The sequence below is a fragment of the Populus trichocarpa genome, chromosome 13 (assembly GCF_000002775.5).
Source record: "Populus trichocarpa isolate Nisqually-1 chromosome 13, P.trichocarpa_v4.1, whole genome shotgun sequence".
Lineage (NCBI taxonomy): Eukaryota > Viridiplantae > Streptophyta > Magnoliopsida > Malpighiales > Salicaceae > Populus > Populus trichocarpa.
In genome coordinates this window covers 10,544,777-10,616,865 of record NC_037297.2, presented here as the reverse complement: position 1 = coordinate 10,616,865, position 72,089 = coordinate 10,544,777, and the positions used below count along the sequence as shown (strand labels likewise).

At 31.6% G+C, this 72,089-nt stretch overlaps 5 protein-coding genes and 1 long non-coding RNA gene across 8 annotated transcripts; 2 read left to right on the top strand and 4 right to left on the bottom strand.

The window, feature by feature from the left end:
* The first annotated feature begins 27,242 nt into the window (after positions 1 to 27,242).
* Positions 27,243 to 28,297, top strand: LOC18104343 (ethylene-responsive transcription factor ERF020). The gene has a single exon (XM_006376105.3). It carries the CDS (start codon positions 27,603 to 27,605, stop codon positions 28,107 to 28,109), a length of 507 nt encoding a protein of 168 aa, XP_006376167.1. The 5' UTR covers positions 27,243 to 27,602; the 3' UTR covers positions 28,110 to 28,297.
* Positions 28,298 to 37,436: 9,139 nt separating this feature from the next.
* Positions 37,437 to 41,461, bottom strand: LOC18104344 (11-beta-hydroxysteroid dehydrogenase B). The gene is made up of 6 exons (XM_006376106.3): positions 40,681 to 41,461; positions 39,508 to 39,700; positions 39,245 to 39,330; positions 38,984 to 39,115; positions 38,241 to 38,405; positions 37,437 to 37,872 (listed from the first exon to the last, which is right to left on the bottom strand). The coding sequence occupies exons 1-6, from the start codon at positions 40,885 to 40,887 to the stop codon at positions 37,651 to 37,653; spliced, it is 1,005 nt and encodes a 334-aa protein (XP_006376168.2). The 5' UTR covers positions 40,888 to 41,461; the 3' UTR covers positions 37,437 to 37,650.
* A 5,893-nt stretch (positions 41,462 to 47,354) lies between these two features.
* On the top strand, positions 47,355 to 51,335 carry LOC18104345 (probable serine/threonine-protein kinase At1g54610). Its single transcript, XM_052446436.1, has 7 exons — positions 47,355 to 47,798; positions 48,286 to 48,570; positions 48,709 to 49,026; positions 49,315 to 49,542; positions 49,934 to 50,034; positions 50,130 to 50,517; positions 50,753 to 51,335. The coding sequence occupies exons 1-7, from the start codon at positions 47,355 to 47,357 to the stop codon at positions 50,951 to 50,953; spliced, it is 1,965 nt and encodes a 654-aa protein (XP_052302396.1). The 3' UTR covers positions 50,954 to 51,335.
* Positions 47,421 to 49,549, bottom strand: LOC127904189 (uncharacterized). The gene is made up of 4 exons (XR_008057101.1): positions 49,427 to 49,549; positions 48,304 to 49,184; positions 47,689 to 47,829; positions 47,421 to 47,556 (listed from the first exon to the last, which is right to left on the bottom strand). It is a non-coding gene; the product is annotated as an uncharacterized LOC127904189 (long non-coding RNA).
* LOC18104346 (uncharacterized) lies at positions 50,575 to 57,392 on the bottom strand. Of its 2 annotated transcripts, XR_002977368.2 has the most exons (4): positions 57,031 to 57,392; positions 53,124 to 53,254; positions 51,840 to 52,574; positions 50,575 to 51,039 (listed from the first exon to the last, which is right to left on the bottom strand). XR_002977368.2 is itself a non-coding variant. In XM_006376108.3 (3 exons), exons 1-3 carry the CDS (start codon positions 57,245 to 57,247, stop codon positions 51,912 to 51,914), a joined length of 1,011 nt encoding a protein of 336 aa, XP_006376170.1. In that variant the 5' UTR covers positions 57,248 to 57,392; the 3' UTR covers positions 51,774 to 51,911. The 2 variants fall into 2 exon arrangements, 1 of the variants encoding a protein (XP_006376170.1); XM_006376108.3 differs by lacking the exon at positions 50,575 to 51,039 and having other exon boundaries at positions 51,774 to 52,574.
* Positions 57,393 to 62,500: 5,108 nt separating this feature from the next.
* Positions 62,501 to 68,021, bottom strand: LOC18104347 (uncharacterized). 2 transcript variants are annotated; one of them, XR_002977297.2, is made up of 14 exons: positions 67,865 to 68,021; positions 67,646 to 67,730; positions 67,499 to 67,569; positions 67,209 to 67,323; positions 67,042 to 67,121; positions 66,619 to 66,703; positions 66,448 to 66,528; positions 65,281 to 65,375; positions 65,051 to 65,101; positions 64,478 to 64,558; positions 63,484 to 63,556; positions 63,313 to 63,390; positions 63,035 to 63,230; positions 62,501 to 62,789 (listed from the first exon to the last, which is right to left on the bottom strand). XR_002977297.2 is itself a non-coding variant. In XM_006376109.3 (13 exons), exons 1-13 carry the CDS (start codon positions 67,981 to 67,983, stop codon positions 63,192 to 63,194), a joined length of 1,053 nt encoding a protein of 350 aa, XP_006376171.1. In that variant the 5' UTR covers positions 67,984 to 68,021; the 3' UTR covers positions 62,893 to 63,191. The 2 variants fall into 2 exon arrangements, 1 of the variants encoding a protein (XP_006376171.1); XM_006376109.3 differs by lacking the exon at positions 62,501 to 62,789 and having other exon boundaries at positions 62,893 to 63,230.
* Between the last annotated feature and the right edge of the window lie 4,068 nt (positions 68,022 to 72,089).

Genomic DNA, 72,089 nt, shown 5'->3' with positions numbered 1-72,089 from the left:
ATGATCATAGGATACCTCTGAAAGATGAAAACCTGACAGTCAACCTAAGGCCATACAGATACTCAGGGTTGCAAAAGGATACCTTGGAGAAACTGGTGGCTGAAATGCTAGACGCTGGAATTGTTCAACCAAGCCACAGTCCGTTTGCTTCTCCAGTAGTGCTAATCAAGAAAAAAGACCATACATGGCGATTTTGTGTGGACTTTCGCGCTCTCAACAAGCTGACTGTAAAAGATAAGTATCCCATCCCTATTATTGATGAATTATTAGAAGAATTGGAAGGAGCAACCATTTTCTCTAAAATTGACTTAAGGGCAGGCTACCATCAGATTCGAATGGACCCTAAAGATGTGTATAAAACTGCATTTCGCACTCACAATGGCCATTTTGAATTCCTTGTCATGCCCTTTGGGCTCTCTAATGCCCCAGCAACCTTCCAGAGTTTAATGAATGACATCTTTAGGCAACATTTGAGGAAGTTCATTTTAGTTTTTTTTGACGATATATTGATCTATAGCAAGAGCCGGACAGACCACTTGCATCACCTTACTGTTGTGTTTGACCTATTATGTGCCAACCAGCTGGTTGCGAAGAAGGAGAAGTGTGTATTTGGCAGCAATCAGATGGAGTATTTGGGCCACATTATCACCAAAGAAGGAGTGGCCACCGACCCTAACAAAATGGTAGCAATGATGAATTGGCCTATTCCTACTAATATCAAACAACTACGGGGATTTTTGGGGTTGACTGGAAACTATAGGAAGTTTGTGAAAGGGTATGGGGAACTCTGCAGACCCCTTACTCAGCTGTTGAAGAAAAGCTCCTTCAACTGGACTAGTTCGGCCACTATGGCCTTCAATCAATTAAAGGCCGCCATGGCTAATCCCCCTGTTCTGGCATTGCCAAACTTCGACAAGACTTTTGTCGTAGAGACAGATGCATCAGGAGTGGGTATGGGAGCAGTTTTGATGCAAGCAGGGCATCCACTCGCTTTTATCAGCAAAGCTCTGGGACCTCGACAACTAAATCTATCAGCATATGAACGGGAGCTCTTGGCCATTGTCTATGCTGTCACTAAATGGAAGCATTACCTAAGAGGAAGACGCTTCCTAATCAGAACCGACCACTCAAGTCTCAAATTCCTACTCGATCACAAGGCAACTCATGAGGCACAACAGGTTTGGTTAACTAAACTCTTAGGCTTTGATTATGATATAGAATACAGGAAGGGCAAAGACAACTTGGCAGCAGATGCTCTTTCCAGGATCTCAAGCACAGAATTGAGTGCCTTAACCCTATCCTCAATCTCCACCAATATCATGGAGGAAATCAGACAGACCTGGGCAGCTGATCCAAACTTACAGAGAGTCATTAAGGAAGTGAGAAAAGATGCCAACTCGCATCCTGCCTATGCATGGGTCAATAACACTCTCCTTCGGAAAGGGAAGGTAGTGGTGGGTCGAGACTCACAACTACAAACTAAGCTCACCAGCTTTTACCATGACTCTGCAGCTGGAGGACATTCAGGAGCCACGGTCACTGCAAAGAGATTGGGGCAGGTATTCTACTGGAGAAAGTTACAGAAATTGGTAAGGCAATATGTCCGCGAATGCTCCATTTGCCAACAAAACAAGACCGAGAATGTGAAGCTTCCAGGACTTTTACAACCTCTACCCATTCCTATTGCCCCCTTCATTGACATCAGCATGGACTTCATTGAAGGCCTACCCAAATCTGAAGGGAAGGAAGTCATCCTGGTAGTAGTCGATCGGTTTAGCAAATATGCCCATCTCATGGCTCTCTCCCACCCCTACTCTGCCCCCACTGTAGCTAAGGTCTTCATGGAGCATGTCTACAAACTCCATGGAATGCCAGCCACCATAGTAAGCGACAGGGACAGCATTTTTCTCAGTCAATTTTGGATGGAATTGTTCAAACACCAGGGCGTCAATCTGCACTACTCCACCGCCTATCATCCCCAATCGGATGGCCAGACAGAGGTGGTTAACAAGTGTATCGAAGGGTACCTCCGATGCATGACAGGGAATGCCCCAACCTTATGGGGAAAATGGTTGAGTGCTTGCGAGTGGTGGTACAACACCAACTACCACACTTCAACAAAGAAGACACCTTATGAGATACTCTATGGCATGGCACCACCAATTCACATTCCCTACACTCATAAGGACTCCCCAGTTGAGGCTGTGGATCACTACCTCACACAACGAGAAGAAATGTTCAAAGAAATCAGAAGTAATCTCCTACAATCTCAACACAGAATGACCCAGCAAACCAACAAGAAAAGAAGCGAACGAAGTTTTTCGGTGGGGGATTCAGTGTATGTCAAACTACAACCTTACAGACAACACTCCGTTCACAAGAGAGTTTCCCACAAGCTATCAGCCAAATATTATGGTCCCTATACAGTTATTAAGAAAATTGGCACCGTAGCATATGAATTACAGTTACCTGCTACAGCGGCGGTTCACCCCGTCTTCCACGTCTCCCAGCTCAAGAAACACGTGGGCCATCATGTCGTCCACTCCGATCTTCCCAATCCTCAGCATCGATCCCTGTTGCAGCCTCTACAAATCATCAAGAGAAGAATGATTAAACAAAGCAATACAGCGGTTACTCAATTTTTAGTAGTATGGAAGGACATACCTTTGACAGAAGCCACCTGGGAAAATGCTGATGAGTTCTGTTTCCGATTTCCTGAGTTTCACCTTGAGGACAAGGTGGTGGTCATGGAGGGGGCATTGTCACGACTGGAACCAAAGAAGATGAGGGCTAGCGCAGAAGAAGAGGGATTTAATTCAAAGCAAGCATAAAACGACAGCGTGGGAAGGAAGCGGTAAAGAATTTAAAACATTAGTTAAACGGTTGCGTTTCATGCAGCCCGGATAGTTTAAATGAAATAATCAAGCCACGTGTAATGGCTAGGGGAAATATAGAATTAAGGGAACAATTTGGTTTATGATAAATACCCAAGGATGTAACAGAAACATTCCAACTTTTGATATAACAGAATTCAGTATCTTTTCCTAAATTCTCTCCCTCTCAATCAGTGTGTAGGGAAAACCCCATGCTGAACGTATGACCTGTTCTTCCTCACTCCTTCAAAACTTCTTCTTCCCTCCCATGGTAGTTTGATCATCCTCTGGAAAATTAACTTGCAGCACCTACCCAATAACCACCCACACCACATGATAGATCAACAACACAAAGGCTTCATCTCTCATTCCTTCAAACGTCATCAATACCCAGTTCCATTCCTCCATTTCCACCAGCCTTAAAACAGCCCTCATTAAATAATCCAACACTAGAACCTTCTCCCTCCTGCACGAAACCGAAACCAACAACCTATTCCTAGCCAAACTTACCCAGAAAAACCAGACCCAATCAACCCGAAACCCAGTCCTCGTTCCTCACAAAGTTGTGCTTAAGAACACCCCATCACTGTCCCAAGAACAACTAGTCTCCATTGGCAGCCTCTTTTCCCTTGTTTTCATCGAACCCAACCATGTACACAACCCTTCTCAACCATCAAAACAGCCACAAGCCATAGCCACCGCCGCCAGCCCTCACCACCATTTCAGCCAACCCAATCTCCACCGTGAACCTGTTACAAGCCCAGCAATCATCAACCTCTCTTTCAACCACAACCGCCAAATCTCCCTTTTAACCACTATTTTTCAAGCAAAGCATAAATAAAAATATTTTGAGAATTTATAAATGATCTCGATTGAAAGGAATGATTAATATAATTTATGAAGATAAAAAATAAAAAATAAATAGATTTTTAGCGAAAAAATTATAAACTAATTAATTTTACGCTATCATCCATAAATTTCAATTAAAATGTTAGATCAGGTCAAAATTTGGTGTGAATTTTCTAGTTCTAACAATTTGATGTATAAAATTTAAGCTTTAATCGAGGTTCAAAAAAACCTTACTATTTAGGTCAACAGCTAGGGTAACTTGCATAAAAATTAGTTAAAGGCATGAAGGAGTGGTATTTTTGTAAACAAGTGAAAATTCATCACTCTCTCCTTTTATAATAGTCGGCTGCATAGCCCTGAGAAAAAAAAAAGATAAAAACTTTCTATTCTCTCTATAAAATCTCCAAAATTAATTCTTCAAATGAAAAATCCATGAATAATTCTTGATGATTTGCGAAGAAAACACAAGATTAAAGTGACTTCAAAAAGGAAAAAAGGAGAGAAATGGCTATGAAAAGTGAAGAGCGAGAAAGAAGTGATTGAAGAGAAAGAAGGAAATGGTTGAAATCTTGCGAACAACTTCTTTATTTTGTTTGGGAAAGAGATGTTAAACCCTTTATTTGAATTTTAATGAACTTATTCATGGTTTTAAGAAATATTAGCTTATGGAATTTTGATATGAGTTGATGATTGTTTGAATTAGGTGTTTAGAATGTTAAAAATCATTATGAATAATGTTCTTGAGCATGAAAAACTAATGGGTAGGGTGATAACTATGAAAAAATTAGAAAGAAAATTTTGGCAGATTTATTAGCTGACTTCTAGCTAATATTCAAACTTGAAAATGACAAAATTTAGAATTGGCTTCTTTATGCAAGTTGTAGATATGAATGTTATATTTTTAATGAAACTATTTTTTATTATTTTGGATTATGAGCTAAAATTTAGAGATGGGTCAAACTACATATATCTTATTGGACAAATTTTATATGCTTCCACATTGTGTGGCTTGGATATGTAAATGGCAAACTAGGTTTTATTCTTTATATGAACGTTATAGTTAAGAAAGTTATCTTTTAAATAAAACTGGTTTAGCTTAATTTGAAGCCATAGAACTCGAGATTTGAGCTAAACACTGAAGACGGGTCAAATTATATCTTTTTGGACAGATTTTATATGCTTCTGTAATGTGTGGTCTTGAATATGTATATGGAAGAACTAAGTTTTCTTCATTATATGAAAGTTATATTTAAGGATGTTATCTCACAAATAAAACTGGTTTTGCTTAATTTGAAACTATAAAACTCCAGATATGACCAAAGAGTTAAATTGTGTCTTGTTGGACAAATTGTGCATATTATTGTAATGGGTGGTTTTAGGTGTGTAAACGACATAACTGAATTTTATTACCTTCAACGAGTTGTGGATTTGTATCTTAGCTTTCAGAAGAAGTAAGCCACCCTTAAAACCGAGTCCTATAACTTTAATTCTGAGCTAAACATTGAACAAGTTTTTGTTTGGTTAGACTAAACCAATCAGGATTCGCCATTTCTAATCTTTTGCAAGGTAGTGTTAGTTGATGGATATAAACTTATTTAAATGCATGAGAAGTTAAGTGTTAATGAGTATATTAAGCTCATTTTGCTCTTGCATTCAAGTTGTAAGAATTGAGAATCCATGTATGGTGAAATGACTAACAAATTTTTTTTTTGTGAAGTATTATGTTTATTGTTTAAGTGAGTGTATACATATCATGGAAATGATTGTGGCAATAAATAATGGAAGTGATTGTGTTTTTGAAATATTGGCGGCCTTTGATATAAACATAAATTATTAAATCTCAGGGTTTTGTTAGACCAAGGGCATATTGAGATGACATAAAACATATTGTGAAGCATATCAAGAAAATTGTATGTATAAGTGATGAGGAAATTATTGGAATAGATATGTGTAGAGAATTAAGGAATTATGTGTAAATGCATAATGTAAATTGGTTATGAACTTGTGTTTGGATGTGTTATATAGAAAATAATACAAATGAAATTCAAATTGGAATGTGTGAGTGATAATGATTGTTATGTGGAGTTATAGGAGAAGCGTGTAGGACGAGACTCGACTCTTTGAGAACTTGGACAATAAGAGTTAAGGTAAAAGATTTACCCTCCCTGGCTTATTTATTTAATTAAATGTACTTATGAAATTGTTAAATTTACAATGGTTAATTGATTGAGTTGTGTATTGAACTATCAATTGAAGGCTTATGCATTCGAGACAGAAACTGGTATGTGTTGTAATTAAATATATAGGCAAAACAACACATGATATGTTATGGAGTGTGATTGATCGCAACAACGGTAAGTTATTTATAATTGACTTTTGATTGCAACGATGGAAATTTCTATGTATGAACCATTATCGATTGTAATTGTGATAACCATGTGTAATTTATGTTTGATCGTAATGAGATAAGTTTTTATGTAAGAATAACGACAATAACCATGTGTAATTTGTGTTTAACCATGGCAACGGGGAAAAAAAGGATGTCAATGTTAGAAATATATAGGTGATGAGAAGAATAAAATAACTAATGTATGAAATAGCCAGCTAATAAATGAATATTATCATAGGATTAGTGTCTGGTGATGGGCTATGTTATAGAACTAGTTACCCGGTAATAGGACTAGTGCCTGATGATGGGTTATGTTGTGGAACTAATTACTCGAAAATGAGGCTAGTGCCTAGTAATGAATTATATTATCAAACTAGTTACCCGGCAATGAGACTATATTGTCGAACTAGTTACCCAACAATGGAGCTAATGCTCGGTAATGGGCTAAAGACATCAGTTCATTTGATAATTGGAATATGTAATTTCGTTTAAATGGATTTGTGTGAAGTTATTATTGCCTAAATGACCGACTGGTTGGACTGATACCAAAATTTTAGGTAAAACCCAATTGTTAAATAGAAGTGGTAAATCATGATTATGACATTGAGTGTTGGATTAATAAGAATTTGTGATTGAGTTCATGACATAGATGTTTTGTTGAATTCTATTCTTGAATTGTGATATAACCGTAAAGTTTCAGGATGGTTAAACCATGAAATTATTTGGAATGTTTGTGAATAAATAAAAATAATAATATTTCTATTATTCATGTCTAGTGAATTATTTGAAATACTTTTTTATATGTATAAAAAAAAACTAGGGTTGTTACATGAAACTCGTGTGATGATGACGTTGGAATTTTGTGAAATGATTGATACAAGAAATGCCAAGACAGTATTTAGATAGAGTTTTGGATAAGAAAAGAAGCTCAACTGAAATCTTGTTAGGTTAAGATTTTCATTATAAATAATAAGTAGAGGTAAAGTTCAAGCCTTAAGTCATTTTAGAAAAGAGTCAGAAATTATGTGAAGGGTCATAGCTTAGGTTATATAAAAAGGAATTGAAACGATGAAACCTAATGATTATAAGTATAGACTACGAGATATTAAACTAGGCATATAACCGCTCAAAATGTTAAAATGACAAATTATATGGTAAGAGAATAGGGTGTTTGATTAGAATAAATTGAGTATTTGGAAGCCTAAAGGGCATAAATATACTTGGGAGATGAAAAAGTGACATAATTTAAATTGTATTGTGAATTAAAACAATAGTATTAACTAGATATGGTTATCATATAAATAAATATACACACATATATAATCACTAGGGAATATATAACAAAGTCATTATATGTTATTGCATGGAAATACTACATTGTCGATTTAGGATATTCTAATGAATATGGTTTTTAAACCCATATATAAATGAGAGATATCACTTATCAAAACTCTGCAGGCGAGGATAACCAAGAACTCGAAAAAAAATCTTCAATCGTTTTCATTTCTCAATACGTTGTGTGTATAACATACATTTAGAGTGTGGAAAAAAAAGGTGGAGTATTCTATAGAACATGCCTTCTTTTCCTTACAAAACGTAAGTTCATATTGTAGTGGTATCCATGATACTACATAACTATATTAGAAGAAAGTTGCAACAGGATGTGGTATTTGTTGAATTTGATTGCAATTTCAATTTTGTTCCTTAGGATTTTTTTAAACAATGTTGTTCCATGTTCACAAATATATGAAAATCAGAGGGCTTCGCTTATGGATCTAATTCGTGATGGGATTATAGCAAGCTTAATGGTACAATAAAATTGGTGTTGTAGTTGACATTTTTTTTAACAATGTATTAATAATGAAATGCATATTAATGTAATTTGAAGAAAAAAATTAATTACATGTTTTTTTTTATCTTTTTATTATAAATATCAAATTCAACTATAATTTTAACCAAACATCTTCAAATATTTTTTTTTGCTTAATAAAAATTTCAAGTACAACTTTGACCAAATAAAACCAACCACAGCTAATTACTCAAAAGAAACAAACGATTGTTATTTTTTTTTCTTGCTTATGTTTCTTAAACAACTTTAGACTGCTGGTTTATGAATTATTAAAAAAAAAAAATTGTATTGTAAAAGCAAGTTACCCTTAGCCTGACCATCTCAAGTTCAAGAATTAACTAATAACTTATGGCCTTTCTAACAGTCATTGAATACCTATTATGCAGATTTTGAATAAATGGAGATGCAGGTTTAGAAATGGTTCTTCTCATTGAATTGAAAATATCAACGAGAATCCAAGGCCATAGATGTGAAGAACAACAAGAAAACCTATTGACTCTAGAAAAAGCTAATTATGCAGTCCGATAATGTCACAAAAAATAAAAAATAAAGATGATTCATACTGTTTGATGACAAACTAGTTTCCCAAAGGCATCAAAATGTACAAGCTAAGCATCAAAAGGAATATCAAGACTGCTATTCAAACACCTGTGGACTGCCTCTGTCATGTCCTTCTTTCTCTTCAGGGCTGGATTCTTCTACTAATTTTATCCAAACCAGTGAAAGCTTATATCCACCTTATCCCTTCACTCTATCTCTGTTTTTAAATAATGAAACCTTGGAAAAAAATTTAAAAAAAAAAAAAAAAACAGTATAAAGGCTCATGTTTTTAAGAAGAAGATGCTAAAGTTTTGAACTCTCAAGTGCTCTATCTCCTCCCCCCTTTTCTCTTTGTCTATCTCTGTGTTTCTTATTCTCTATTTATAGGCACAAGTAATGAAGAGATTCAGGATTGTAATCACTCAAATCTCCCATTAAAGGCCATTCCGACGTTTCAGAATCTCTTGCTAGTTGGGTGTTTCGCAAGGATTTGGGGCATTAAAATAAGATTTTCGAATGCTGAAGATTAATTTCCACGTGATTGCATCTTATCTAGAGATCAATCACAGCTGAGGGCCTAAGCCAAAAATCCCATGAACAAAGCCTTTTCCTATGTTTTCCACACCCAGATATTGAAGAACATATCAAAACAACATCGTCTACTTCTTCTTTTTTCCACCATATAAAAACGACGCTGTTTTGGAAAGGCACAATAATTTAATTAGACCCTAGAATGTTTCTGCCTTTTCATTGCAGTCCCTGGTTTTTTTATTTTTCCAATTTCATTCAATTAGGGTTTTAATTTTTTTATTTTATTTTCAATTTAATCACTAAATAAATAAATTAAATCCTTGAGTTTGAGCGTTTATTCTAGTTTAGTTTTTTGGTTTCTAAAATTGGGCATTTTTTAATCAATTTTGCCCTAAATCTTATTTTTCATCTTCAATTTCACACCTAATTAAATCGACCCCTGGGTTTGGCTATTTGTTATAGATTCATCCTTGGTCCTTCAATTCTCTTAACTTCAGCCTAATCAACCCATTTTCCTTAATTTTATCTTCAATTATGTCCCTAATTGCATTTTAAATTGTTCATAATATTTTTTACCTTCTTCAACTCAATCCTTGGCTTGTCAGATTCAATTATTAGTTCAATGTTTCCCCAATTGTATTTTATTCCACTCTTTATTATTATTATTTTTATGTATTTTTTTCATTTTCTTCTTTTTATTTCATAATTTAACTTGTCACACAAAAATAAACAAAAATGACTAAAAATAATGAAATGAATAAAATTGACTTGATTTATTAAAATAAATAAATATATATATATATATATGAAAAAAAATAGGGTCAAAATTGTTAGGACAATTGTTATCATTTGTATTTGACAGGAAGTTCCCTAGTTAGATAGAAATATTTTGTCTCACTCATATTGACTTCGCTACTAATTTCATTGCATTATAAAGCATTTTAGTACAAAAACATGATTTAAGAGTTATGGTGACATCTAGGGAATCTGTGTCCTCTACTTATGCTAAAGATATCAAAGACAAAAAGTTATTGGGAGCGGGTTTAACTTTGTATTTTGAAAAGAATGTGCAATGATTTCACTAATAACTAAACCTTTAGCTCAAGTTCTATGAATTGGTGACAGTGATGAGAAGCCTTCAATTGAATATTTGTATGATGCTATTCATTCTTCAAAGAAATAAATGTTCAGATTTCAAAAAAAAAAAAAAGGCTAGGGTATAACTTTTTTTATTATCAATAATTAATGGGATGAACAACTAACTATATAGGAAACTTTATACGATAGGATTTTTGTTGAATTCTCGATTTTAATATAATGTAAATCTATTGGATAAATATATGAACACCATTTTGTCCTTCTATTATTGAGAAATTTGCATATGGAAATTCAACATTGCAAGGCAAGCTTAAAAGTTATATGAAATTGCTTAGGATTGCAGAACATGATTTTGTTCTAGTGTATATGATAAATGATCACATCCTTTTACGTCTAGGTAAATTATTATTTTCATATTCAAAGTAAATAAAAAATATCATCTTTGACATGATCTTACTTATTAATTTTTATTAGAGACGAATGGTAGATGACATATAGAAGTTGTACTCTAAATCTACAAAAGTTGGCTATACGAGCTTTAAGTTAAACTTGTAGGTCTTTAGGTTGCGAGAGGAATTGAAGTATTTTTTAACATATCCACTCTAAAAAAATAAATAGATTGGAGCATTAAAGACTTGATGACTTTGTTTACATCAACTAAGATTTGAGGTTGAAACAAAAATATTATTTTTCCTCTAATTCTTTAAATATTATTATATCTTATTAAGTAGAATTATTAATACTTTTATTGTGTTTACCTTCACTTTGAACATGTAGGAATTATTAAAAGGTCAAAATTATGAGCTAATTAGTTTTTAAGCATATTATAATAATGAGAATTGGATATTAGAAGATGATCCATTAACTTTGATAACTAAAAAAGTAAAGAGTTTTCACAATGATCTCTCAACAATGACCATTCAAAATAATTCAAATGATGGTAATGGATGATTGATCCTTTAATTATTAATTTTTTTTTAAATAATGTATTGCTTAATATGTAATATTTATATTTTAATTATATTTTAATTTTAGATTTGATAAATATCGATGAGATTGAAGGTGGTTGTGGGGATGAATTACAAAGGAGCATGATAATTTTTTGATAGGCATTGATAAGGTTGGTTGAATCTCAACAGTATTTGATTTAAATCTTTCTTCTATAGACACCAAAGAACTTAATGTATTCATTCAATCAAAGTGAAGGTATTGTTATTTTAGAATTTACTATATTATTGGTTTGTGATGCACTGCGAGTCAAATAAAAAAAATTAATGTAAAAAAAATATTCAAGCATTAATAATGTGTTTTCTAATAAAAAAATATTTTAATCATAAACTCAAACTTTTATGTATATTGGACTACATCTTTTTTTAATATTGATATGATGACATATTGAATGATATTTGTTTTCAAATAATAAAATTGTGACATATTGGACTAACCTGGGTTAACCTGTCAAGTCTATGACTTGAGTCATGAGACCATGATAATTTTATATAAAAAATTAAAATTAATTATAAAAATTAATTTTTAATCAATCCAATATTGAAAGATAAAATTCAAAAATAATAATTAAAAAAGGACAAACAAACTACTTAAATCAACCCAATTAACTTACCAAACTCACAACCTAAAAGGCTGAAACATGAGATAGGAATAATTTCATAGAAAAAAAAATTATGAAGCTCAATTTCTAACCGGTCTAATATTGAATAAGAAAATAAAAAAAAATCCATTAAAAAAAACTAAATTAACTCAGACAAACCTGTTAAATGCAATATAAGATATGAATTCTTGTTCTTGGGACTTGTTCTTTTATTCTTGGTGTCTGCGAAGATGGCTTTAATCTGGATAGTGCTATAAAAAGAAAACAATGAAATTCTACTTGTCTTCTAGCAAGCCTGAGTTTATTGGCTTTAATCTGGGCTTCCTACTTTGCCCAGTCAATTTCTAAAGCGCTAGGGACTCTCCTTATTAAAATCATACTCTCTCATGGGTGAAGAAGAGCTTGGAATAGAAGAGCCCTGTTGGAAAAACGAAATGCAAGTAGCAGACAAATATTTATTAAATCAACATTTATGCTTCACCCGCCATTGGGCTTGTTTTTTTTTATCTCTCTAAATCATACAGTAGACAACGTTCATTTCCCATTTTAATAAATTGCATGTGCTCAGGAAATAAAATCATATACTGTAACTGCAGGGGAAAAATTTACAATCCAGATATACTGTATTACATTTTCTAATACCTGTTTTTATATTTTAAAAATAAATTTTTAAAAAAATTAAAATTTTTTATTTTTTTTCTTTATTTTAAATTAAGTTTTTTATATTTTCATATTATTTTGATATATTAATATTAAAAATATTTTTTTAACAATAAAAAATATTATTTTAATATATTTTCAAATAAAAAATTATTTTAAAATATAACTTTCATGGCACTACTGACAATATCCTTAATATGTATGTTTAGAAGTGTGATTGCGGTTGTTTTTTAAAGTATTTTTTATTTTTAAATATATTAAAATAATATTTTTTATTTTTTAAAAATTATTTTAAAAATGGTGTATCAAAACGATGTAAAATATATAAAAAATTAATTTTTTTAAAAATGCAAATTTAACCGCATTTTAAAACGCTTACTGATGTTGAAATGACAGTCTACTAATAGGAAGGTCTCTAAGCTGCATTAACTTTGTAAATTTCCATCACTCACATCATTCCCTCACCTTCGTGCAGGAGTAACATACACCGTGTCTTTTTTTCATATAATCAAGTTGTATAATTTTTTAGATTAATGGTAGTGTACAACTATTACGTAAATTTCGATTAATTTTATAAATCTTAAAATTATTAATTATATAAGTTTTTAGTAATTCTAAAATTTATAACTTAAATTAATAATTTTTAAAAAACAAATCAATTGAACTACATCCCTAATAATTAATTAAAGTGCATTTTAACATTGTATCATGATGTTTGATGACACAAGTTCCTATTTGATCTTTTTATATTTTCTGAATATTATTTATTTCAGATGGCATCATTAATTTTAAATTCATTAATTATTAGATGGTGAGAGAAAATAAAACAATAACTAAGTTGTTGTTATTTTTATCACCATTAAATCACGTTTAATTTGGATACAACAATTGAAATTGAAGTAACATAATAAAACATGATATAAAGAAATATGAAAATAAATCAATAACTAGACACTAACTAGCTGGTTGATAAAAAAAAAAAAATACAAGCTTTCCCAACATATTTTTTTTTACAAAAAATTCATAATAATAAATTGAAAAGCTTAAGCATGCATTTAATTAAATAGATCAGGAACCATATCTACCAATAATTTTAACAAAAATCTTAACGCTTTTATTCGACTCGCTTCACTGTGAATCTAATAATTTTTTTTCTAACGCAAAAGAATGAATATATAAGTATTGTTAACACGTTTTTTGACATAAAAAATATAATTATGAATTGAAAGGTCGATGCTTACATATAATAAAATAAAATGAGGATCATATGCGTTAATAAATACAAAAAAAAGTTATTAACACAATGTCAGGTGTAAGATCTCAAGTTAATTTATAACATAATAGAAAAAATAGGATAAATGTTGCGAGTGCATTTAACTGTATCATGATTCCCTGAATTAAGAAACAAAAATACGTTGTTTACGCTAAAGAAAATAAATCTTAGAATAAATAAACCAATAAAGTGAGAAAGTGCTGCTACTTCCAATTAAATTTTAAAATAAAAGGATATTCATTCATATAAAAATAAAAGATGGAAAATTATGATATTTAACCCTGACTATTCCTTTTAATGAACACATTTTTTTTTTATCTTAAATGTCACTTTTTCTTACCAAAAATAAATAATTTTTATTTTTATAAACATATCATGAAAATAAAGTTTATTTACATAAAACATAAATAAAAATATAGGTGAATTAAAATAATCTCTTCGAAACATTTAATACATATAAAATAATTAAAAAGCAATCGTTATTTTAAAAAGGCTAGATAAATAATCTAGAAAATAAAAAAAAGTTATTAATTTGAATATAAATTAAAAAACATATTTTTAAAAAATAAATAAAAAAAATTATCAATTTAAATAAAAAAAATCATGCACCGCTAGAGATTGCAGGCCAAAGCCTCTCCCCTGGCTTAAATTAAAAAGGACCCATATATGTGGGCCATTATTTTTTTATTTGGAAATGTGGACATGCCATCTGATCTAAAAAGTTTTTTTAAAAAAAATAGGTAACACATCACCTATTTTTTCTCAAATTTCTACGATGGCTGAAAATCGAGGTTTTTGAATTTTTTGACCTATAAAACCATTTTTTATCTAAAGCACTCTATACATTTTAAAAACTTAGATCCATCATTTTAGGCGACGAGAAGGCCAAATAATACCTACTTGATTCCCTTATCGAGTAAAATTTATTGACATCAAAATTGATTATTTTCATGATTTAAATTAATGTCAATTAAGACTTTCTCTCTATTACTGATATTTAGTGACTTCTATTTTCTCTTTCAAACCAGGAACTGAAAACTATGAAAAATAAAATTCTTAACTGAAATTGAAATTTCAAAAACCAAAGGGACTGAAAAAAGAAATTTAAAAGTATAAGGACCCAACTGAATTGTTTTCCACAAACTTTGATATTGTCACCTATTTTTCCCTGCTTTTTTTACTTTGATAATTTTTTTTTAATTTTTTTCTTTTCTAATAAATTAACTTAAATTAATCTTTAATTCGATCTTAAAAAAAATTATTAAAAAAACAATATGAATGAAAAAAAAAAATCTCGATCCACAGCACATCGAGTATGTCTCCACAATGCAGCCCAATAGGATCTGCTGTATAAAAATGCCACAACGTTATTTTTTTGTTAATGATTCTTTACTCATATTCCTCTCTGTGTTTGTTTGTTATTTTTGGATTTAATGGACTTTATTTGTTACAGTACTTTGTTTGGGCCCATAAATGTAACTTTTACAAAAAATAATAATAATAAAAAAAAAAAAACTGGGAAATGAATTTCTAGTTTTTGGGTTTGTGGAGGAACCAAGCCTATTTATGGAGGAAACAAGCCTAAAATAATTTCCTATATGTTTGAGTCTCGTTGGCTTGGTAGTGCAAGCAAAGCCTAAACAATTTACTTGATTGAAAACAACAATATTAGAAAAAGAAAACTCCACACACGAAAGGAACAAATATTTTTATCCCACTTGATTGAAAATTTCAATACTCGCTACTAAAAAATTGACGACTACAAACAGAAACAGTGATGAAATTTTTCCGTCGGTATATTGTGATGACCTTTATCGATAATTTTTCATCCATATATCTATCGGTAAACACCCGGTATATACTAAGGGAAAAATATTGAGAAAATAAAGAATAAAAAATTCAAACTGTACAATGACATGTAACTTGTATAGACAGTGTTACCAACAAAATTAACCCAATGGTAAAGTATCGAGAGAATTACGAAATGTATTATAGCGGGATTCAAAAAAGGCAAATTGCATGGTAATGTTGATTTTATACCGACAATTTATAACCTAGCGATTGACCCTCCCCCCCTCCCCTGTTTCTCTTTCTTCCTTCTGCATATTTTTTTTTTTGCAATAAACAATCACCACTCCCCATAATTTTAACACAATTCAACCTCCTACAACAAATTCAAACACCGCAACACTCAGTTTGTCAACATCCGTGTTCTAATTCAAATTTTATTAAGGATTCTTCACTTTAAGTGAGCAAATCTACCCTTTTTTATACTTGAACTCAATTTTTAAATGTTAATATTTTTTGCATGTTTTTGTGGTATATGTATTTTGTTTGGGTATTTACTTGTTTTATAGTTTTTTCTCATAGAAATTTGTTGTATGGATTTATGATTTGTACGTGTTAGAGTTTGTTTTAGATTTTGTAAAATTGTATTTGTTTGTAAATTGATGAAATTTATGTGTTTTGTGATGAAATAAATAATGGCTTATTTAATGAGTCCATTTTATATTTTATCAATTTTATTACCGAGTTGAAATTTTCAGTAAATGTGTAGAAATTTTAATTTATGTAGATAATTGATTATGAAATGAATTAAGAGTACTATTAAAATAGATTGAATAAGTTTGAGCTAAACTAATATTTTTGCAAATTTATTTAGTTAACATTGTTAATTAATACATGTTGTCATCATTATTTTAAGAGTACTATTAAAATAGATGCATTGTTCATGGATGTAACGAGATTCAACCCAAGGGTTGTGGAGGATGGATTATTGTAATCGTTTTCAGGGTTTTATTAATTATGCACTATCTAATCCGAGAAATTTTAGTGGATGTAGTATTAGATGTCCATGCAAGAGATGTGAAAATAAAAATTTGCTTGATCTAGATGTTGTAACAATGCATCTTTTATAAAAAAGATTCATAGAGAAATACTTGTATTGGTATGCACATGAAAAACCCTATGTTCCTCATTGTTGTAACCCATTTTTGGGTCTCCGCACAAAAAATAACAAAATACAAAAAAATCAAGAAAATATTATCAAAAAATAATAGCAGTGGGAAGAGGATGCCAGAGCGCTCAGAAAATGATCAAAAATTGGTTGAGGAGGTTTAAAAATACAAAAATTAAAATTTGGCAGTATTTTATTGACTGATGATAGCCCTGTTGACAAAGAAAATTCAATTTGAGAAAGAAAAGTCCAAAATCAAATGTTTATGGACTCAATTAAATTTTATTGAAGGTTTAATTGAATTTATGGAGGTTTTAATTGCAAGAAAAATTGATTTTGGAGTTAATTTAGGCTTTAATTGGAAGCAATTAAAGTTCTGGTGTCAAATTATAATTTTTTAGAGTTAATTTGATCAAATCAGGGGCTTAATTGCATGAATATTGAAGTTTGATGGCCAATTAGGAACTTAATTGAAGAAATCTGAAACCAAGGACCAAATTGGAAAAGGCACGTAAATAGAGGGGCTGTAATTAAAACCGAATCAGGGGCCAAATTGAAGAAATTAGAAGTTTATTACTCAATTGAGGGTCAAATTGCACTAATTCGAGACCAAGGACCAAAGTGAAGAAGGCGGCCAACTTTAGGGTCGCTGTCTGATTTTTGGCAGGGATGCAATTGAATTGATTTTTAAAATCAAAATTGCAGTTGAGGACTTGATTGAACAAAGTACAAATTGAAGACTAATTTGGACTCTGACACATTTTGCCGCCCTTTTCTTTTAAATGAAACTGCGTGTTTTGTCAAAAACGGCGTTGTTTCATGCACTGTTAAAAAAAAACAAGAGACCAAAACGGTGCCGTTTTGAACGGCACTGTAACCTTTCTTTTTCCCCTGGACGCGCGAAGCAGGGGAGGAAAAAGATTTTTTCTTCCTATGTTTTCCACCGCCAGCTCTCTCTTAAAAAGACGCCGACCAACCCCACTTGCCCGAAGCTTTCCACGTGTTGGAGAAGAGGGAGGAGATGTGTTCCTCGGGCAGTTTTTAGGGCGGCTGCACAGTGGCCGCCCCCTGCCTCTCTCTCCCCTGTTTTTCCTATAAATACAGGGGAGAGCACGAGAGAAAAGGGGCTGAAAAAATAGAAGAGAGAGGACAGAGGAGAAGAGAAGAGAGAGAGCAGAGGGCAAGGGTGATAAGACCGGAAAAAAAAAAGAAAAAAAGAAGACCCGAAGAGGAAGAAAGAAGAGAAAAACAGGGAGAAAGGAAGAAGAAAAAAAACAGAGGAGTAGCTGCCACCAACACCGCCGGCAACGCTGGAACCACCACGCCACCGTTGGCCACCACTGGACAACTAAGGCGTCTCCAGGTAAACCCTCCGCCCTTTTCTTTTGCTTTCACTTCTTCCCTCGCCATGCAAGAAATGCACAGTGCACGTCTCTGTAGGCGGGGAGAAGCTGGTTGTTGTGCTCATGCACAGGAACCAGCTAATGTGGGCTGGGTTCATGTAGTTGGGCCAGGTTCGGCCCAGCCCATGTATTTGGGCCTCATCCGGCCCATTTCAAAAAAAAAATCAAAAATATTTGTTTCATAATTTTACAAATTTCCCGCGTAGGTTTTATGTCATTTTGAGTAATATCGGGCAGTATTTTTATGTCATTAAAATACAAATCCGGTATTAAAATATCCGGTTTTCGTAAAAACTTCCAAAATTAAAAACAGAACAAAATGTTTTTGTGCATACGGCCAAGTGCCTCAAAGCTAAAAAATCATATTGTGTTTTTCATACACCAAAAAACAATGTTTTAGCATGCATTTTGGCTTTAATAACCAGTTTAGTAGTCAAGTGAACATTGACCAAAATTTCAAAAAGAACAAAAATTTTATTTTGTTTTGTTTTAGTATCAGGGATTACGAAATTATACATAAAATGTATTCCCGATATTAAAAAGGTATTTTTTGTTGGCAACATAGAATAATTAGGTTTTACCCCATTAAGATAAGAACCTCCTTACAGAGGAAGGCTTTTCTTAAATCTTAGACAGACAGAACCAATAATTAGAAACCACAACAAGACCTTAGATTTTATCAGACATTAAAACAATGTAGCCTACCTTAGGTAAGGCGTATTTAGGGTGCTAATATCTTCCCTTTACGCAACCAGTCTCCGTACTCTATCTCTAAGACCAGTTTAAGGTTCCTAGTGACCAGAATACTAGGTGGCGACTCCCATTCAATTTTTCCACTGATAAGAGACAAGAATTCTTTGTCTCTCCATATTTGCCAGATAGACCCGTTACATTTTCCCTGAGAGTGGTGGACGATCGTCGCGACGCCGCACACGTGCGACACTCACGATACTATGGTAGAAATGATAATTGGGTCAACTTCTAGTTCTAGAAATGTGCATGGAGTTGTAGAGTTTGTTTTACTTTCACAACAACATGTTTAATAATTTTCGAAAAAATTATTTCATTTAACAAATGCAATTTCAGGCTTACAAACATTGAGGCTGTAGGAATAATAACATTGACTTTTAAATCATCGATGGAAATTCTATTGTTTCAATGGAGCCAAGTTTCCAAACATCCTGAATTAAAACCACAGGTTGATACATGGTTTTCAGCGTTTAAGGTTAGTATTAACTTAAATATATTTTTTATTATGTTAATTTGGTTAGTTTATTAAATTACTGAAATTTTCCTCTTATAATTTTTTACTGCAATGAAAAATTTGAATGGAAGAGAGCTGATAATAATATTGTGAGGAGGGTTTGGAAGAATCATGTTGTAACTAGGTAAGATCGAAATCAAGATATTTTTTTATTCCAAATATTAAAACTTTATTTTGCATTTACTAATTCATTTGTATCATATAGGTTGCATGATGTTTGGTAGGAGGCGTAAAAGAAAGCCAAAAAATATGCAAAAGAAATAGAGCTTCCAGGCTAGAATGACATGGCAGTTTAGAAGGATTTCAGGTCGTCATACATCTTGGAGGTTGTATAGGTGGAATACATTCAGCACGTGATGTCCGCGCGTTTCACGCGACGGTCACAGTCCGATGTGGAGAACTGGAACCAACATGTTCATGGTTTCGTTCGTTTCGCATGCGAAGTGGATGGTAAGATTGTTTTGTATTATATCCATTTTTATTTGTTGTTTTTTTTTTATAAATATATTTAACTGACAATATTTTTATCTTGCAGACTACGGTTCTTGAACGCGAGCCAATCTTGATGGAGCTTTTTGTTGAAATGCATGTGCAGAGTGATGACTGTCAAAAAGGCTGCAGTAATTCGTGGATAGCCGAACTCAGTACTTTTTCGTATATTGGATTTCAACCATTTTTTTAGTTAGTGTTTCCTTGAATTTGCTAACTTATTTTTTCTTTGTAGGATATATATAATAGTTGGTTGAATGAGAGATACGAGGATGATCCTTCTACCCATCAGAATATAGATCCGGATTTGTAGTTGGAGGTAGGATTGTCCGGTAGACCTGATAGAAATCGGGTCTACGGACTCTTTAACACTACAGTCCAAAACTTGCAGACGAGCCGTAGTATTTCAACCGTTGGATGCTTGCAATCAGTTTCGAGCACTCAAATTCTAGAGTTCACAGCGATGTTAGTACTTCAGACGACCGAATTGTGTGTTAAGATAGCCGAACTCTGTGTTGAGATGGTTGAACTGCACCGAATGTTGATGGAGATGAGATCACATATAGGTGGTCAATTTGCTCCTCCTTATTGGCCACATGGTCCAGACGATGACCAACTTCCTCCCTATTTTAGATTTATTGTATCTGAAAGAACAAATGTTTAAATTTGTAATAAATATTTAATTTTTTATTAATTTAATTTATTTTTATATTATTTTAATTATTTTTCTATTTCTATTCAATATATTTTTTAAAAAATATATTTTAAAATATTATTGATGTGGTTACTGACGAACTTATCGATAGCATCCTGTTGATGATATGTTATTTTCACCGTAAGAAATACCGATGGAAAAATAAAAACACCAATGGAATTACATATAGTTTTTTTGTTGATGATATGTTAAATTTATTGATGGATATATTAATAGAATGAAGTGAGTAAAAAACATTTTTGTGCGCTTTGTTCATCTATAATCCATTAATAATTATTGCCGACAAATTACAAACTACCAACGAGAGTTTTTTCAATATATTGTTTCCATCCATGAGTCTATTGGTAAAGTATGTACCGACTAACTATGAATGTCAAAATCGACAGAAATTTTCATTATTTAACTATTAAATCTAATAATGACTTTAGATAGAGAGATATCTCATCTTCCTCTGCAAGCAAGCAGCATGTTAGAATTTCTAGACTTGCAGAATGAGTAGGATCTTCTAGAGATAGACATTACATAAACTCCAATGCATGGTAATAATATCAATAGCTATTATTACCATTTAAATTCTTCATTAGAGTAGCTCTAAGATTTATATTTAAAATCTAATCTATGAAAAGGTGATAATTATCTTGCAATTAAGTAAGATGTAGATTTCACAAAAACAGGAACTAGAGATGTTTGTAATTAGAAAAAATATACTAAGAAAATAAATAAAAAAAAGCGGTAAATAAAGCTGTAAAAAATATAAATAAACAATAATTTATAGAAATGAATTATTAAAAAAATTAAAGTGTCAAGCTATAAATATAAATTACAAGTTATAGGTTGGGTAAGATGAACTCCCAGGTTAATAGGTTGTCTTGAATCTATATTTTTTTTCTTCTAATAGAAAGTCATTTTGGATAAAAAAAAATATATTAAAATACTTAAATAAAATTATAAAAATTCAAAAATAAAAGTTAATCGGATCTCACCTAGGTTTGACTGGTAAATTACATGGATAGTCCAAAAAAACTCAAGCCTAGTCTAGGCCCTAAATTGACTGTTCAACAAGTTGATCTATTTGGCTAAATCATGTTTTAGAACTACGATTAGTATTTGGCTATTCTTCTTCTTGTTTTTGTTTCTGTTTTTAAATTATGTTTTTGTTCAATTTAGTTTCTCTCTAACCTAAATGGATGAAATTAGCTTTGAATTTATGGTAGACTTATAAAAAATTAAAAAAACATTATAAAAAAAATATTAATTAAAATTTTTGTTTAGGATATTTCAATGATAGCTTAAAAGTTGTTTTTTTATATAAAAAAATAAAAAAATTAATTAGACATGACCGCCAGACCCAAGAGTCTATAAAAAAATAAAAACAATTAATTAGGATTTCAAGATAGTTTAAATTTTTTTTATAGAACAATTTGTAAAAAACATTAATTAGAATTCCCGTTTAGAATAGTATAAGGATAGTTTAAATGTTTTTTTTATTAAAAAGTTATATAAAAAAAATTAATTAAAATTTCTGTTTAGGATGCTTGTTTAAATATTTTTTATAAAAAATAAAAAAATTAATTAGACATGGCAGCCAGACTCAAGTTGCTTGGCCCTGCATTGGCTGGCAGGTCCAACTCTCTTTGGTCAGACATGGCTGGCAGGCCAAAGAGCCTATAAAAAATATAAAAAATTAATTAAAATTTTTATTTAGGATGATAGTTTAAATTTTTTTTTTATAAAAAATATTATTTAGATTTTCTGTTTTAAATATTTCAAAGATAGTTTAAATGTATTTTTTTATAAAATATTATAAAAAAATTAATTATAATTTATGTTTAAAATATTTTAATGATAGTTTAAATATTTTTATTTTTAAAGTTTATGGGTCTGTGATTACTACCATTTAAGAGATTCAAAATATTATCTATATTTTTAATAATTTTTAAAAATAATATTAATATATCGCGAAGCGCAGACCGATGAACTATACGGGAAGAATGAAATTATTATTATTTTTTTTTAATAATAAGGAAGAACGAACCTGAGATAAAACGTTAAATAGAGAGAACAAAATACTACTTTTTCAGGCTGCTCAAATTTGTCAAACCAGTTTAACCAGTCAGGTTTCTGTTCTGAACAGCTGTGTGTTCCAACATCCAAAAGCAAAATTGAACTCGTTCTTCACTCCAAACCCTCAGGTCAATTTATTTTAACCATTCAAGGTATGGTACTGTTAGCTAATTTTGCACGTGCTTTTTTAGATAACAAAAACAGAACAACAATATTCCATTAGTAGATCGTCAAGATTGTCAATGGTAACTAATTGATTAAAAAAACTCAGTTTTATTATATTAAATAAAGTATAAATCAAGGTTGTCAATTCCGTTTCGGTAGGTGTTTCGTTTTTTCAATTGGAATGGAATGTTTCAGTTTCGGAGTGTTTCGGCGTGCCGTTTCGGGGTTGTACTGTTCATATATATATATATATATATATATATATATATATATATTCAACAAACATAATTCAAATTCAAGATAAATTAATTATAAATTATGCAATACAAACACAATGCCAAACAAATATAATTTTAAAATTTAAAATATTTCTAAATAGTCAAGATTAAATAGATTTTTAACTTAAAGTAATTCAACTTAAACAAAATATCAAAATATTATGAAAGTAAAATGTTTTAATACAAATATTTTAAATATAAAGTTAGGTCAATGTTATGAAGACTAATGGAATCTAAAACATCTCTTGTTTTGCTCAAATTCCTACAAAGTATAAACATGAATATAAACCATATATATTAGTGATAAATCTAATTTTAAAAAATTAATATCATTGTTAATAAAAATAGTAATAATAATTTTCAATATTATTATTAATATCATTGTTATAGAAAATAGTAATGAAAAAGAGTTTTTTTTATAATTGGGTGGTTTAATTAATTAAATTGAATAAGGTTCAATTTGATTCAATTTGATTCAATGGATTTTCAAGAGCGGAACGGAACATGTGGAATGGAACCGGAACGTTCCGGGCGGAATTTAACCGAAAAATCCGGAACGGACCGAGATTTAAAATGAGATAAAATTTGTTCCGTTTTGTTCCGTTTTTTGAATTGGTATGGAATGTTTCGGCCATTTCAGACGGAACGGAACGGAATTGACAACCTTGGTATAAATACATCACTATTTTTATAGTATATCCTCAAAAATTATAATTTATTATTTGAAAAAATAATTGAGAATCCCGACACTGCATAGTAGTCTTTTCAACGACAAAGAAAACCCTTTAAAGTTTTCAAATTGGGGCTGTTCATGTTTGAACAGATGATTGAAAGTATAGTTTTAGTTGTTTTGTAAAATATTTTTTATTTTAAAATGTATTAAAATAATTTATTTTTTAATTTTTTAAAATTATTTTTAATATTAACATATTAAAATGATTTAAAAATACTAAAAAAATATTAATTTAAAATAAAAAAATTCAAAAATTCAAATAAAAATTCAAAAATATTTTTAAAACAGAAAAACAAATATACATAGAATCAGAAAAACAAACAGAGTAATATAATATGCATGGATGAATTTGTGCCATCATAAATTAAAGGGAAATATAAAATTACTAATCAATATAATTTTTTTGCATTCACTTAGAAACAACCACATGACCTTATTCAAGAGTTCGATGAACAAGGAAATTAAATAATCGACACACTATCAGATGGATCTAATTAAATTTAAGACCTAGATTAATAAATACAAAATTAAAAAAAGAAAAAGAAAAAGAAACAGATGATCTAATAATTATAAATTGTTTGACAATTTTTGTCGCTAATAATCATAAATGACATAAAATGGTTTTTTTTTTTTTAGTTTTTTTAGTTTAACGTGGGTGTCCGGGTCAGCTTGCGTGTACCTCGACTAATCCCACGGGTCTTAAAATTAACAATTATGTAAATCTCCAGTGACCATTATATAAACAAGACATAAAATGGTTTTCTTCGATGGTAACTTTGGTCGGTAAAAGCTCTCTTACCAAATTGATGGATGAAACATCTAGATCGATCTCGTATTATTAATTAGTTACTGTTGCTATCAAAGTCATTTTAACTTTGACATCAACATAAATTAATTGACAAGGGAAATTTACTATTCCTATTCTCACAATCATTTGAATAGGATTTTTTAAAAAAAATTAATATTTTTTTAATTTTATTTTTTAATATTGAGTTTGCTTATCTAGACTCATGACTTGTGATATAGGTTTGATGAATTAACTGAAATTTTTTTCTCTTCTTTGTAGTTGAATTTTTTTACCAATTTTATTCTTTGGTTGATTTATCATTAGGCTTCATAATTTTTTTCAGTTTACTTTTTATAAGGTTGTATTAATCTCATTACCTAGGTTATTGGTTTGGTAGGTTGACTTAGATCTTTTTTTCTATCTTTTTTAATTGATTTTTTTTAAAAAAATTTCACCCTTCAACATTAACATTAGGTTGATTAAGAATTGAGCTTCATAATTTGTTTCGATTGCTTCCTATAAGGTTATCTCAATCACATGACTCGAAATGCGGGTTTAACATGTTATCCCAAGTTGACTCAAGTTGTTTTTTTTAATTGAATTTTTTTTTCAATTTCATCCTTTAATATTGTGTTGATTGGAAATTGAGTTTTATAATTTGTTTCTAATTTTGTTATTGTTTGGGCTAATTTTTTTATTTTTTCTAATATTTTTTGGTTTTTATATTTGAGAGATTTTCTAATCTATTTAAAGATACTGTAAATATCTTAAGGAAACAACCACACTATATTTAATTTTCAGAGATTATAATTATGAATTTAAGATTTATATTGCAACCATTTTCACTTATTAGATTGTTTGTGTTTTTGTATTCTTTAATTTAACTATTTTATTTGCTTCCGCGTGCATTAAGAAATGTTCTTAAATATATTCCTATAAGAAAAAAAATATATGAAGGGTGTGTACGAAGGTATCATCATTCCCCTTCAATATTTTTTTTATTTTTCTTTTGCAAATTGGCAATAAAAGTACGAAAGTAAGTCAAAAGGACACAACGAAAGATAAGAACGTAAATATGAACTAGACATCACTAGCTAGCTAAGTATGGCCCTCCTGAAATGAAAGGGAGGAACAAAACAGCAATTATCTTCAGGCTGCTCGTTTTTTCAAACCACTTGATCCAGTCAGACTTCCATTTCCCACAGTTCAGAGCTCTGTAGCAAGGTCCAATCAACCAAGATAAAAAAGTTTTGAACTCTTTCTTTACTCCAAACCCTGAAGTCAATTCTTCTAGCAATTCAATGTACGGTATTGTTTAATAAATAAATTTAAAATTAAGAGTTTTCTAAGCCACAAATTATATCGATCCACGAACCATATTGTAAGTTTAAATAAAATGATTAATAAAAAGAATAGAAAACCAAAAGGATCGCTCGATATATACTTCGTATGCCATGCCTTGAAATCTGGAGGTGAAGTTCTCATTAATTTAAAGGGATTTTTGACAATTTGGTTGCTAATAATAAATGATTTAATTAAAGTGGCATTTTATTTATTTATTTATTTTATTGAGAATTAAAGGGTCATCTTCATTAACCAAGAAAAAACCCTATTCGGTGAAATCTATCTTACCAAATTGATAAATGGAATCAAGACTCTTTCCACATGAACTGTGGTCTTCTTCTAGCCTCATGTTTAAATCTCGTGTTCTTATTTTCTACCCACCAGAGTCAATCAACGTATGTTGCTATCATATTCATTTCCACTTTCTAGCTGTATTAATGTCATCAACGATAATGAAACCCACAATAATATCAATATTTTCTTCGTTTCTTGTATTAATTATTGGTTTTCCACTTGCAAGTTGAGAGCCCCTCTAGGTTACGTACGGGGCCTTAAATTAGTGGTGGAAACTGAATAAAATAATTAAGCAATAACACAGTTAACAGATATTTGGAAAAATAGTGTATTATCCCACAGGAATAGAGACATGATTAATTTTTTTAATTTATATTTATAATTTTATTTTATAAAAAAATATATCAAAATAATTTATACACATAAATTTTTTAAAAAAAATTATGATATGCGTGAAACACGGATAATATATATATATGATTAATGTGAATAGAGGCAGATTAGATGGTGTTGGTCAACTAACATCCATTAACGGTAATGGGTTGACTTGATTGAGGAATTCCAATGCTCTGAAGATCTGATTAAGCAAATATTGTTTGAATAGAAGTTTTAATATTTTATGCGTAGGTACGTGAGGGACTTGTTCGAGGATCCCTAGCGATCACAAATGGTTGGCCGGGTGCCTTTAGCTCACCTTTTAAAAGTCATTTAATAAATCTAGGTTATAATTCTTGAAAAAAAAGGTTAATATATAAAAATCATCTAAAAACACTCAAAATATATTAATTTTAAATAAAAAATATTTTTAAAATTTTTAAAAACACAAATTAAATCGTATTTGTAAACGTGCAATTAATGCTGTTGGGTCTGGTCGGCTGATCTTGTTACTTGCATATGGAGACAATGACTGACGTAGAAATGACATCAAGACAGCACAAATGTGAACGCGTGGGTTTTTGCCTCTATTTACCTTTTCGATATCTTGTTTAGCCATTCGTGGGCCGACTTCAAATTCATCAACACGTTTTGTAGCCAAATACAAAGACCAGGCAGGCACTATCTTCTCTAAAACGATTTCCATAGCCTCCTCATGTTTCTCTCAAAACGACCACATTCAGCCATTCCACACTAATCCCACTTGGATTTGGATATTTCTACTAAATAATCGCCCACTTGTAAGCCTCTAAACTATCAAAATACCATTCATTATTTTGACGTTTTGAAAATTTTGACTCTTATGGTAATTAACTTATTATATTTTGGATTTGACTTTCCACTTCCTCAACCTACATAAGCACTTCAACCTTTCTTTATCCTTGCAAGCTCGATCGATCTATTGAGCGTTTTTTAAGGAAGTTTGAACTCGCATAACCGCAGGTCCGCAGGTATAGCCCGTCAAAAGAAGAAAAAGGAAAGAGAAATTACTTTCTTCCACAAGAATGAGCGGTAGTAGCAGCAGCAGAACAGATCAAGAAAGTGGAGCAAGTGCAGCTCGGAAGAAATTCAAGGGAGTGAGGAGGCGGAAATGGGGCAAGTGGGTGTCTGAAATAAGGATTCCTGGCAAGCAAGATCGACTTTGGTTAGGTTCTTATTCAACACCCGAGGCAGCTGCGGTGGCTCATGACATAGCCTCTTATTGTTTACGCGGACCTTCTTCGATAGAGAGTCTCAATTTCCCTCTAATGTTGCCTGCAAGTGTAAGGGAAGACATGTCACCTAAGTCCATACAGAAAGCTGCTTCAGATGCTGGCATGGCAATTGATGCTCAAATGATACTGAACAGGGTACCAGAAAATGAGGTCAAGTTCTGGACTGCAAGTGGTGGGGTTAATCATGGGCTGGAGATAGAGTTATGCGAACCTGCAGGTGGCGATCATGGTGGTAATTGGCATGGAAACAATACTGGAATGAGAGAAGGGGACATCTCCATTGAAGATTATCTCTAGGGGTTTGGGTTTTGAGATCATGTTTTACATTTGATCTTTTAAGTGGGGGTTTGTTATTGTTGCTGCCACAACTTTTAGTGTTTGGTAAGATTAAAATAGCAGTTTTTTTTATGGGACCACTTATAACTGTGGTGTGCCACAGGTTTTTGAGAAGCAGCATTTTGTTGCTTCTCGTCTAGATATTAACACCAACAGTGGAGCATGGCTCCACCATGCTCCACTGTAGCACTGTTCACTAACATGAACAGTAGGTTTTTTTTTTAATTTTGAAAAACAGTGCAAGTGAACTATTCACATGAAATTTTTTTTGTTTTTTTTTAAAATCAGTGTAATTAATTGATTTTACTCGTACTATTCATGTGAACGTGAACAATTTTTTTTTGTTTGTTAAAAAAAATAGTTTATGGTAAATTAAATTTACTTGTACTGTAATTTCAATTTTATTCCTGATAATATTTTATCTAATTTTATTGCACGCTCAAAAAATCATGAAAACTATAGTTCTTGTCGAATGAATTTTATACGTAATGAAATTGTAATTTTTTTTTAAAAAATTGAGTTTTACTCGAAAATCTAGTATTTAATATTATTTATAACACTACATAAATTAGAAGGATATCGTATGATGACGTAACATTTGTGAAATTTGATCGCAATTCCAATTATGTTCTTGCCGGGTCCGACCCAGTTAAAAAAATTCAGTTTTTATTTTTATTTTAATTGTGTTTTATTCAAAAAAATTAGAAAGATATCGCTTGATGACGTAACAAAAAATTCAGTTTTTATTGTTGCATGCTTAAGAAACCATGAAAAATATAGTCATTGTTGGATAGATTTTGTATGTGATGACATTGCATATAGTTTAATGGAATAATAAAAAATATTTGATATCAATATTTTTTATTTCATGATGTAATAATAGTAGTTAAATCTTCAATATTTAAATTAAAAATATTTTTTAATTATTTTATAACCTCAATTTGAAAAACATTTTTTTAACCAAACACATTAAACTACTTTTTGTTTAACCTCAATTTCAACAACAGTTTTAACCAAACTTATATTTTTCCAAATCAACCTCAACTAAAAGTATTTTTTATAAAATAATTTTTTTCAAACTACAATCATAACAGCAACTACAATATCAAATACACTCTATAAATATGTATATATTTAAATATATCCATCGATAACATTATAATTAATGGAAACGTGATCGTTATGACATCGAAGTACACTTTTGAAGCTTTTATATATATATATATATATATAATATATATATATATATATATATATAGAGAGAGAGAGAGAGAGAGAGAGAGAGAGATTCAAATTTGTTACTTCTTAAGAAAAAAAAAAAAAGATTTTTACAAATTAAGTTAAGGAACTTCACCCATTACCGTAGAGTTTCAAATTAGCCTGGAATGAGAGGTCTAGCCTCTATTCCATGCCTTATAAATAACCAAGGCCATTGACTTGTGTCCAAATATACCCGTTAATTATTATTATTAACAAAAAGTAAAACAGCTAGTGATTTAACCGTGAATCACCATACAAAGCATTTTTTATTATAATAATGTTTTGTTTTTTCTTTTCTTTGGTATTTTTAATCTATATTTTTTTTAATTTAATCTTTTAATATTTTATTTATTGAAAATTATGTTTTATAATTTTGTTTGGTTTTTTTATGTAGTTATCATAGTATCATGATATAAATTGCTGGTTTGATGAGTTATCCCAATTGACTCAAGGTTTTTTATTTTTTTAATTGGCTTTTTTCTCTTAATTTTATCCTTTAACATTAGGTTAATTGAGAATTAAATTTCATGATTTGTTTTAATTTACTTTCTATTAAATTATTTCGATTTCATGACTCGAGTCATGAATTTTACAAGTTAACCTGGGTTGACCTAGACTATTTTATTATGTTTTTTTTTTAAATTGATTTTTTTTAATTTCATCATTTAACAATGAGTTGATTGAAAATTGAACTTTGTAATTTATTTTGATTTGCTTAATATGAAGTTGTAAAAATCAAATATTAAGCCTCGTGATAAATAACGTAAATCCCCAACTGAGAAATAATAAACATTTTGTGGATAATAGTGAAAGTCCTTGGTTATATACCAAAAAACCCAGATGGAATGTAGTATAAATTTGTGCGTGAAAATACCGATTATCAGTGTAAACCTTGTGTTGAATTTCTAACCGAATATGGTGAAATTCTTGAGGAGATTTTGTTATGACTAGTGGTGAAAAAATTAATTAAGCTATACTAAACCCATATGAAATAATAATAGGTTCCGTGAAAGAATTATCAATGAACAACGATTTTTACTGAATTTCATCTAATAAGTTATGGTGAGATTTTGATAAATAAAATAAGAAAATCTTGAGGAGATTTTGTTATGACTAGTGGTGAAAAAAATTAATTAAGCTATACTAAACCCATATGAAATAATAATAGGTTTCGTGAAAGAATTATCAATGAACAAAGGTTTTTACTGAATTTCATCTAATAAGTAATGGTGAGATTTTGATAAATAAATTGAAAGGTCGCCCCCACCTCTCCATTTAAGCATACATGTCGGCCATGAAAGAGGGAGAACACCAAAGTTTCTTTTCTTTTTTTCTCAATTCTCTTATAGTTCTCTCAAAATCTAAGTGGGGGATAGTGATTTCAAGTGATTTAAATAAGAAAGACAACTAAATTAGACACACACAGAAAAAGATAGAGAGAAAGAAGAGTTGGAAGCTTGGAAAGTTAGAGAGAAAAGGTGTGAAAAGGTGAATAGGAAGGGGGAAACCTTGGAATTTTTGTAATAAACACATTCCATTTTGTTGCTTTGATTGTGTTAGGGGTTCTAATAAATTAATTTCATGTGTAAGTGGATTTTAATGTTTTGATCAAAATTTCCTCAATTCTTGAAATTAGGGTTCATTATAATTTTGTTTTGGAATGTTTGGGTTATGAGAACGCATATAAATGGTTTGAATTGGGTCAATGGTGTGAAGAATTGGAAAACCCCCAAATCTTGAATTTTAGTGTTTATGTGATTTGTTTTGAGAATAATAAATTTATGTTAATTGTTTATGAATAAAGATGAGAATTACATGATTACGCATTAAATTAATGAGATTGAAGGCCAATCATACAAAAATTAAAAGGGTAGTGGGTGACCATAATTAGGAAAACTAGGGGAAATTGGATATGTGATTATATTTTGTTTATTCTTGGTATCTAAATGATGTTGGATAGGTTAAGATTTGGTTATAAATGATGCCATTGTGATTTCATAAGAAATTACTTGTTAAGGTGATCCATGAGAATGTCATAAATGTGAGAAAATTGTAATTGGGGTAGGGTTTTGGTTGGAAGCATGATTTGCATGCTTTAGTCTATGTTTTAGAAAGAATAAGAATTGGATGTTTGGAACCTTAATGTGAAGATGTTAATTGAACGAATTGGAAATAAGGATTAACTTGTGTTTGTAATAAGGAATTAACGTAATGGAGCGAAATTGAAGCAAAAACATGAGTTCTTTGTTTGTCTAGTGGCCGGCCTAAGATAAAAAAAAATGTGAGAGAATTGGATTCGATAACTTTTATGTTAATTTATGATGTGTGAGTTTAATTTATTATAATTTGGATGAAATTTAATATTATTGCATGATTGGAAACTTGTGGGCATGTTTTTGGAAAATATAGGAATGTGAAATCCTAGGTTTGTTGTGGTTAAGATGTTTGTTGACTAAAGATTAGATTAATTAATGTTTGGAAATTGATGAATTGAGAAACAATCGAAGAGATTTGATCACCCAAAAGGCTTTATTTAGAAGTGGTTGAAATGTTTGTTTTGAAAATGTTAGAGAATTCTGAATAATTGATCTTGATTCGTGGTACTTAATTTATGTCGTTGTGAAGTTTTCATGTTTGATTTTGAATGTGAATGAGATAGGATTGATTATTATATGTGTGGCTATGAGAAATGAGAAATTGAATTTTGTATATGTGAGAAATTTTCATATTGAATGTAATTGGTTATTTAGGCTAAATCTTTAAATTATTGGTGTTGAAATTTTCCTAACAAGGAAGTAAGTCGGAGAAAATTTAAGTCAAGTTGTTATGTGTTCGTCAATATGAAAGTAATGAATTGTGTATTTAGGCATTGATCGAAGTTGTGGAAGTGTGAAACCCCATGTTGAAACCCTAAATTGATTTAAATAATTTAATTTTAAAGAATTCTGAATAATTGATATTGATTCTTAGTTAATTTATGTCATTGTGAATTTTTGCATGTTTGATTTTAAATGTGATTGTAATAGGGTGTATTATTATATGTGTGGCTACAAGAAATGGGAAATTGAATTTCACAAGTGTGGGAAATTTGTATATTGAATATAATTGGTTGTTCGGACTAAATTTTTAAATTATGGGTGTTGAAATTTGACTAAGCAAGAAGTGAATTTGAGAAAATTTGGGTCAAGTTGTTATATGCTTGTTAATTTAAAAGTAAGGAATTATGAATTTAGATATTTTATCGAAATTATAGAAGTTTGAAATTCCCATGTTAAAATCCTAAATTGATAAAATGAATATTAATTATTGGTTTGTGATGTGTTGGGCATTAAATTGAAATTTGAAAGGGTAAAACTCCTAAGTGAGGATTTAATATGATGTTATGAATGTTGATTTATGGATTGATCTATAAATTGATGTTTGCAATGTGTTTGGATATTACTTGAAATTTTAGATATATAGAGATTTCTATGGTTGAACTTTAATTGGTGGTATGAACATTAATTAATTGTTGTTATGTGAGTGGAAATTTATGGTATCATAGAAATATGGAAACTCCTAGGTTTGAAACTTTAATTGGAAATATGAACATTTATAAATGAGTTGCGATATATTTGGACTCGAATTAGTAATATAGAGATGTTGAATTGAATTGTGTATTTGAATGTGAAATTGGTAATATAAAATTTCTAAATTAGGTGTTTAAATGTGAAATTATAATTGCTAAATTGTGTATTGAATGCAAAATAGTGTTATGGTAAAATTTAAAATTTTAAAAATAGATTCATTATGTACATGTTACTAATGCTCAAAATAGGCTAAGATTAGACAAATACATGTGGTGACTTGTGTATTTATGTGTTTTGGCTGAATTGGTTGTTAAATGAATAATTGGGTGTGCATTTGGCTAAAATAATGTTAATTGTTATTGTTGGGAGTTGTAGGAGAAATGTTTAAAGTGAGACCATACTTTTTAGGAGCATGTAAAACAGAAGTTTTAGAGGGGAATGTCCATGGTAGAACCTGACTTGTCAAGAGTGCACTTCACATGAGCACAAGGTAGGTGTCCATCACCTCACATTTTTATTTTTAAAAAATCATGTTCTTGTTAAAAATTATTTGCGTATGTGAAACAAGTTTTGGAAGTAGATTACTGTAAACCCTCGGTTAGAATTTTTCGAGTCAGTAAATATTAAAATTCAACCCAGAGATAAAATAAGTTAGATTAAAGTTAAAAATTAAGTTAGGTGAAAAGGGTGTGGATGAAGGAAATGAAAGACTAATATAGCATTGATGTAAACCTCAACTGAAGACTTTTAGAAATATAAATTTAATCCGCGCGTAAAACAAATTATTTGGAAAATAAAATGAGAAAAATGCAATAATGTTAAAATAAGATTTTAAAGACCTAAAAATGTATAGGGCCAATATATAAATAAAGAAAATATAGCCTATATAAATAACTATTTAGCTTCCTATGGAGGCCAAGATTGTCTAATGCTAGAAGAAAATAGGGGAGAAAATTTCTTAAATTTCCACCAAAGTTTTATAAAAACACTCCTTTTAGCTTGGATTAAGAGTTTTAAAAGGGTTTATAAAGGATTACGCAATGTAATTCAAGCAATTGAGGGAGAAAACAAGGTTTGGAAGTGAGGGTTTTAGAGAAATTGAAAGTGGAAGTGAAAGTGAAGAGTGAAGAGAACTAAGTTTTCTCTTTTGAAATTCTCTTGAATCTTCTTTCAATAAAGGTAAGAAACTCCTCCAAGATGATTAATTAAGCAAATTTTGTATAGTATAAAAGAATAAAAATGTTAGTATAGGTGTGAACTTGAATTGTGATGTTAGGTTGCTTAGGTTGATGATTTTGTAGTCGAATGATGTTTAAGAACATGAAAAATAAATATGCAGTGGTTTAATTGGAAGAATTGAAGAGAAAAACTAGCCACCATTGACAAGGTTGCAGTCAAGACTTAAAGAATTAGGGGTAGGATTAATTGATTAAATTGTTATGTAATTTGTATAGAATTATGTTAGTACGAGTAATTAACATATAGGTAATGCATGAATTGAGATAATTGAAAGAAGAATTAATCCTCCTATTATCAAGGGAATCCGACCAAATACTAAGTTTAAGGAGATAGAGTTTGTTACTTCTTTGATGGGTGGATTATTTTTAAATGTGTTAATATAAATATATAAGGAATGAGTAAAGTATCAATTGATGAAATTTGAAGAAAATGCATGCCTTTCTTTTGTTGCATGTGGTTCGACCTAAATAAAATAGAGAAGAATTGGAGTTTTTGAGTTGAAATAATTTAAAAATTATATTAACCGATGACAATGGAAGTAAATGAAATGTAGGCAAAGGATTAATATGTTTAGAAATCAAAGGGAAAGGAAGGGCTTGGTTAATTTTTTTGGAAATAGAGATGAATTAAATAGGTGAAGTTGTCATGATAATCTAGTTAAATCACGTTTATATAAGTGTATGTAAATGGATTTGATGAATTATATATGTTAAAATTGAAGGAAACCCTTGATTCCAATGTGTATGATTCAGCCAAGTTGACCCTAAAAGGGGATGGGTAAAATAATATAATCATGCATATAAACGTAATGAAAATGTATTTTTGAAAATGTAATTGTGTTGTATTGTTGATCATTGATCATGAAGAAATAAGAGGCTAATCATGGATAATATTGAGGGTCATTCATCAAAGATTGATAATGAAAAAAATTAAATGATTTCAATTGATTTGTCATGATATATTAATACAAAAGATAAAATTATGTCATCTTTGGATCTATGTATGGATCTAAAATTAATGTAATGATGGTAATGTGATAATCTTGTTTTGATAAGGAATATTGTTTGTGGTCAGACCCTAGTGTATTGGGCGTACAAGTTTAGCAATTTAGCACACCAGGCAGGTAAGTATCCCACTCCTATGCTTAGTGACATATAACAATATTAAAGTTGTTGCATTTAAATTCTTTAAGCTCTATAAATGTACAAAAAGTACTAGAAGGTTAAGAAAAGAGAAAAAAAATAATGTTTGACTTGATTAGTCATTTACTGTACAAAGGCTAATGATATCAACTAGCCTAATATTGACATTTTCTTGAGAAGTAACGCGCACAAGATTTGATTATTCATTTCGGCTTATGGTGGCTAATGATATCAATAAGATTTCATTGTCATCAACATTTAATCCAAATGATGAAAAGAAAATTAATAAATGGAATTTGATTAGTCTTTTTAGATCATAAAGACTAATGATATCAACAAGATCGCATTGATATTGACATTAACATGAACTTGATTAATTGTTCGAAGTCATGTAGGCTAATAACACCGGTGGGGTTACACGGGTGTCGAAGTGGTAAAAAAATTGATTAGTTATCGAAGAATTGAAAGCTAATGATACTGGTATAATTGGTATCAACGTATCCTTGATTAGTCATCTTTGTGTTGATGACTAATGATATTGATTTGGGATTGATATCGACATTGAATGGTTAACCTAGATTATAGATGGTAAAAGATATAAGGGTGTTTAATATTAGCAATTAAGCTTATTCGTGAGGATTTGATGAGAAAAATACATTGTCGAACTAGTTTAATAAGAAGAAATAATTTGCACCTCCTATTATTATGATTTACATATATAATCTTGATATATGAATTTTATTATGTATGTTTGTTTACAGGAGTTGTTCTTTAGTTGACATTGCACTCTTTTTGTTATAAAATAGGTAGAATTTTATTTAAATTGAAAAAATAATATATATATTAACTATGTTCTCTATTGAACTTTTTAGGATATGCATGTAAACATATATGTGGGCGTGTTTATTTTGTATTACTCTATATCTTGGTTAGAAACATGTTAGTTAGATTTCACTATGGATTCTTTTATATTTGCTCTATAAAAATATTAATAATTATAAATTATTTTGTTGCATGAATATTTTTGTTTGACTTCTAAATTTTTGAAAAAAATATATATATATTGTAGAAAAAACACATTAATATGCTTGAGAAGTTATGATTATAGTGTGATGGTTAATGTGATTGTGATGCAGAATGATTGCATCAAATAATTGAAAAGATTTTTAAAAGTGTAACACAATGAGTTAATAACTTGGGATGTCTTAAATATAAGAGAAATTCTAGTAAAATTCTAGTCGGATATTTTAAAAAAATAATTACCCTGTTTTTTCATGATCCTTTTATATAATGATATATTAAACTGGATTTTATTACCCTGTTTTATATAATGGAAAGACAGTAAGCAAGACGTGTTAACTTAGGCTATGATATAATATATGTTGGCCCTGTAGGTGGGGATTATATTATGAAAAAACTAGTCGGCCATGCACGTCGGCAGGGACCATGCTTTGGAAATTAATCAATTGGCACGGAGTATGGTAAAAAATAAGTTGGTCAAAATGAAGAGGGCTAAAGTGTGACTTAAGGCACAATTTATGCGTATAAAAAACGAATGAAATGATAGTAATTGAGATAAAGGTTGGGTTTTGATTGTTGAAGGAAATTGAGGGCTATGATCTTGGCCTTGAAAGATTTTGGTCGCAAGTCGGGTATGGAGGTTAATGCTACTAAATCTGAGGGCTTTACTACTTCATCTACTAATCACGTTCATAAAGGGTCAGTTGAGATCTCTGATATCAAATTTATTTGGGATGTGGGTAGCTACTTGCATGTTCCTCTTTACTCTGGTAGAGTCATGACTCATGAAGAGGCTTCCTCTGCTAATATCTCGATGAGAGTAAGAAAAGGCTTTCTAGGTGGAAGGCTCGAGCCGCTTTTACTCGTAATACAATTACTAACATTCCTACTTCTGTCATGCAAACTTGTTGGCTCCTTTTGATGGTGTGTTGGTAAGCTTGCTTGGAGTGTTGGGGATGGATAGCCTTCTTCCTCTTGGTTTGATTTTTGGTGTGTAGCGACTGCCATCCCTAGTCATCCTAATGATATGAAGGATAAAAGACAAGTAATTGAACAAATCACAAGAGAACTCCAGTTTATTATCAGCATAAAATGTCACAAAGCCACAAATGGACAGTAAGTAAGCAAAACCAGCTATAAAAGAGCTCAAATGCATGATTGATTACTGAGACGAGGCTTTTTCTTTCTTTTTATTCCAGTTTCTGCATCTGCGTTTGCTGGGGATTGGGATGGAGAGGACCAGTAAGAAGTTTCCTTGGAGAGCCGCCGCCTTCAAATTAATGCAGGTCTCCCGGTGCCTATCATAGACGTTCTTCTTGAACCATTCGGTGCAAGCAACATTCGAAGAGCCCAGTTGAGAATTCCAGGTGCAAACATCCTGTAAAGGAGGAATATGTCATACCAGCTTGGGTACTTGACATATTGATGTCCTCGGCAAGCTCCCGACACAATCATCTTTGCATAGTCCTCTACTGGACCACCAGTCCCGTTTACCTAAAACCAAAGGGAAATGTATCAGGGAAAAACATTACAGAGTCACCTTCTCGTGTAAATAACATTCAAACTTCAACAGTTATTCTAGAGAAAAACAAGTGTTCTATATCCTGTCTTCGATTGTCACTGTTGTTAATAAGAAAAACCATGCTGATATATACAAGTGACTGCCTCACAATCTGTCAATGTGCCCTGAATCTTTTAAAGCCATTGATGGATAGAAGAATATTCCTAGTATGCATATGAATTTTACTTGTTGGAGAATTTCAATTAAAAAATAGTTTTGTAAACTAGAATTACCAGTAACAGATGGTAGCAGAATCATTAGAAAATAGTATCCCGAGAAAAGTTTGCTAGCAAAATCTTACTTCTCTCTCTTCTTTCCATTGCATCTCTGCTCCATCCTCTAGCATGAACTTGCCTCTACTCATTTCGCTCCCAATCCAACCATGAGATGCAATTGTTATTCCAACTTCACCATTCACTTCAAATCTCAGTGACTCGTAGAAGCTCACCAGGGCAGCCTTTGCAGCCTAGCAAAAATTGTAACAAATTTAAGAGAATATAATGGAGTATTTAATGTGGAGTTTGGTGAAATATTCAAGAGAAAGACGAGGATGAAACAGGGACATGAATACACACACACACACACACACACACACACACACACACACACTCCTATTATTTGTGCTTGTGCAGCTGCTAAGTACCAGTCAAGTATAGTAGACTGGATAATAAAGTCTAACGACATGAATTTACATCACACGAACAGACAAGAAAAATGATGTCCATAAAGTTGAACCTCACTAGCCCGCCATTGTTCCTATCATTTAGGTTTTTGTGAAGGATAATTAGTGTAATCTAGCACTAATCGTAGCAATAATGAATTGTTGCAGACAATGTGTTTTGTATAGCTAAATGCAGCTCAACCAAAGGTATGTTGTGGGACAATCAATAAAGGTAACCAATATTAAAATCGTAACTGTAACCATTCTACTATACAGATTTTGATCAAAGTAATGGTATGCATGTCAAAAAATACCAATTTTTTAGTTTTTTTACGTCTAAGATGCATTGAAAACAAAAGTTCCCTTGATTTGTATATACTCACAGCATATAAGCTCATTCTCGGCAGAGGTAACCAGCTCTCAACTGCTGCATTAACAACAACTCGTCCATTGCTCTGACGTAGGTATGGAAGAGCCACATAAGTTGGATAGACATTTCCCCAAAAGTTTATGTCCTGACAATGAACAATCAAATCCCACAATGTTTTAGGAAAATTTCTTCTCAACAAGACCATTTCTGTCAATAATCTACAGGGACTACACTACAAACTATCTACTCATTCATGTAGGCTACATGCCCTTACCAAGAAATGGGGAAACACAGAGGTGTCTCCTACTTCTTCAAAGTAAAATGTATGCCCCAAACTTGCTGTATTGACAAGATGATCCACTGCATAAGAAGGGAAGAAAGACAGAATGAAGTATAGAGAGGGAGGCAGAACAACAGGGTTTTCTGTTAGGCTCCAATTGGAATCTAAATTTGCTTCTAAGGAATCTCCTAAAGCACCGATTCCATTGGCTATAATATCCAGTTGAATTCATTAATTAACGATGATACAAGGCATACCCCGACCAAAGTAATTTATGGTCTCATTGACAAATCTCCTACAATCATCCTCCTTGACAACATCTGCAGCCATAATCAGGACACGCTTTGCACCAATATACCTAGCTTTCTCACTGACCCCTCTAAGCCGGTGCTCTCTACGTGCAATCAGAACAAGAATTGCTTTCCTCTTTGCATATTCATATGCAATTTGCTGCAATTACAACCAGCAAGTTCATTAAATGATCAATACACTGCAATGGCTTGTAGATGCAACTGCAGCAGCTATTATAAAATATCGACCTCGCTTATGGGAAGAAAATAAAACTGGGAATGGGGGGAGTTGGTAAAGAAGTAAGGTTTGGCCTCCACGCATGGCAACAAATAAGCTTTTGTTCAAGTACAAAAAATTGCAAGAGTTTATGATTCTATCACCAGTATAATTTCCAGTCTTTCGGTTTCTATTTGATACATAATTTGACCACATCATTTCCAAGTGGTTTCATAAATGCCTCTGCTATGAGTTTGCAGAATGTGTCCAGTGAAGGCTTGATAAAATCACTGTGTTTTTCAGGTTATGATTGAGAACTCTGCATATAATTTATATAGAGTTCGTAACAATTTGCAGCAACCCAAGCTGCCTTCATGCACTTCTTTACAATTTCAAGAACTCTTGGTTGAAATTAGCTCAACCAAAAACTCTCTGTTTGCCATGCATGTACTTTTATTCTATCTTTGCGGCTTTGTCTAAGCATTCAATATACACTTAATCACTTCAATTAAATCCCTTAATTTTGTTTACGTAGGCAAGTCAATTTGCTTGATACCCTTTTCCTTCAATGCGGCATTGGCGTTCTAATTTAAATCTCCAGATACTGATAATGCATAATCTGGAAGTCTAGTTAATTTGATTACAACAAGGACATAACCCATCTCCATCCTATAAAAACCCTTGACTATGCTTCAATGGAATTTAAAGATCATACTTCAAAGTTAGAATTTTTGAAGTCTGATCCTTAAATTCAGTTGGCCATCTAATAAGGAATGGAGACAAGCTTGCATTATAATTAATTACTCAAAATTTCTAATGAGATAAATCACAGCATTAAACACTCAAATCTGCAAATAGAGCACCGAAAATAAGTAAAAACGAGAGATCACTCCTATGCTTTGAGAAGGAAGGGGGTTGCTTACTTCTCCTATGCCAGAAGAAGCTCCAGTGATGATAACAACTTTATCCTCCATATCCTCACTAAAGAAAGATCTGTAGAGCCACTCACATGTATTGATAAAGCATAAGGCTGGCCATGAACATGCTAGCATCACCAAGCTAGCAGGAGGCACCACCCAATCCAACACAGAGTTTATAAAACTCATGGCAGAAAGATTAATGAAGAGCATGATTTGCAAGAGATGATCAGAAAAAGAACATAGAATAAAAGATTAAGTGATAAGAAGGATGAGTTTTGGTTGTTGACATGTAGTGCTAAGTGATCAACAACAAAATTCCATGCAACAAAGAGTGTTAACACACGTGTTGTCAGCATAGTTAGCAATGCGACGAATGCAGTACTTACTTTTGGATGTTCTTGTATGGTACCTGCCATGCATGCATCACCACTTGTTATTTTCTAGAGTGCAGCACCATCTTGATTTTCAAATTTTGAACAAATGTGATTCCGTTGATGACAAGATTTTTGTCCATGGAGCTAGCTAACATCAAAAAGGTTGAAAAATACGAGACAAAAATTCTTTAACTTTTATTTTCTTTTGAATTAATCAATTTCAAAATTAGCTTGATTGAGTTTGGTGTCTTCTGCAAGGACGGACAAATTCCAAAGCCATTGACAAGGATATAAGTGAAAAATTAGAATAAAAGAAGAGGGCAAAAGAAAAAATATAATATATTAAAGGGCTATTACCGTCACATTTTTAAGCAAAGTGTTGTTGTCGGAAAGACAAACACATGAAGACAGCAAGAAAAACAAGTTTATTGTCAAGTAGGTTGTACACACAAAAACCCTAATTCGTAGATTTAATTCTAAAATATAATTATGATGTAGTTTATCTTTTTAAAAAATTTACAACTCTTTAAATAGGTCAAAAATCGAACTTTACAGGGTAAAAAAATAAGAATCCTAAAACCAAAAAGAAAAATAACATAAAATCAAAAATTAACATATAAAACTGATGAAAATTAAGAGAAAACAACAAAATTAACTCGAACAGCATCTTCAAAAATTTGAGAGTCCTCAAAACTTGAGTGGCTATAGTTAGCAGGGCCTTCTATAGAACTAGACCTATATAATCATTTGACAGAATTTGAGCCTGGTTAAATGGTTGGATAGAAAGTTTAGCCCTTTTTTGTCAAGCTATTAGTTTGGCGAGACCATGTCTCTTCTTAAGCTTAACTCTATCTCATTGGTCTATAAATAAGTCTATTAGGCTTTTTGCATGATCCATTGGCGATAAATCCCCATCTGGCTATTTAGAACCTTTAGATTATTTTGACCTACCTCCATCAATCTTTTAAGTTAGAGAGAAATCATCCTTGAGTTATGATCATCCACCAAGTCTGGTGATAAATGTTGCATATTAAAAACATAAGAAGTCTTCAAGTGACTTGGAATACGGAGTCGATAGGGTTGTCATTGATCTTTTATAACAATTCACAAATCCATATCTTCTTATTCGTTACTCCCCCACTAAAAACCTATCATAAGTAAGAATTTCCCAAACAAAGTAACTACCTCAAATATGACCTTCTTGCAATGAGTATCAATTTAGGCTTTAAACTTAGCATTATTATCTATAATATATTGTTTGATCTGCTCATGCACTTCTCGCATATATTTTTTTATAGCTTCAGCTTGAATGCTCAATTGTCTTATATGAGGAATTAGTGCTAACTCAATCACACTAGAAGGACTTTATTCTCATACAATCTTGAATAGGCTCAGTTGGGAAGTCCAATTTCTAGACTTATTATAGGTAAACTATACTTATTACTAAGTTACATCTCGTTGCTTAGGCTTGTCTCCTGCCAAACAATGTAGTAGATTCCTTATGCTTAGATTGACCATTTTTTTATGTTCATTTGTTTAAGGGTGATAAGCATTGTTAATATTTATTAAGTACCAATATTTCTCCACAAACTTCTTTAGAATTTACTCATAAACTTCATGTCCTAGTCCAAGGAGATGGACACGGGGACTTCATGCAAGTGAACCATCTCTTTAAAGTAAAGGTGGGCTATTTGAGAAGCATTTATGGTCTTTTGGCAAGCAATAAAGTTAGCCATCTTTAAAAACCCATTAGCCACTATGAAGATCGAACCCATAGCTTGTTGGGTTTATGGTAAGCTCAACCAAAAATCCATATTGATATCCAACCAATGAGCATCTTGAACTGACAATGAGGTATACTAACCAGCATTTGTTAAGACACCTTTAGATCATTAACAATGGCATGCCTCTTCGTAAAGCTTGATGCCATGACCTAGTAGTTTAGGTTAAGGGTAATCTAATGACACTAAGGCCAAGGTCCTGTCATGCCCAAAGTGTCTCTCGTAGAGCATCTTATGGATGATATGTACCGATATAAAATAATCAGGGATACATGATTGCACACCATGGAATAAGTAACCATTCATAAGTATGAAATCACCTTACTTACCTACTTCTGCCAACTCGACATAAATTTTCCCAAAAGAGAGGTCTTTTAGGTACAGCTCCTGAAAGGTATCAAATCTTGTCATTTGCGCATGTGTAATGCTAAGTAGGGCAATCTGCCTACTGAATTCCTCTAAAATTCCTATGAAATTAGGAAGTTTTACTCAAAACCCAAAATCTTTATGATACTCTTCTTGATTGAGAGGCTGTATAACCCTCTGTAAGATAGACAAATACATAAATCTAGATAGAAATTAGGATTCGTTCATAAAACATACAAAAGAGAATCTACATAACATTTTAGATCTTTACTAAAAAAGATTGAGAAAATAAATTCTAGTTTTACAAAATAAAATAAGCTAAAGAAAAAAGAAAGAAAGGGTGGAGAAGGTGTTTACACCAAAAATAAACAAGTATGTGTCATCCAAATAAGAGCAATGATTGTTCATAACAAATAGAAAGAGAGCTTAAATCGATCATAAATCAAAAGAATCAACAAAGTTGTAAGAGGTCTTGAATGACTAGGAGAGTTGAAGGAATGTATGGTTAACTAAGCAACCAAAAGTCACAATCAACTAAGAAGAAGTGATTGATCAACAAAGTCTGAACACGCACGAATAACTACAAGATATAGTTATATTCAAAGTAGGAGTCCTCAATACAATAATTAATCTAAGTCATAAATTATCTTAGGATTCATGTTGTATTTAGTAAAGGAGGAATTTAGTTTGTATTAGAATTCAATAAACCTTTTTATGTGTATGTATGTGTAAGATTAGGATTACATATTTAAATAGGACTCAAACTTTGTGTTAATATAAAAAGAGTCATCTAGTCACTGTGAACAATGGTTAACCCTACGTATTCAATTCATGCAATTTTGTTTATCTTTTTCTCAAAAGGTTTTGTTACTTTTTTATTGCTTTTATTTATTTTTTCTAGTATATTTAAATTTTTACATTTTTTTTCTTTAAACTCTTGTCCTTTTCTACTCGATGAAGCTTCTTAGAATAGACATTCTTTTTTAAAGAGTTTGAGATCTAGAATTCCAGTTCTCATTTTATAGAAGTAGTAGTTGTTTTATCAAAGGTTAAGTCCTAATTAAAGCTTAATTTGCAACAAAGAAGAAAGAAAAAAAGAGTAAGAAAAAAAAGAGAAAAAATAAATGGAGTTAGGGCTAACTATTGGCAAAATTTGGTTAGAGTCAACATCTAAAGAAGTTAGGGTGTTTAGTGTTATTTTGTTCCAAAAAAAAATTTTTGGTATGGCTAGTCCAAGTTGATGTTAAAATTTGGATACACAAAAGACTAGTAAAAGACAATCATATCTTATCAAACTTTGTCGGTTGTATCAATTGATCAAGTATTAACTCAATTTTATTTTTAAAAGAAAAGGAAAAAAGAAAGAAAGAAAAGTATAAGATATGGTTTATGAAGCTAGAATTTAGTAACTTTATTTTTTTTAATTTTACACTTACTATTTTATCATTTATGTAGAATAATATTGTGAATGATCCAATAGTCTTACCATTTATTTAGATACTATTTGATATCGTGGTAACTTTTAATTTTTATATAACCATAGAGAAAATATGTTTGGCTAACCAAATAGCTTTTGTTTTTTACATTGTGCATCATACATAATTGTATTTCAAACTTTAATTTTATAGAAGCTAAAATAAATTGTTTTTCATTCATGAAGACTTATTTTTTATTTATTTTGTATGCAAAAATCCATCTCATTATAGTTTTAATCAAATACGTATTTTTAAAAATCTATATTTTAGAAACCGCAACTAAAAATATTTCTTAAAAACTTATTTATTAAAACCACAATCATAAAATCTACTAGAATACCAAACACACAACTTGATAAAGTAACTATTTGACTAATCCTAAGATTTAATAACATTATTTATTGATAAAGACTTGACTTTTATGGTAAGTTGGTTACTTTCAATTTCATTTGTAAATGACTTGTCTTAAATCCAACCAAAAGATAGTTTTAATATATAGAAAATAAACAAAAAATATTTTATTATTAGAACAAAAAATATCAAACAACCATAAATATACTTTATTATATAGTTTTTTTTTCATATGGACATGTAGTTACACAGATCTCAAAAATACATAGTTTAGCACATACAAGATTGAAAAAAAAACCTAGCAATTCCATATATTACTAACAAATTATATGGGGCTTATGTTAGGTTTATTAACACTAAAGGTTTATATGTAGTATTGATTTTTTATAAGATATCTCTATAGTTTTAATTTAGGTAATTGGATACCTATAATTTGATTTGTTAGATAACAAAAGTCTTTTCATTCATGATTAATCTAAGTTTTTAATAATTTTAGATTTTTTTTTTAGAGAAGGACATGTATGATCATATTATGAGATACTATTTCATAAAAAAGTGATTAAAATAAAAATAATTAAAATTTTATAAAATAAATTATTAAACAATTCTTCAAATTATTTTTATTTATTTGATGCTGGAAATTTTATTTTTTTGAATTTTTTATTCACTCGGGCTAAGATTTTTTTTTTATCTTATTTCAAAGATTCAATAAGAAAGAAAAAAATAAAATTTTTTACCAATTTTTTAATTATTTTTGTTTGACAAACTAATTAGCTAATACCATGGAAATTTTTATGGGCATTTTAATTATATTGCCTTCAAGTTACAAACTATCAGATATTTTCATTTACTAATAATATTATTCAATTACAAATAAAAGGTGCATGATTATCTTTGAAAAGAAAAATAAGTATTATTCATGGCGTAAGAGTTATTTGATGATTTTGTTAATTATTCTTAAGAGGGACTAGGTGGAAGGGTGGCTTTAAGTAATCCTAAGGGCAAATTGATGGCGTAAATTATTGGTAAGGAGTAACGTTGTGAACAGGGCAATAGCTAGACTTGGGGTTTTTTTATTATTTATTATTTATTTTAATTTACCCTAATCTTTAACATATTTGAGTGATGGAAGTTAATTGGGTTTTGCTGGGCATGCTGTCACGGTTGTTCGTTCCTGGCAAAAAATCCTTATTATTTTCGCTCATCTCTCTCTTATACAAATAAAATTATTCTTTCATGATCACCTCCGACGTGCTACTGCTTGTTTGGAGGAAAAGAGAAAGTTGTTTCTTGAATGGAAGAGTTGACTTGAAGAAGCACACGTCACTCGTTAAACTCACGTACTGCCATGCACGTTTGTGCTTTCAGGCAGCCCACTCTTTTCCTTGATTGTCTCTCAAGGCCGACTTTTCAAGATTTCACCAACCCTAGCTATCAACCCTTTGTTTCTTTCTTTATTCTCTTTGTTTTTTTTTAGTTAGGGTTAGGGATGAGAAATGCAATGGCAATGGCGCAAGAAAACTGAAAAGGCCACCACACAGCCTGTCAAATCCCAAAATTCTTTGGCCTCTCGCTTTTTTAGGGACTATCCAGATTCACGCACCTTCTTCTTTCCAGATTTTCTTATCTTTTTTTATTTTTCATTAATGTCTGTCCACCCTTTTGTCTCTAATCTCTACTCTCTGAGCTAACCAAATTAAACTCACCCAAAGGAAAAGAGAATTAGAAATTAACCCAGAACGGCCTGCCAGAATTCCTGCATTATAGAACAATATTGTGGATGCTGTTTTTCTTTTTCTCTTTTCTCTTATCAAACATTTCTTGTTGGGAAAGGAAAAAAGTATAGCAATATTTCTTGATCTGTTCTGTGCAGGGATTCCTGGTCTGTTTAGATTTATTTCCCTTGTCCAAAATTCTCTTACAATAAAAGATTCATATATTGATTCTTTTGGATTTTATTTCCTTAGTAGTCTTTTTCATTCGAATCTTCTCTTCTTCGATATCCTTGCCTAGCTTTCTTGACGTCAACAACATTCCCATTTGGAAATTCTGTGCTAGCTCTTGCGCTTTTCAAAAAGCCTTGCAAGCTTGGATAGAGTGATTGTGTTTCCTAAAAGGGGCACAACGATCTTGGTTTTAAGAGCAACCACAATATTGAGATATTTGTCAATGCTCCATTGATTTGGGAGATTGACAAAAATGGTAAACTTGGGTTCCCAGCATAAATCCAAGGGAACCAATTTAAATATTCATTGCAGCAGAACGGCAAAGGGTGGTGGTGGTGGTTTTGGCATATTTTAAAGTGGTTCTGTTGGGATAGAGGTGAGATCATGGGCTGCATTTGCTCAAAAGGAGCTGCAGAAGAAGATGTAAATAGCAATACGAATGATCAGAAGCAGACAGAGGTGGATAAGTCTTCTGTGCAAATGGTTGCTCCTGCAATATCCAAGAAAGAAGAGATGTTGGTAGATTTTCTTGGCCAAAAAGATGGATCGGTGCGTCTTGTGTCGAAGGCAAATGTTGGGAATGTTCCTGTTTCATTGGAAGAAGGAGAAAAGGAAAGGAAACTTGTTGATGTGAAGAGTAAAGGACATAATAGATCGATAACAATGGATTCAGAGCCCAATGACGACCAACCACGTGTGAGTATGATGATTAGCATACGTCATGGATCTGAAAGGGAAGCATGGCCAGAATGGTTAACAGCAGTTGCTGGAGAAGCCGTCAAAGGGTGGCTGCCTCGACGAGCAGACTCATTTGAGAAGCTAGACAAGGTTCATGCTTGTGAAACTTATTTTCACTTGCCTGTTGAATTAGATAGTTTTACATGTTTTGAAGTTGTGACATGAAAAAACTGTAATCTTGAGCATTTCTTGTTGTTAAGATTTAGCATTTGGATAATATTAATATGCTGCTAATATGTATGAAATAGTCACATGAAAAAAAACTAAAACAAAATAAATTTCATTATAACCAGTTAAAAATGCATGCAGTGAGAAAGATTAAATAAAATGTTAGGATGCTAGAGAAGCACAATCAGTCATTTGTATTAGATTTATAGCAGTCCTGAAGAATCAGACACATTTATGGAGCAGAAATTCTTATTGAAGGAAATATTTACTGAACTAGTCTATCAGTTGCATATGTGCGTGCAAAGTTGATTTCTAGCTACAAACACAAGGGAAATTAGCAAACATGGTCTGGATTGTATCATTTTAAGGCCTTCTTATGTTTTTCTTTTCTAAATGAAATCATGTGCAGATTGGACAAGGAACTTACAGTACTGTATACAAGGCTCGTGACCTTGAAACTGGAAAAATTGTTGCAATGAAGAAGGTGCGGTTTGTCAACATGGATCCGGAAAGTGTCCGCTTCATGGCTAGGGAAATTGTTAATTTGCGTAAACTTGACCATCCAAATGTTATGAAACTTGAAGGAATAGTCACTTCGAGGATGTCAGGGAGCTTGTACCTTGTGTTTGAGTACATGGAGCATGACCTTGCTGGGCTTGCAGCAAATCCTAGCATCAAGTTTACGGAATCTCAGGTACCTATGTTCTTATCTGTTCAATTTTAGGGTTATTCATACTTGGAAATTAGCTTCTTCTGCTACCATGAAAGTGATATAACGTCGTCAACTTGCCATTCATGTCTTGTCTTACAAGGAAATTACCTGTTCTTGCAGATCAAATGCTACGTGCAACAACTTCTACATGGACTTGAGCACTGCCATAAACAAGGTGTCTTGCATCGAGACATCAAGGGCTCAAATCTTCTGATAAACAATGATGGAGTTCTCAAGATTGCAGACTTTGGTCTGGCAACTTTTTATCATCCTGATCAGAGTCAGCCTTTAACAAGTCGCGTAGTAACTCTCTGGTATAGGGCACCGGAGCTTTTGCTAGGTGCTACAGAGTATGGACCTGCTATAGATATGTGGAGTGCTGGCTGCATTCTTGCTGAATTATTCGCTGGCAAGCCTATCATGCCTGGAAGAACAGAGGTAAGCTCATTTTGCATGTACGGCATCTTGCTTGCATCTTAGCCAGCACTGGGCAACAAGCATTACTAATCTTCCATGCTTCGGAATCTTCAAATTCCTTCTAAGCTCTACAGTATTTTTCATATCTCCACGCAAGTTCAAGATGCCCAGTTAAGCACCTACATGAAATAATCAGAAGAAAAGTGTTAGCGTATCATGGATGTTCATTCACAATGCATGACTTTGTAGTATCTACTCCACGTACAGTATTGTATTCGGTCCTAAGAACTATCGTCTTAATGATTACAGGTAGAGCAAATGCATAAGATTTTTAAGCTTTGTGGTTCACCCTCTGAGATCTACTGGCAGAAGACAAAGTTTCCACATGCAACTAGTTTCAAACCTCAGCAATCTTACATACGATGTATTACTGAGACATTCAAACATTTCCCTCCGTCAGCTTTGACTCTTGTTGATAAGCTCCTGTCAATGGAACCACAAGATCGAGGTTCAGCCACTTCAGCTCTTCGAAGTGAGGTAATTATTTCTAATATTTTATTTAATTTTAGACCAAATTCCTGTCAAAAACTTCTTGATATAATCTGCTTAAGGAGTCGTGCACATCAAACCTAAAGCACCAGTGTCATCATATAGCTTCCAGCAGACACTAGTTGACTTGTAAACCATTTTCTGGTGAAAAGCAGCTTACTCTTGGCCACCCAAGTCGAGTTTTCCTGTCTAAATTCTCTGAAACTTTTTTATCCGAATAAAGTATAAACTGAATCATTTGTTATATCTAGTACTAGTTGCTTCCTGAATTTGTCCTTGTTAAATGAAAGTGTAAATGATATAATTAATAGATTACCTTTGACGAGCGTTTAGACCATTGAGTTAGACGGGCTTAATTATTATTGAAATTTTCTCTCAGTTCTTCAGAATAGAGCCCCTCCCTGCTGATCCATCAAGTCTACCAAAATATTCTCCATGCAAGGAACTGGATGCCAAGTTGCGAGATGAGGAAGCCAGAAGGTATGTGACATGTTGAGGGGAAATGTAATCTTTGATAACTTTCATTAGCAATTTCACAAGTAAATTAAATATCCTGTTGACTCTGATATTTTCAGGCAAAGAGCAGAGGCTGTAAAAGGACGAGGACCTGAATCTGTCAGAAGGGGTTCAATAGATACTAAGAAAGCTCCCACTCCGGAATTCACTGCTCAGGCACAGCCAAAAACTGCAAGTTCCAGCTATAAATATTATATCCAGGAGGATGCGGGGACTGGCTTCCGAATTGAGCCTCCTAGAGTATCCAAGCAGAATGGTTTCGAGCACTCTACTTCAATGATTCACCCTTCCGCAGTAGCAGGATTGTCGTTAAATAAAAGTGCAGGTTCTTCAAGAAATAATCCAGAATTGAGGGCACAGAAATCTCACGAGTCTCAATCAGGGGAGATGTCTAGCTCCTCTCTTAAGAAGAATGAAAAGGCTCCTCCGAGCAGAGATTCTTCAATGGTAAAGAATCATCATCCTTCATCTATTTTTCAAAAAAAATTCTATCAAACAGTTGAATGTTAAAATCAAAACTATAAATTCATCCAAGTGCTAAGATGTTTTCACAGTTTTATCTCAATCTTAGCTCCTTCTATTTCTTCATACATAGTTTTTTATCCTTCTTTTCATTACGTTGATTTGTGGTGTTATTGTGTTGTTCTTGATCGTTTAACAAAAATGGAAACTCTGGTTTCAGGGGGGGTATGTTCCCAGGAAAACCAGAATCCATTATTCTGGACCGTTGATGCCTCCTGGGGGGAACATGGAAGAAATACTCAAAGAGCACGATAGACAAATCCAGCAGGCCGTTCGTAAAGCACGTCTTGAAAAGTCGGGGACCAGAGATAACCTTGATGGTTATGGGCAACTACACAACAACAGACGATACAAAGGGTAATTCTCAAAACAATTACTCCGTCGCATCCTCGTGGTGCCTTTCTCCTCACCCTGCAGAACCACCCTCAAGTGGGAAGCTTCTTTGTCCTGCCATCAAGCAAAAGCAGATATAAAATGCACTGTGAGCTTCACTGAGATAGAAATTGTATTTGAATGGGGATTGTGAGACTCCATTTTGACAAGGAAGGAGGGAGGTTCTTGTATTTCTTTGAAAATACATGAAATGGTGAGGACTTCGTTCTGTATAGTAGATAGGAGGGGTGATTAATTAGTAGCTACGGTATTCAGAAGTTGTAAAGCATCTTGCAAGTAACTACTGAAAAGATTGGAACAGATGTACTTTCATTCTCCCTGCTAGTAATTTGGACACTAGCCCGTCAAGATTTCGTGTTGAGATCCATAGAGATGCTTACAGATGATCACTTGCTTAATCTATATGATTGTCAAGCTCATATGGGGACTGGAGTGTGGAGGGCGGCACCTGGCAATTCCAATTTTATTTTAATGAACATAAAGCTCAGTTGTGCTAGGAGTCGACTTGTAGTTTAATGGCTAAATGATGCTTTGTGTTTTTGATTGCCTGTTGACTGTAACAATCCAGGCCTTTCAGAATAAACAAGAAATCCGCATCCAGAAATAGATTAAATTAAAGAAATAAGAAATCCCAGTTGAAAATTGTCCAAAGAAGTCAGTCCTTGTGCCTAGTGCTACTTTCACAAGGATTGATTGCAACAAGGAGACTTGCTTAACTTTTCTTAAGTGATTTTTAAGAGTTCATCGATACATAAAAGAGCCGTTATACCCAGGTTATTACGGGAAAATGAGAGGAGAAAAAAGAGATTCTAATTAATAAAGATGGTAAGTTTATGTACATTTAGCTTCATTACCTTAATTACATATCTGGCTTTAGCTTCTGGAATGGCTTATTGATTTTGGGAACACCGATGGATCATAATTACCTACATATCCTGCTTGGGCTTTCGGCTTAGTTCCGAGTAATGACCACCCATTAGCTGCAAAATCTCCTCCCATAAACTTTCTGATGAACCCCCACAAATCAGATTTGAGCTACATGCAGCCACATACCAATAATCTGATTCAATCTCCTCCCTCAACTGATCTAGCTGCCACCCAGCATAACCGACAAAGAATCTGAAATCCTGAGGCTTCAGCACCCCTTCTCTCACAAGTGCTCCAGCTTCATCCAAACTATTTCCAGCACCAAAACACAGGCCAGGGATCACCTCTTCGAACTCTTTAATCTTCTTCTCCCGACTTTTTAATAAAAACATGCTTGCATCAAGAGGTCCACCAAAATTAAGAGAACAATCAGCAAAAGTGGTTTCTAATTCCATATTTGTGGGCTTCATGTGCCTAATCTTTTTGTTCAGTGGACGGTTAACGACAACTCCAAATGGTCCCTCTTGTGGATGTCTGGTTCCAGATCTGAGGAGGAGAACAACGGTTCTTTCAAAAGTGCGAACTCCATCAAGTTTTTCTGTAGCAACAAGGACACAACCAGTCTCAGGTACAGGAATAGGGTGGGCCCATTTCAGGCTAAGGGGTTTCGACTCTTGGGGTGTCCCAGTTTGGCTGTGAGCATCAGATTCTGCCTTCTCTGCCTGTGAAAACATTTCAAGTGCAAATTTTGAAGTAAAAAGAACAAGCAAACTTGACGATAAGCTCTAGGGAAATTTTGTTGACCTAATTACACCAGATGTCATAACTCATAACCTCTAGGGAAATTTGGGGTCATTCATTTGGTCATGGAAACAGTGTAGGAACATACAAAAAACAATCAAATGCTTCAAATTTTAATTAATCTATTTCCCCTTTTTCTGATGGACCAGGCCATTATCTGAGAAGTGAGAACCCAGCAGGAGCTAGAAAATCAAGTTCTTCCACAAAATCATGAAATAGATTTATTTTTCCTTACATGGAGCAGCTCATTCATGGACAAACTAGACAGGGTAGAATCAAATGGGAATTAATGCTGCTATGCTGGACCATCTAAAGATCTAGTGTGACAGCAAATGAAAGTTTATATTGTCTAAAAATAAAGGGTCAAACGGTGAGCCATAACATGAAAGTTAAAGTCATCTTCTAGAGCTTCATAATTATAACATTCAAAACAAAACAGATATACAGCCCAATAAGTAAAGAAAGTTCACCTGCTCCTGAGCAAATAAATTTGCTCTAAACTCTCTCCAGTCCAAGTTTACCCTGTGAGACTTTTGGGAAGCATAGTCGTTGGATTTGTTCCCATCAGGAGGGTTACTTCCTTTTGAGCCATCTCCATTTCCTGTACACATACCATGCAAAATTAAATTAATTTGCAACTTTAGCAGGCAAAAAATCAAGAGTTAATTATATAACTTAGTTCCCGTATTACAGCAAAACTAATTAATTAGTCATCATGATTTCAGAAACTATATATTTAATCCTTATGTTTTTAAATCCATTTATAACTCCATCCTTTTCGTCTATTTCATGTCTTTGTTCAATTTATAATTATTTATTATTTTGGGAAATAGAAAGAGGAAAAGAAATGTAGATAGGATGGAAAGATAGGTGAGAAAAAAAGGGCATTTTTTGGAATAAAAATACTACTAAATTAAAGATGGTTACCTGAAGTCAAAGGACTATTTAATTGTTTTTGATAAACTTCAGGGTTTAATTAATGTATTTTCATAAACTACAAAACTAAGTTATAATTAACTCAAAATTCAATATACTATCTTTCCTTCAACATCAAGGCATCACATTCTGGCTGTGTTCATTTAATCATAACGAAAACAATAGTATAACTTTCAAAAAGACCAAATCTGTCATTATGCGTGCTGATTCTCAGCCAGAATGAAATAAAGGGTGTACTTGAAAGGGTACAAAAAACAGACAAATGTACTCAGAATTTTAAACATGCAGTGTATAAATATCCTTTAATTAGCCCCTACATATTTCTCCCAAAACAAGGAAAAGAATAAAATAACAAACCAAATCAATGAATCTATCCCCTTGGTAACAGATGCAACCAAGTCCCTAAAGAAAAAATGTATTCCAATAATCTGCATGCATATTATAGTATTATCCACTTCTAGAACTACTGGAACAAACTCATTGAGCATGGCTAATGAAAGCAGGTAACATCAGTAATGATGGTGTATTAGTGAAAGATTTATAATGAAAATGATTATTACCACTCTTTCTTTTCTTTTTCTCTTATTGTTTTATTTAGGGGAAAATGTAATTCTCTAATGATGGTTCAAAATGACTGGTTCAACATGGCACATGACCTCAACAAACATGATAATTAAACTATAGCACTGAAAAAATATAAAATGAGAAGGAAGCAATAGTGATAAATCACTACATCATTAGAGGAAGCAAACATAATTCCACGGTGGCAAATTCAACATGGCACATGACCTCAACAAACATGATAATTAAACTATAGCACTGAAAAAATATAAAATGAGAAGGAAGCAATAGTGATAAATCACTACATCATTAGAGGAAGCAAACATAATTCCACGGTGGCATACATACAATTGGATGAACTAAATAATTCCACGGTGGCATACATACAATTCGATGAACTAAATAAGCAGGGAAGTTTCTATCAAAGACTTACAACAATTGGGAAATCTGGCAGAAAAGCACACACGCAACCATCTCTTAGTGGTGATGAGTAAGCTGTATTAAACAGTAACTGCTTGCATCATTGAGAGACACCATTAATTTGGTAAAACCCAGATTCTTTTACCACAAATGATTAGCAGCAATTTATTTGGTTGTCAAAACTGAAAAGTATGTGATATGGGACTCAAAGAGCTCATAGAATTAGCAGCCAGGTCCTTCAGAGCTAAGATCAATTAAAAACTCTATAAAAATATGTTTGCAAGCAATCAAATTTCAGATAGAATTGTCACTTCTTGAAACCTTCAACAATTTCCCTTAAAAACCCCAATCATTGAATCCCATCAATTAGCCTAATACAGACAAGAAAAATCCCAATGATACTGTTCATAATACAGAACCTATAACAGCCATAAACCTTGAACCTACTCCTGTAATTGATACCAGAATTTTTACCTCTTTTACAAGGAAAACCTGATTCCACTTACAAGTATGGGTGTTTCCACAAATAATCACATAACCTTACTAACGTATCCTCATAGATGCCACCTCCACCTTGCTGTGGTCTTGCTAGTTTCTTATGTAATCATTTTTTGTGTTTCCACCATATTGATTCATTTAGCGATGAAAGTGAATAAATTGAAGTAAAAGGGTGAATATAGAGATTTTCTTACATAGAATCGAACTAGCAATCACTTGGATCGCCCAAAACATATGATTAAAGCAAATCAATATTTTATGTACCCTAAATTGTGAAAATAATAAAAATTCATACCTTAACTTAGTTCACAATATTTATATATAAGGGAATAGGATCCACTGATTTGAGATATTTTGAGATATCCAGGTCATTGCTAGGACAGTACCATAAAAGTAACTCTCGTGAATATGAGGTGTGGTACAGCAAAAATAACATGGATTGAAGTGGTAAAAAATAATTTAGGACCAAAGTAGCTCACAATGTGGTGGCCCCAAATATAATTGAATGGAGGAAAATAATCCATGTTGCTGCTCTCAAGATTTATTCTGGAATTATGTTATTTTTCTAGCAAAACCTTCTTATAGACTCTCCTATATTCTTGATGAGGCACGTGATAAATATATTGAAGATTGCAAGATGTTAGTTCATGAGAATGTAGGGAGTCTGCTGGGAGAGTTTGTAATGAAAAAATTAACACTACTAAATTTCTATTAATATTCAAATATCTAACTTTAACCTTTCAAAATCCCTTTGAGTCGAGTCTTGCATGACTCTTGTATATGATGAATTGAAGTATTTTATACAGGTCAATTTATCACACAAAAGTTTTTTTCATCCATTCTACCAAACTCCACAATCAGAATATATTTTAAAAATATTATTTTCAGCCATCCTAGAGAATGAGGGAGATGGAGTTGATAAGGCTGTAGAGGGGAGATCTTAGGGATCTTGAAAGGACCGGTGTCTTCGAAAGATATCATATATGCTCTAGCCCAACCAATTTTCCATTTTATTCTTTCCATTTATTAAAGTTACAATTTATTTCACATCAGGCAGCTACAACAAAGCCAAACTTCAATAATAATTTTATCAATCAATGCACTGGTTGACTAAATAAACTCTGAGCAAAACTTAACAATTCACTTATCAAAAATCCTAAAGCTACAACCTTTATCTCTAACAAAAGATGCAGCATTGCTGATCTCAATAACCATAATAATCCTTCAAGAAAATCAGCCGCCTACAACTTAACCACATAAAGAGTTATAGTGTGTTTGGTATTGTGGTGCAGAGTGTTTTTCTGCTTGAAAATGCATCAAAATTATTATTTTTTTTTTTAATATCAGCACATCAAAATTATTGGAAAACACTAAAAAAACATCGATTTGATATTTTTCATGTCAAACACACTTTTGAAACGCACCTAAGCGCAATTTCAACCACAAAAACAAACAGCCTAAGTCAGCTACCCAATTACGTCAAGCAAACTAGAGCATGTGTCTGTCCAAATCAACCGAAACTTTAAATCACACAAACTAGAGGAACTGGGTTTTCCATGACATTTTTACCTACAGATTTATGATTTCAACATATCCACTTACAATTCCATTATCCCTCGCAGTAATTTTTATAATTTCACCAAAAATTTGCCATCCTCAGAAAGTCAACCAAATCCAAACGGGTCACTTCTCTTCGGATTCACTCTTTCCAATCCCTTCAAATTTCTCTAATTGCATAAAAAAAACAAAAATAAGAAGAAGAAAATTATACTAAATAAAGTCCATTTCTTTTCATCAATTCAATCTCAATCTCTTTTTTATTCAATACAAATATCAAATCACATAGTATCATCAAAACCACACCAAAAATGATAAACACAAATCAAACCAATAATTCAACCCTAAATTTCAATATGAATAAAAACCTTAATATCAAAAACAAAATAAAACAAAAAAACGCACCAGAAGGAGAAGAGGAATTGGAGTTATCATTACTATTCTTCTTAGCCATAGCTTTAACTCCCAAAGAATGATACCCGGAAGAAGAAATTTTATGCTTCAAAACCCTAAATTTCCCAAAATTGGAGGAAACAAATGATTTCTCTGGAATTGAATGATTTCTCAAACAAAAAGGGCTTCCAGTTGTATTCTTTACATGGACTGCCCACAGATCCATCATTCTATTCCAACGGATACAGAAATAGAAATTGATTTTTCCCGGAAAATAGAATTGAGTGAGAGGAAGTGTGTGTGTTTTATTTTCTCTTGAAAAATGGGCTGCTTTATTATACGTTTTAAACGATGATGGCGTGTGAGAGAAGAAGATTGGTGGCTAACGGATATAATAAATAACTAGATTGATTTCACATGCTTTGCCTTCTTTACCGTTAAAAAAGCTAATGTCAAAGTGTTGTTATTATATTTTAAAAATTAAAAAAAAATCAACGATTCAATATAATAAAATAAAACTAAAAAAATAATGATCATTAAATTTTATAAATCAAAATATAAAATAATAAAATTTAAAAAAAATCATAAAAATATATTAAAAAAAACACTAGTAAAACCAAGTAAAGTCATTAAAACCCAAGACTAGTATCATGTCAAACCTTAAATACCAAAAAATATTGAATTGAAAGATAAAATAAAAAAAAATCAAATTCATAAAAGATTCCAAACATAAAAAAACAAAGAAAATTAATTTCCAACGAACTCAATAAGGATAGATGAAATTTTTAAAAATAATTTAAAATAACTAAAGCGAACTCAGTATAACTTTCAAAATTTATGACACAGTTCATGAGACCAGATTACAAAGTAAGAGGCTAAAGGAAAATAATGTAAAATTATAAACCAACCAAAATAATTAGAGATAAACATGAAAAAAAAACAAATTAAAAAACGATTTGAAAAATGTAGATTTGAAAAGAAAGAGAACCAAATTTGACATAAAAAAACAAATCATAAAGGATGAAATTGAAAAACAATTTCAATTAAGAAAAGGATAAGATCAACTAAAAATAACAATTAAAAAATGAGAATCATATTTGATTTAAAAATAAAATGTTAAGGGATGAAATCCAAAAATAAATTAATTCAAAAAATGATTCATGATGAAAAACATCATAATTAAAAAAAAAAAAGGACCAAATCTAATATAAAAACAAAGTGTAAGGGATGCAATTGAAAAAAAAATTAACTTAATATATGATCCAAGACCAAATACATTGCAATTTAAAGAATGAGGACCAAATCTGATATAAAAATAAAGTATCAAGAGATGGAATTGAAAAAACAAATTAACTCAATAACTTATTCCAGACCAAACACGTTGCAATTAAAAGAATGAAAACTTAATTTAACTTAACAAACAAATAGCTAAACTTTTTTGTTTTTTTTTTTTTTTTTTTTTTTTGCAATAGTCAACATGTTTTTTCTAGGTAGAGAGAGGGAAAAGAGGAAAGAAAAGAAAAACTCTTTGTCGACGCCCCTCCGCGCACCGCCAACAAACACGCACCTCACCACCGTGACAGGGGTGGTGAGGCGCCTCGAATGCCGCCCCGGACAACGGCATTCGACGTTGTGTGGGCGCCGCACGCGCCACCAGAAGCACCCGGGCGGCGCTAGCAGCTTTTTAAATTTAAAATTAATTTATATATTAAAATATCAAATCACCCCTAACCCTACATGAGAATTACAAAAAAAGAAAAAACCATAGCAAAAAACCTAAAATGACCTTGCATCCATAGTAAAAGGAGTTTATTATTTAGGGACATTTAAGTAATTAACATGCATAAAAAATAGAAAAAAACCTGAAAAGCCCCTGAACCAAAGGGAATTTTTTTAAGGGTTATTTGGTAATTACACTGTAGAAAAAACATAAAATTGCTAATTAACACCCTTCTTTAACATAATTATTGATAAGTCTCGTGGAAAAAACTCATATACCCCTATAGCTAACTTTGCCCACTAAGGGCAAAATCAACCTCTCACTATGGATTCGCATAGTGAAAGGTTGATGCTTTTTAATTGTAGTTAAATTAATTATATAACTCCTTTGTGAAAATATGCTAACTTCTTAATTAAGTTTCATATAAATATCTAAATTTTAAACTCTTACAATTGTACTACCCTACTTGTTATTGTGTTTTACTTTGGTCTTCACTTTTTTTATGTGTTGTTATATTGGGATGTAAATTATATGAACTCTTAAACCCGCAATAAAGAAACATTGACCCAAAAATTATCTTAATCAAAGAAACAAAGATATTGGAAAGAACTTGGATCCATTAATTATATGAACCAAGAACCTTAAGTATAGGAAGAACACTACAAAGTTAATTATACTTTGATAAGTTAATTGTTCTTTGATAAGCAAACATATAAATTCAATTCAAATAACAGGGCTACCAAAATTTACAGCATACAAACACTTAAATAGTCTTATCAAATAACTCTAATAAACCCCCTTTGAATTATATATCAAATGCCCAAAAGAAAACCCAACTAAAACTAAAATCTAAAATACTTAATAAACCCTAAACAATGACTAATGAGTTTTCATGAACCCAATTTAAAAAATAAAACCCAAATTAAAACTAAACAAGTCCAAAATTAATGATAAAAAATAAAAAGAGCACAAAACCCAATTAATAACTTAGTTTAGCATGAATCAACTTAAATAGCCTATAACAAATGTTTTCCTTGCTTAAGAACCCCTTATAGCCGAAATCAATATCTTAGAAGGTCTAAGATTGTTGTTGTTGCCCTTGATCATATAACACCTTATCATAATATTTCTTAATAGAGAATTAAACTAAAACTTGTTTTATCACGATGCCTAAGATTCCCAAAATCATCCCTATAGCTGAATTGACCACCATGTTAAAAGCCATCATCCCTTTGGTTTTTAGGTTGTTGAAACTTATCTCCATGGTTTATTGATGCATTATCATAGTTCTCATCCCTCCCATCAACGCCCTCAACAAAAATTGGATTAGGATGTCTTTTGTGCATCTTATCTGCCCTACCTTGCAAACTAGCAATTATGGCCTCTTACCTCTACATTTGGTTGCACCTCACCAAACATCAAAGTCATCCTCTCTAATTGTTATTGTAGGGCTTAAAACCTAAAATCTTGATTGTACTTCCCTCTTAGTGGTGATGCTTCATTAAAACACATGTTGTAATCTAAAAACATTCATGTTAGTGGTAACAAAATTATATCCTTACTCACTCCCTCACGTGTTTTCACTTCTCTTGTGTTTCACTTAAAAGGCTTTTAATAAGATAAAACACGATGGGAATAAGAAATCTGACCCAAATTCAATATTGAACTCTATACACCCAAACTGACAGAGCTATAAATTTGGAAATAAAAAACCTAAAGAATTGAACCAATGAACTATGTAAGAAATTGATTTATGAACCAAAAACTTGAACCTTGTAATTTCTTGACAGAACTTGATTTGTAATAGCCTTGTTGTGTTTTGTGATTTTGCTTCTTATTTTTTACCTAAATAGACAATTATGGATAGAATATAAACTTTTTTTTTATTTAAGATCCTAAAACACTAATCTAGACAGTAAAGAACATGAGAAAACAAAAGAATTCAGATGTGAAATGAAACCTAAACAATAAAAAGTTAAAAGGATAGATAACACTCATTTTTAAAGCGAAGCTCTGATACAAACCCGAAAAGTAAAGAGTCTTGAACCCACAATGAAGCAAATGACAAACTCGAAAAGCTAAAAATTGGATTGCAAAAAGAACCTTGACCCAAAGATTACCTAAATCAGATAACCAAAGATATTGAAATGAACTTGGACCCATTGATTATATGAACCAAAAACCTCAAGTATAGAAAGAATGTCACAAAGTTAGTTATACTTTGATAAGTTTGATTGTTCTTTTATAACTAAAGAGATAGATGTTATTCTAAAAAAAAACACATTAATCTGATTCAAATAACAAGGTTGTTAAAATTTAAAACACACATACTTGTAAATAATCTCATCAAATAACTCTAATAAACCCCCCCTTTAAATCATAAACCAATGGGAAAAAACAAAACCTAACTAAAACTAAAATTCAAAATACTTAATGTACCCTAAATAATAACTAATGGGCTGCCATAAACCCAATTTAAAAAATAAAACCCAAACTAAGAGGACTAATAATTAAAACCCATAATGGACTCAAGATAAAGCCTAAACATACCTCACGTTGCTGCCATTATGCAACCCTAATAAACCTTGAACCAAACCGAACCTAGGCTGACTTGATTGGGTTGAGAGCATCATCAACTTGGTTGGGCCGAATAGAGCTTCAATATGGATTGTATCAATAAACAAAGAGGTTGCTAGTCATTGTTACATTGATGATCGTCACTTGTTTGAGTTTTTTGTGTAAATCATATATGAGAAGTCTTATAGATCATATTATTTTACAAGCCTGTGTTGCACTGCTGGTTAAATAAAAAAAAATTGAACATAACAAAAAAATTCCAGGTTATAGAAAATTATTTGAAATTGTTATTAAATTCACCAAGTGGGTAAAACTTGAAACCTCTCAATCCAACTCCTAACCTAACTCGGGTTTAAAGTTAAATTGTGTAGAAGTTGTTCTGACGTGACCCAGTTATCTTAGTCAGTCCAAAGGCAGCCCAGTCGACTTATAAAGAAAATCTAGGGATGAAATTTTAAAAAAAATAAAATTAATAGGAAAAAAACCTTTCAACTAGATTCCTCACCTAGCCCAAGTTAAAAACTAAACCATGTAAGAGTTTGTCTCGACGTGATCCAGTCAACTTGGTCAATCCAAAAATAACCTAGAAAAATATTTAAAAAATCTAAAGATTAAACTCAGAAGAAAAATAACAAAATTGAAAAAGAAATGGGGAAGTAGGAAAAAAAATAAAGGACTGAATTGAAAAGAAAAATTAGAAGTGAAGCTGGACAAACAATCCCAATTTATTTAGTAAAGAAGGTAATGGTTTTATGATTTGTGTACATAATTTAAATGTTGATTGTTTATGAATTCATAACGGAAGTGGTTCGTAAAGTCTAAAGAGGAAAAAGATACTTGAGAGTATGATTACGATTATTTTTTAAAGTATTTTTCATTTAGAAGTGCATTAAAATCATATAATTTTTAAAATTTATTTTTGATATTAGCACATCAAAACAATCTAAAAACATAAAAAAAAAATTAATTTTTAACCAAAAAGAATAAATTTTAACAATTCTTCATTCGAGCAGCACTCTCAATATGGGCGAAGTACTAATTTATTATTAATCAAACTCTAATTAAGAAAAGCAATCATAGTTGATTCCTTCTTTAATGGCAATATTTATTTATCAAAAACCTAATTTCAAATGTCATTAGGAAACTTATAGGATTATCACATCTTTCCTTTGGATGCCCTCGCCATCGACTTAACTGTCTTAATATTTTGGCAAAATTGAGTGATTTGTAATCAACACTGAGGATAAAATCAAAACAGAAATAAAAGACAGCACAACTGTAAGAGACAAAAGGCAGTGAAAATGAAGTTCAGAAAGGAGAATATGCTTCCTCTTAGGCGAATTATTAAATACAAATATCGGCGTAAGCTAGCCTGTTCTGGTTGTATGTGGAAACCCGTGCGCTTCCGGTTAAGTTAACGCTCTCTGGTCTTTGGACTGTCGACATCAGACGGGTCCCAGCATATTTTTCACTCCTAAAGGAACATATGAAAAAATAACTTCTTAATAATTAGTTACACTAGGTCTAAGAATTATTTTTTAAAAATTATTTTTTAATTGATTACATGAACTGGGATGTTTATTTGAAACTGTAATAACTTTGTAATAATTTTATAGAAAGTAAATTGAATAACAAATTCAAAATCTAATAAATATTAAAATTTAAAATTTAAAAAAAATTGGCAAAAATGAAAGAAAAAAAGCTGGAAAAAAAAATCACCTCCTTCGCTGAACAATGAACCCAACTCTTCTAAATGTATGAGGTAATTCAAACTGGGCACATTTACTAAAGTTTTTTTCAATTCATGCATGATGCATATCCATCTCAAGGTAAAAACATTTCCGTCAACTTCTTTTGTCCATCGCAGGCCACTGATTCATTGTTGTGGTTGTGATGGTCGGTGGAGACCAGGTATCTGCAAAACATGTATTTCAAATGTTTAATGCCTATTCTGGGAAGTTTAGATCATAGGATGATGAAAGAACATTGATGCAAACCTCGACCCCATGAGGACCTATCCGGTTACGGGATATAAAATTAACTACCAGTGTCGCAAATTCATCGGGTGTGTCTTCCTGCAACAATTTGGGATACACCACTTGTAATATTTGCAGAAGGAAGAGAAGGCAGATAAAATGACATGTGAATGTAAAGTAGCAGATGCAGACCTGTATAGCATGTCCAGTGTGTCTGACAACTACCATTTGGAACTTGCCTTGCATTTGCCCAATTGTAAGAGATCTGGTGCACAATTTAATGAGATACAGCAAATGCTTATCGATATTACAAGAGAATCTCAACAATTTAATGCAATGAATCACAAGGATGAATACCATACAATCCTAATCTATCTCTAGTCAATTCACAAGCAGTTAGGAAACGAGATGAATCAATAAATAGCAACTGCTGTTCAAGTAGAAATTAACGTTCTTGACAATTAAAAGAAAGCTGTCTTCCGTCACTCATTAGACCCTTCTCTGCTAAAGAAAACTTAACAAGCAACTATAGGGTTGAAAAACCAAGGCTCAATAACTTCTGATCTTTTCCTCTTGCAGCACCTCTCCTTGTCATAACTCTATGCATCATGCAGTTCACATCCATTGAATTCAGGGTTCCTAAAGGCATGATTAACTATTTTCCCAGCAGATGATCCCTTCAGGAGTCAAAATCTGTTAACACAAGGGGAGTCGCCACAGAAGGATTCTAATTTAAACATGTTATTTAATTCTCTCCAACTGTGCCCGAATACACTGAATTTCCACTAGGACTGACTGTAACTCATATCACCATCTTTTGAATACTTCCACAATTTGGAAGTCAATTGACAGTAGAGAGCTGCATTTATTATAGGCATTCCATGCGACAACAAAATTTCATTACTCATTTCAAACTGCAAGTATGAACAGAAAACATCTTGAAATATATTACAGTTGCATCACAGAAGGCATTACTTCTAAGGATGGAGTTAGTTTAAATTATGAGTATAGATACTCCTTTGACCCCCAAAAAGCAACACAAAGACAGGCCAAGAACAGTTTATCACATTAACTGAATGATAAAAAGTAAATATCCTTATCATTGTTCTCTATGCCCACGATATCATGTTTAGTAACATTATTAAAACCCTGCTATAGATTATTTGAGGCAAGCTTTGGATTAAACCTGTCCAGTCTGTCTGTTCCTGCTAAAAGCAAGAGCTTGGGAACGGGACATGATAGAAATTTATCTGAAAGGCCTTCATACCTGCAATATATGCATAGTAACCAATCATTTTTATATTTGAAGAAGATGTACATCAAGCCATATCCTTTATAGTTGTGCTTATGTGGGAACTACATTATGACCACATCTGGAAAGGAAGAAAAAATATATAAAAATAATATAATAAACATCAGATATTGGGTGTGTTTGAGCATGTGCGTGTGCAGGAGTCAGGTGTCTGTAAATCACAAATCTTATGAGCTAGTATTGTGTTATCAACTCAGCAGAGTCAGGTGTCTGTAAATCACAAATCTTATGAGCTAGTATTGTGTTATCAACTCAGCAACGGAATTCTATGGGATAAAGATATCAAATGAGAAAAATTACATCCAAGCACATGGCATTCAAATATTTACCTAAGACGTACATGGTGAAGGCTTTGGTTTCATTTACATATGTTCGAACTTTTGTACAAAATTCACATTACAATACCATTTATTTATACGTGAATCTCAATTACAAGTTAAATCATACCAGCCTCTCCAATATTGTTCTGTTTCCTCCAAGCAGGTTCTATAAACATAACTGCAGCACAAAATCATTAATTAGTCAGTCAATTCAGAAAAGAGTGCCAAGCAATTTTGACGTTAAAAACAGCAACTGCTAGCATACAGTTTACAAGATATGAAAGATTATAAGAATTATACAAATTCTTGAAGGATTACACATTGTCCTTATATTTACATAAAAGTGGAAGTACTCACCAGTTCTTTGCATCGTTGTATTTTAATGTGGTAGGCACAGATACCCGAGCAGAATCGATGTTTCTTAATGAACCTCCCTTGACACTCCATTCTATCTGTACAGAGCATTCCTTTCCAGTTAATTAACACTTCAAAGCACCACAATAAGCATAAGCTTCACATGAAATTATCAACCTAAAAGTGTCAACTTAGTGTAGCATAAGAAACAATCATGCTAAAAATGCACAAAGGCACCAAATAAATTTAAAGTCGCCATCCTCTGTAAAAACAAAACAAAACAGTTTTTCAATATGATGGTCTATTACCTTTAGAGCACAAAGAAAAACCAAAATGTTGAATGAGCAAATGTTCCAATTATAATCAAGCAAAAGAGTAAGTGCAAACCCACACAAAATCTCATCACTTGACTAAGGCACCATAATTATAAGTCACTGACCAGCAGGGCCACAAGAAGATTACAAGGCCAAGTGTGATTTTAGTATTTTGATGTTTAGAAAATTCTAGGAAAAGAATTTGGATCATATATTTTATGTGTTAAAGAGAAATCCAAGAGCAGGCTTTTCTGGTCTCGCTCTAGCCTGTAAACAAGATATTTCAATTTATAACAAGCTTTAAAACTAATTTTGCGGTTCAAGCACAAGGTCTGGGTTTTTTTTTCAGGATCTTCACAATTTGCTTCTGTTTCTTTGTCTATTTTCTAGAAGTCCCGGGAGGCATGGATTGCAAAAGGAAAAGACGAATTCTTCTAGTGCTTGTAAGAACATGAACGTTGAAACCTTTAACTAGCGAAGTAAATCCCAACCTAACAGGCTTAATCCTAATAGAAAATCAATATGTTCGATCTTCTCCATCATCAACTTCATATAATCTCAAAAACCCTAGCTTTTGTTCGTGTCACTGATCAATAAGTTAAAACTAGAAAACAGTCATGAGCATCAGACAAGGATAAGCCACTACCACGCCAAAATAACAAATTTCATCATCTAAAAAGAGGAGAATTATGGAGTAAGAAGTTGATGAAAAAAACTGCTTTTTCTTAATCTTCCATCTCTTTATAGCCTAAAGTCCTTTAACTACTAAATCTTTCAAGGTACATGTTCAAAGAATCATGCTGTGCAGGGAATGAGCAGATGGGAATGATTGGGAGTCTGAAGGAATTTCAAATACCGCTTTTTCCAAACTAGAAAAATGCTGCATTCTACTTGATAAGAGTTTCTGCATGTGAATCAATGAAGCCATAGCTGTTCCCTGAAATATTATGACAGTGTTCAAATAAAAGTTACAAAAGACCATCACAAAAAGAAAAAAATTGACAAGGCTATTACAGAGAAAGCAAACCTCCACGACATCCACAACAACCAGCCCAGCCAAGCTTGGTAACGCTCTTTTAGCAGCAACATGCACAGCAACTGATCCCCCCATGCTGTGTGGAAAAGAGTTAATACTTAGTAGAAAAACATGAAAAGCAGCGTCAAGGTGTTTCCTTTGCCTCTTATTAATGGATTGGAAAAGAATGTGCAGACCATATCTTTGGCAATTATCAGAGTAATGGCTCAACTATGAATTTGTCAAAGTTAAAAATCACTAAGGCTTCCATTCCAGAAGTTGAGGACAGGCAACAAAGATAAGATTGACCGTTGGTTAGTGATTGTGGAGACAGTAGCACCTTTTTTATATTTTCTTCACTACCAGTTATGCAGTACCCTAATAACTATGTAATATGATTTAATTCAAGCAAATTACTAGCAGAAAGAGCACAACCTGTGGCCAACAAGCACAATTGCTGGAGGAGAATCTCCATACATTGCCTTCACTACAGCGAAAAAATCATTACACATAGCCTGCATAAAACCCAGCAAATTGCTTACATGACCCTGTTGGAAACTATCACTTTCACTTAAATTGAATACTAAGAAAATTATCAATACCTCAACAGAAAGGTCGAGCTCATTTTCAGTCGAAGTCTTTCCATGTCCTCTCAAGTCCATAGCAACTACCCGAGCTTTCTCCTTAATTTTACTCGCTGAGAGCGCAAATGAAAGCCTAGCCAAACAAATCACACAATTTATCTTCATCAGGAACCCAATTGTAACATCTTTTAAAAACTAAAAGAAATCTATAATTCAATTATCCAAACATTTTAAACTAACATTTTTAAGCAAAAATCGAAGCTCATGCTGAAGGTATTGCTTACAGGAAAAAAAAAAAAAAAACATACCCAGAATAACCACCTCCATGTAAACAAAAAACAACAGGTCCCTCTGTCCCTGCCATGTATACATGAAATACCTATACATTGATAAACAGCATTAGAAGATTTTAAGAGGGGAAAAAAAGTAGCTATCAAAGACAAAACAAAACTAACATCATTGGAGTCAGGAATGCAGACATCTTCCTCCTTGTCAAACAATCCTGTCCACTCCAATGGAGCGTACTTTTGTAAACAACTCCTGCAAACAATTACAATCAATTTTGTTTTCGATAAATACATTGTAACGTTAATTACTTAATAGCTTCAAAATTAATTTATACAATTTTTTTTTTAAGAAAGAAATTGGGCGAGCGAGTGAGTGAAGAGACTGACTGAGTAGCAGGGCGAGTTGGAAGGGAAGCAAAAGCAGAGAATGATGGTGGCTTTTGATTTTGTTGATGTTGTTGTTGTTCATCATCTTCAGGTAGTGAAGTGAGATTTGACGATTGCATTCTCTTTCTTCCTTTCTTTCAATTCTATTTTTCCACAAACTTATAATTTTATTTTTTTTCAAATTATAACAGTAAACTTAAAATTTAAAGCAATAACATCATTTTAAAAAAATTGCTGAAATATTATAGTTTGATTTTATGTATTTTTTAAAACACGACATGTATTAAATATTATTTTTTAAAAACATAATAATTATATATTATTATTTTTAAAACATGATAACTTAAGAAATTGTATTTCACAAGTGTTATATTAATTAAAATTTAAATAAATCGAATACAAGCATTGTCTATTTTTCATGGAAAAAACCATTGCCACCCTCACTTCTCTCCAAAAACAAATCATTAAACACTTAGATTTTACCCTTAAATCAATAAAAAAAAAATCAAATACATCCTAGTTTCTAAATATTATTTGATGTTTTTGCGTTAAAAATCAATTATTCTTTTTGCTACCACCACCGTTGACCCAACCATTCTTGTAGTTCTATAAGTAAGGTAAACATACTATGTTACTATTAATTTGTATTTGGTTTAGTTGAAATCAAATAATTGTTTAGGTTGAATTTAGAGTTTATGGTAAATTTAGGATTTGTTGAATCAATGCTAAATCAGTTAAATATACATTCAATTAGAGTTTATTTGATATAGTTGAATTAATAATAAATTAATTATTTCAATTAAATATGTGTTGTGTTTGATATAGGTTAAGTTGTCAAATTAGAGATTTTGTATATATTGTTGGAATTGGCTAATAATATAGTTAAATACACACACAGTTCATGCAATAGAGCATAAATGTGGTTGAATTATGATGAATTACATGTTTCATTGAATTGTTGATAAGTTGATGAATTTAGTGACAATGAAAATGATGTTGATAATGATGTTGAAATGAAATTATTCCTCATGTTCTTGAATTTGAAGATGCTTCTAGATTTAGTTTTGTTGTTTCATATGATTGATCATTTTGTCACAGACATATGCCAAGAGGGTCTGATTTGAAAGTTGATCACATATTAAGTAGTAAAAATCAATTGATTAATGTCATTAAACAATGACACATTGCACACTCAGTTAATTATCAAGTCCAACAATCAAACTCAATATTTGTTCAATTACAATGCATGCAAGCACCAAAATATAAACGGTATTTGCGTAGGGGATATAAAAAAAGATCGGATTTATTTGAGATAGCAAAGTTAAAAGGGTTACACACATATATTTCGACTTTTATCCAAAAAGACCACTATCAACTTGATGCAAATTTTATTGTTAGTACCATAGTTATTAAACTCAGACTGGCATGGCGAATCGACCCGGTAGCTGGACTGGTCTGGGTAACAAAAAGACCGGAATGAGCAAAAATCCGACAAAACTCAGTTGAGACGCAAGTTTTTTTTTTTCAAATGTGTTTTTTCTTCTAGCCAGAAACCCCTCTTTTTTATATTTTTTAGTTGATTATTAATCCTTTTCAAAGTTCACTATATAAATACTAGAAGAATGCTTTATTTTTTCAATGTGGGATTTGAAGCCTTTTAGTATATATATTCTATGTTCACAAAAAAAAAAAAAATTGTTTGCAATGTAAGATTTGAAACCTTTTAGTATATATATATATACTATGTTCACCAGAAAAAAATTATGTTTTTTCAAAGTAGGATAAAAAAACCTTTTTGGTTTAAATACTTCAACTTAAAAAGATAACATACTAATATAGTATCTTTTCAATGTGAGATAAAAAACCTTTTGAAATAATATTTTAAACTTCATTATTTATAATATTTATAGCCTATATTCAGATGAATTATTTCTTAATTTTTTCATATGAAATATTAAAACTTCAAAAAAAATTATAATTTTTCCGGGTTGATTCGGGTTAACCCAGGTCAACAAGTATAACCCAGGACCCGGCTCCTTGACCGAGTCAACTCCCGGATCGGGTCTGATAACTATGGTTAGTACTATATCAATCTTTGTAATGAATAATATTTCAATGATAGTCGCAAGCATGCATGATGAAATAAAATTGCATTACAAGTATAAAATATCATGTAACAAAGAATAGGTTGCAAAATAGAAGATGATTGAGCATCTTTTTAGTTCACATGAGGAGTCTTTTGAGAAATTATTTAGGTGGTTAAATGTTTGTCGTACTGGACTTGAAACCTTTTTAGAGAGGCTAACTCTTAATGATACCGCAGCAAAGGACGAGGGCACTCAGACAAGAATAAAAGTTGGATCTGGTCGTGCTATTGATGAGCTCAAATCATCCAATAAATGACATAGATATAAATACATGGATTAATTATATTTATATATTTTAGGATTACTTGAATATTGTATTGTTGAATTATTTTATATTTATTTTGCATGTATGTGTGTGCGAGCGCGCATTCTTGGAGCTACTTGTGATTATAAAATATGAGAATATGTTGAGTTTAGTTAGATTTGTTGATTGTGGTTATTGTATTTTTTTTTGCATGTTTTTTTAAGTGAGATAAAATTTTGGATATAGTTTCTATATAGAGGAAACTCTGTCCAAATTTTGATAAAATTATAAATATTTTAACTCTTTAAAACTATAAAGTAAATAAAATTTCAGATTAACGAAAATTATGATTTTATAAACTTTTTCGGGCTTAAAACATGAAAATAACCCAAAACCTTACGGTAGCCAAAATGGTCTCAATGTTTTGGCTATAGTCTAATTGTTTTATCAAATGTCTAGTTATTTTTCAATAAAAATGCTACATTTCATTAATGTTATTTTTTATCTTATGCTATTTCAGTATTTAATTATATTTTAAGTGCTAATTTCCCAATTTATCCTATAAAATGTAACTAAACCTATTTTTTTCTTAAAAAAAGAAAGGGTTAATGTTATGAGTTATTAAAAAAAAACTTCCTTAAACTTTTACTTTATTATATTTTATTTGAAGAAAATAATTTTTTCCTGTTCTTTTTCATTTTTCTCCAAGTTTTTCTTCTTGGAAAAATTAGAAAATATGTTCATTCCTAAGATTTTAAAATATCTTTCCAATCCAAAAACCAGAAAATATATTCAAATTATATTATATTTTATTTGAAGAAAAATAAAAAAATAAAAATAATGATAAAATTCAACCAGTTTTTTTTTATTAAATTCTTAACATTTTAACATGCACAAATTTTTTTTATCATTAATCTGAGAAAACTTTTCCACCTAATTTTCCACTCAAACATTTTCAATTCGTTGTTATTAATTGAAAGGTCCTCTCTACGTGGGATCGAAAGTCAATGGGAGCAAATGAAATGGAACATTCTCAAACATTAGTTCTCAGACGACATGAAACATGGACTGCAACGGAAATCAAATTTTACTTGGCAAGAGAAAAAGAAAACAGCCTTCGAAATAATTAATAATAAAAAAAAACCAAAAACAAAAAACATGTACAATCTCATCACAAAAAACTAGCTGATACCCGGAATATTGAAATGTTGGGGCAGTGCGTTTTTGTATTTTAAAAATATTTTTTAAAAATTAAATTTTGTTTTTTTAACTTTAAATTAATTTTTTATGTTTTGTATCGATGTAAAAAATAATTTTAAAAAAATAAAATAATATTATTTTAATATATTATTAAGAAAACAATTTAAAAAATAACTGTTGTATGTATTTTTAAGATAATAAGGATATAACTGTTATTAAAAAAAAAAAACAAGGTTAGTTTTGTCCAAACAAATTTATTAGATGGAAAAAGAAAAGGAGAATCGGCTTTTCAATGGTGTGGGTTGGTGGAAGATTTGGAGAGCATCTTTTAGATATTTTTCAACTTTAGCTTTATTTATGGTAAAATAAGAAACACCTTTTTTTTTGTTCTAATTTGTAAAAAGAGTGCATTTGAACAAAACTCTATTTTTCATGTTTTTTTATAAAGAAAATGAAGTAATACTATGTTATTTAACACATTCATAGTGTTTTATTGTTAAAAGTATAGACTCGCACGCTGTAAAATGATTATTTTATTCTCTATCGTTAAACTCATATAATTTGCTTTCAATGGTAAAATTATATTTTCAATGGGATTAATTTGTCATTGCAAACTTGGATGATGTATAATAAT

What these genes read in the sequence shown, in the direction of transcription:
- LOC18104343 (XM_006376105.3), top strand. Translation starts at nt 27,603, where the DNA reads ATGAGCGGTAGTAGCAGCAGCAGAACAGATCAAGAAAGTGGAGCAAGT.
- LOC18104344 (XM_006376106.3), bottom strand. Translation starts at nt 40,887, where the DNA reads ATGCTCTTCATTAATCTTTCTGCCATGAGTTTTATAAACTCTGTGTTG. An exon ending in CATAAATTACTTTGGTCGGG is followed by an intron (nt 39,331 to 39,507) that starts GTATGCCTTGTA and finishes CTTCTTATGCAG; the next exon opens with TGGATCATCTTGTCAATACA. An exon ending in CGAGAATGAGCTTATATGCT is followed by an intron (nt 38,406 to 38,983) that starts GTGAGTATATAC and finishes AATTTTTGCTAG; the next exon opens with GCTGCAAAGGCTGCCCTGGT.
- LOC18104345 (XM_052446436.1), top strand. Translation starts at nt 47,355, where the DNA reads ATGGGCTGCATTTGCTCAAAAGGAGCTGCAGAAGAAGATGTAAATAGC. An exon ending in TCATGCCTGGAAGAACAGAG is followed by an intron (nt 49,027 to 49,314) that starts GTAAGCTCATTT and finishes TAATGATTACAG; the next exon opens with GTAGAGCAAATGCATAAGAT. An exon ending in CTTCAGCTCTTCGAAGTGAG is followed by an intron (nt 49,543 to 49,933) that starts GTAATTATTTCT and finishes ATTTTCTCTCAG; the next exon opens with TTCTTCAGAATAGAGCCCCT.
- LOC18104346 (XM_006376108.3), bottom strand. Translation starts at nt 57,247, where the DNA reads ATGATGGATCTGTGGGCAGTCCATGTAAAGAATACAACTGGAAGCCCT. An exon ending in CAATTCCTCTTCTCCTTCTG is followed by an intron (nt 53,255 to 57,030) that starts GTGCGTTTTTTT and finishes GTATGTGTACAG; the next exon opens with GAAATGGAGATGGCTCAAAA. An exon ending in ATTTATTTGCTCAGGAGCAG is followed by an intron (nt 52,575 to 53,123) that starts GTGAACTTTCTT and finishes ATGTTTTCACAG; the next exon opens with GCAGAGAAGGCAGAATCTGA.
- LOC18104347 (XM_006376109.3), bottom strand. Translation starts at nt 67,983, where the DNA reads ATGCAATCGTCAAATCTCACTTCACTACCTGAAGATGATGAACAACAA. An exon ending in AGCTCGACCTTTCTGTTGAG is followed by an intron (nt 67,122 to 67,208) that starts GTATTGATAATT and finishes GGTTTTATGCAG; the next exon opens with GCTATGTGTAATGATTTTTT. An exon ending in ATTGTGCTTGTTGGCCACAG is followed by an intron (nt 66,704 to 67,041) that starts GTTGTGCTCTTT and finishes TTTTCCACACAG; the next exon opens with CATGGGGGGATCAGTTGCTG.